At 38.7% G+C, this 72,089-nt stretch overlaps 2 protein-coding genes across 3 annotated transcripts in view; one reads left to right on the top strand and one right to left on the bottom strand.

Annotated features, from left to right (window-relative positions):
* Positions 1–24,153: 24,153 nt before the first annotated feature.
* Positions 24,154–54,189, top strand: LOC136707272 (Fc receptor-like protein 5). The gene is made up of 14 exons (XM_066681251.1): positions 24,154–24,160; positions 25,086–25,319; positions 26,419–26,685; positions 31,093–31,359; positions 33,945–34,160; positions 34,880–35,033; positions 37,696–37,700; positions 42,619–42,655; positions 47,041–47,123; positions 48,039–48,314; positions 50,884–51,150; positions 52,609–52,857; positions 52,952–53,053; positions 54,113–54,189. The coding sequence occupies exons 1-14, from the start codon at positions 24,154–24,156 to the stop codon at positions 54,160–54,162; spliced, it is 2,214 nt and encodes a 737-aa protein (XP_066537348.1). The 3' UTR covers positions 54,163–54,189.
* A 16,412-nt stretch (positions 54,190–70,601) lies between these two features.
* LOC136706742 (Fc receptor-like protein 5) overlaps positions 70,602–72,089 on the bottom strand; it is a 38,869-nt gene continuing 37,381 nt past the window's right edge. For both annotated transcript variants that reach the window (XM_066680356.1, XM_066680355.1), the window contains one exon: positions 70,602–72,089. This exon is cut by the window's right edge and continues 804 nt beyond it. The gene's annotated coding sequence lies outside the window, so the exon portion shown is untranslated.

Here is a 72,089-nt window from a genome sequence, read left to right on the forward strand (position 1 = left end):
GGTAGCATCTTTTCTTTCAATATAGAGCAGTACATCTGTGAATTCATGATACCATCAATGAAATGCAGCTCCCCAACACCAGCAGAACTCATGCAGCCCCACATAAGGACACTGCCACCACCATGTTTCACTGTAGGCACCATGCATTCTTCTTTGCACTCCTCACCTTTGCAACGCCATTCAGTTTGGAAGTCTTCAGTTCTGAAAACATCTCATCACTTCAAGGTATAGAGTCCCAGTAGTCTTTGTCTTTTTCAGAATGGGCCCTGGCAAATTCTAGGTGGGCTTTTTTGTGCATGGGCTTCAGGAAAGGCTTACTTCTTGGACGACACCCATGCATGGCATTCCTGTGCAGTGTACGCCGTATTGTGTCACGAGAAACAGTCACCTCAGATTGGCTTCATACTTCTTTAGCTAACTGCAATGAATTGAGTGGCGATTTTCTTCAACCCTTGTCATCAGAAGATGCTCCTGTTTAGGCGTTAACTTCTGTGGACAGTATTTACGACTAATAAGCAAAGCTTTGCTGATGTTCTTGTAGCCTTCACCTTTCTTGTGTAAAGAAATTATTTTCTTTTCCATGTGGTACCATTGCTGACAGCATGAACTGGGAAGGGATTTTCTTTGTAGAAGTAATGCCCTTTTCTAGTCAACCATCTGCTGGAAACCTGTTTAATGAATAAATAGACTCACCTGTGGTTGAATTCTTGGTAATTGGAATTTTGTAGTCTAAAATTTAGCTTTGCTCCTCAGAATTTCATTGGGGTGTACTCATTTATGCTGAGCACTGTGTATATATACACACACGCACACACACATACGTATTTGACTCTCTAAGTGTTTGTTCGCACACAGAACCATTTCACCCAAAAACCACATCCCGTGTGTGTACCACAGATGAACCACTTGTTGCTTTGCATACTTTTAGCCCACATTCACCCTGTCCTTCAGTGGTCAGAACCACCACAGTTATTTCAGTCGTGTGTCAATCTTAGCACAGCAGTGACACAGGCGATGGTGGTGTGTTAGTGTGTGTTGAGTGGGTACAAGTGGATTAGACATAGCAGTCCTACTGGATTTACAGTCTGTACTTGTAAAACTATAAGTGAACCTGGGTGTAGAAACAAGGAGGAAGTTTTAATGTTATAGTGGGTTTTGACATTAACCGCATTACTTCAATATCAATATGTGACACTTTGATTTTAATACTACCTTCATTGTGGTATTTTTTGCTGTTGTTGTTATTTGTTTCTTTGCTTAGCTAGGTTACAAAAGTGTACTTTGTGTGTGTGTGTGAACAATATAAAACATTAAGCATTGTTTGGTTGCTTATTGTCTTTTAACCCATGTTCAAGGGTTTTGGGAATAGCAAAATTTCAGGCGCTGGTCACTTGAGCTTCAAGTGTAATGGACAGGAATGGCATAGTAAATAAAGGGTGAGTGTATTTTGTGTATGTTTTCTGTTTATTATTAATAATTTTTAGACCTAAGTACCTATGATTTTATTCCATTGAACATATGCTCACAGTACACAGACATAAAATGACATAAATGATGGACAGGTAAATATCTCTGAAATTAAAAAATACAACAGCAGTCAGCGGTGAGCTCAATTGATCTATTTGATCTCATTGATTTAATTTGACCAGAAAATCCCACTGAGATCAGAAAGTCACATTTACAACAGAAACCTGTCCAAGCCAGTTGCCACTACATTTTGCTTGACATTAAACTATCATTTGCCAGAAAATCACTGCAAGGCACTGTGGTTGGTCCATTTCATTTCTGACTTGGCATGTTTTTGACATGTTTTATGACACTGCTGACGTGGTATGTTTTTTCTCATTTGTTTTTGGGATAATGCACAACCAACTGAAGACACTCATCTTTAATGACAAATTTTTGGCTTTTTCTCTAGCCACCGTCCCAGAGGGAGGAACAATATAAGAATACAATTAGCGGAATATTTTAATTAATAAAAATAAAATAAAAAATGCCACGAATGTTGAATACATTCAGACAGAAAATCATCTTTTTCTTCCCCATTTTTGGTGACTCACTCAGGGCTTGCCCCCTGAACATTGTGTTCCAGTGAAAAACATGTCTAATATCAATTAAAATGATCTCTCCTTCAGTGGGGGACATTGGCCTTGTGTTGGCTGGTTGCACTCTCTCTACCACCTCTCTCTCTCTCTGTCTCCCTCTATCTCTCTCTCTCTCTCTTTCTCTCCACACCTCCCTCTCTCCACCACATCTCTATCTCTCTCTCTCTCTCTCTCTCTCCACCACATCTCTCTCTCTCTTTCTCTCCACCACATCTCTCTCTCTCCCTCTCTCTACCACATCTCTCTCTCTCTCCCTCTCTCTCTCTCTCTCTCTCCCTCTCCCTCTCTCTCCCTCTCTCTCTCTCTCTCCCTCTACCACATCTCTCTCTCTCTCCCTCTCCCTCTCTCTCAGGAAATGATGATAGTTGAACACAGAACATTGTTGAATCAGTCAGTCATTATTGGGACAGTATGGAGCTCAGTGCCGTCTCTGTAACTCTCTGTGAGTAAATATTTTAATATTTTTATTACTATCAGTTTTGGTGTATATGTTTAGGCTTTTCCAGAAGATTTGGTGTATTAATTTTCCTGCATGTTATAAGTGCACTCTGGCTAATTTAATGACAAGTATGCTACATCAACCTTTCAGAAAAGCCACATTACTCATCTGTAGGCACTGGACAGACAGATTAAAGGTGCAACAAAGTTAATTCAGCAATGCCATAAAGAACCATGTTTCCATAAAGAATCATTTTTGCCAATACATTTAAATAAGTAAAGAACCCTAAGATCAAGTTGTGGATTTTAAAACCTTTAAAAGTTTCTTCACACTTACATGTCTCTTAAACAAACCAGGTTTTTAATTTTGTGCAATGCAAAAGAAGAACCCTTTTTGGGTTCCATAAAAAAACCTGGTTTGTAGAACCATTATTTTTAAGAGAAATCAACTACCAAAAATGAATGAATTTGGAGAGTCTTCCGTGATTAAGGATTTCCGCACTGTGTTCTTACACTGGAGGCCTGATGAACGGAGTTGCATGTGAAAAAAAAGTAAAAAATAATGTTAACTTTTAATGAATAAATAAAATCCAATATAATGTATATAGCTAAAAAGGCAATATGCACTGCTTTTGAATAAATATTAATGTATGTGACGACCTCTCACAAGTTGCTGAAATCCATCACCCAGTTAGGTTAGTTGTGATGTTATAGAACAGGGCCAGGATTGTTGTATGTACTGGTGAATAAAATAAGGCCAAATTGATAAAATGGTGGGGTGGTGCAGCATGTAGAGTCACAGTCACACAGCTCCAGGGACCTGGAGCCGGGGTGACTGTCAGTGAGGAGTGTGGTGAGTTCTCCCTGTGTTTGCGTGGGTTTCCTTCGGGTGCGCCGGTTTCCTCCCACAGTCCAAAACCACACGTTGGTAGGTGGACTGGTGACTCAGAAGTGTCCGTAGGTGTGAGTGAATGTGTGTTTGTGCTGGCCTGTAAAAGACTGACGCCCCCTTCAGAGTGTGTTCCTGCCTTTCACCCTGTGATTCCCACAAGGCGGGAATACACCCTGGAGGGGGAGCCAGTCCTTCACAGTGCAACACACACACACATTCACTCACACTTACAGACACTTTTGAGTCACCAGTCCACCTACCAACATGTGTTTTTTTTGGACCGTGGGAGGAAACCGGTGGGAGTGGGCGTTACACTAGTTAAAATAAACTCTCAGTCCACAATAAAGGGAATGTCTAACGTTTTACCGTTATAGGTCCAGACAATAGCATCTGTGTCGAGTCCTGGAGCATGGTCCAGCTATTAGTGACTCCTGTTATAAGTGTATATAGCTAAATTATATTGCTATGATATGTCCTTATTTTGACCTTTATATGGCTAACTTTAGATATTTACAAATGTCCTTTTTTGTGTGTGAAAATACTAAATAAACTGGCTCTAACTAAAAGCAATAGCCAGGGCATTATGGTAAATGAGGTGTCTGTAGTGAATTTGCATGTTGCGTGTCCTGTAGTTCTGCTAAGCACATTCCCCAGTAAATTGAGTCTTATGATGCCTCTGTGAAATATTGTAGTCTGATGAAGATTTCCTAAAAATGTTGCCAGTACCAGTGTAAGTAGAACGTACTATTAAAAACTCTTTTGAATAAGTGTGATTATGAAACACTTTGACTTAATCCAGGTATTTATTACATGCTTAAATGATTTATCCTGTTATAACATTATTTAATATATTTTAACTTTGAAACTTTAGTGTGTTTCTATTAAATTCTTTTAAGTAATAGTGGACTGGAGTTTGTCTCAGATCTAATAAAATCTAAGATATTGTCAGTGTATGGCACTCTTTGTTGTGTAAGGACTTATGAAGGGAGCCAGAAAATTTGCTGATCAAATTCTGATTTGTAAATTAATCATACCTTGGTGTGAAATCTAGTCGACTCACAGTATTTATTATTTTGATGATAAATGTATTTATTGTCAACAATTTAATTGAGGTCATTTAAAAATGTCCATGGTAAATCAGCATATTAATCAGTGAGACTTGTATCTAAAAGTAAATACTGACACTAAATTAGTAAGGAAGTTAATGCCAAATACATTTCTTTCTAGCTGGATATATTAACGTGTGGGGACTGGACATGATGTTATATTCAAAAGGAGAACGTTTTGTCAAATATTTGAATTACACTCTGCAAGTGTAGGGGGAACCCAGGAGCAAAAATACCAAATGTCTTTTAACTGAATGTGTGAACTTGTAAAAAAAAAAAAAATAGTTTAAAAAAAATGTGTAATAAAGTTTTCTGTGTGTAGAAATATTTTGTGCATGTGTGAAAATGTTTTGTGTTCCCAGATATGGTATGTACATATATAAGATGATTTTTTTTGCTGTAGAAATAGTCCCTTTATATAATTTAATTATTTATTAATTAAATTAAATATTTTCAACAGTGAAGTTTCACTGTCTGAGGGACAAACACATTTGGTACCTTTGAGTGCAACACTGAAGTAACAAGCTAGAAAACACTTTGGGATATAGAAACAGTTTAGATTTGATATTAATGCAATATTTATTTTCCCTTAATCCTCTGCCCTAGGGCTGTTTGTAGTATTTTACAGTGGACAAACTGTACATGTCACCACTGATGTTGACCAGCCTCAATCAGGTGAGTTTTTTTCTTATCTTTATCTCATTGTAGAAAATTCTTTTTTTAGTTTTTCACAAGTAGTTTCATCTACAAAATTAGTGTGATTATAGACTAATTTAGGGGGAACAGAGAGATGAAGGGAAGAACAATGAGGCCATGACACAAACAAGTCTTTATAATCATAAACACAGCACTGATAGGGACGAGCACAACCTCTGGCAGATATTAATACACACAATATATAATCAAACTTTCCCAGTCTTGTTGGCCTTGTCCTAAATTGTTTGAAACCTGTTGTTGATGTTTGATAAGTTCTGTACATAGATTTATCTTTTTATTTATTTAAATAACATGGACCGTACACATAAATCAACATAATTTTTTTAATATAAAATGTGCCAGATTTAGCTGAATGGCTACTTTTCATCTGCAGTCCCTGTCCAGGTTGATGTTATAGACACAACTTCCAGTGAACTACTGTAATATTGCACCCCAGTGATGTGTAGAGACTGTAGGAGTGCAAAACTCCAGTGTACTGAATCTCACAGTATCTGTTCATTTAAGGTGTTAAATATTGTTCTAATAATGATTAAAGTGTATACAAACTGTGTGCATCTGGATGTAAATCAACACTGAGTAAACTGACTCCTTTGTTTCCACAAAGAACATATACTGTGGCGTGTATTAACCATGAGTTTATAGCTGAGACTGTGATCATCCCTTCAGTGTTCATTAACTTCGGTCTCACAGCAATACAGGTTTTTAATTCATTTTCATACATGGATCTTTATATAAATCCTCTGTTATCTTCTTCCTGTAGCTCTGCCCACGCCTACACTCACTGTAGAACCAAAGGAAGATGTGTTGTCTGGAGACTCAGTCACTCTGAAGTGTGAGATTTCGACTGATTGGACCTATCTTTGGGAAAGGGCTGGTCCTGGCGAGTCGCCTGCAGGGTTCCAGCCTGTCACTGAAAATGGTGACACTCAAAGCTTTACAGTAAGTGCTGTGGATGAATCTCAATACAGATGCAGAATACAGAAAACTGGAGGATCAATACCATCACTTTACAGTACTCCTGTTACCCTCACTGTGAAGGGTGAGTACTTCTATTAATAAAATGAAGAACATTTTGACATCTAAATGGTGAACATTATGTTTATTAAGCTGTTCCCTCACTTTCATACTGTATGTCTAACCCTAATCTGTAGGTGTTATGAAAAGTGTGTAATGCTTCATAATACAACTCACGTCTTAAAGTGTACTTTCCCGGTACTTACTGCGTATCTTCACATGTTTTACAGTATTTGTTCCTGTGTTTTAAAGTGTATTTAACGGGTACTTGCAGTCTACCTTCCCATAACTCTAAAATACATATTTTTACAAGTATATCCCAGACACGTAATGCATCTTCTTGCATTGTAAAGTGTATTTACACTTTAAATTAACAGTTCTCTGCTTCTTACACCAAGTACAGGGAACTAATGAAGAGTGGGGAATGGGCTGGATTACGTAGTGGACAACTATTGTAAGGTTACAAACAAGAAACTTTAAACTCTTATCCCATATACCTTTACTGTGGCCACTTCTCTTTTATTATTGTCTCTCTCTGTAATGTGGCAGCTCACCCAGGGGTGGATTGGAACCCCAAACCCCCAGTTGTGGAGACTAGAGCAAACAGGGCGAACCACCAACAGAGCACTAGAGAAATAGGCCTCAAGCACAGTCAGAGACACACAAACAACCCCTCTGGACGTTAAGAGTGCCAGAAAAAAAATTAAACACAAGAGAGGAAAAAAAGAAATTAAAATATAGAACACAGTCACTGGCAAAGAAAAAGAGGGGGAACAAAAACATAACTTATATTATTTCTAATTATTTATTTATACCAAAAATGGTAAAGGAAAGAAAATATTGAATCCCAAGAGAAACCAGAGAAACCCTCAGAGGGAAAGCTCTGGTGGAGAAACAAAAGAGAGAGAAAGGGAGACCCAGGAGAAAACTCAAGAGTCTTTACCAAGTTACCAGCCAGGCTTGCACAGCACTCTGAAAAGAGAAACCCAAGGCTGAGTAGTAAGGTGTGTGTTGGCTTCCTTTAAGTAAGAGTAACCCAGGTGGAACTAATTGCTTCAGATTGCTTCAAAGAGTGTCTGTGTCTTCATCTAGTGACTGGGGGTGGATTAGCAGGCAGTCTCACCCCAGTCCCAGGCAGACCTCTTACAGGAATAACCCTCCTAGGAACAGCACCTGACATTTCCAACCCTGCAGCATGATCACTTCTGAAGTCCCAGATAAGCTTGGGGTCCAGCATGTGACGAGCCAGGACCCATGAGCGTTCTTCCGGTCCATATACCTCCCAGTCCACTAGGTACTGAGTGGAGCCTTGGACCCCCCCACAAATCCAAAATGTGTCGGACAGTGTAAGCTATCATGCGTGGTGCCTGGGGATTAGAGGTAGGGGCAAGGGTACCGCAAAGTACAGGCTTCAAGCCCGAAACTTGAAATGTGGGGTTTATACGCATGGAATGAGGGAGAAGCAAATAAGAGACTAGGTTCACTCAGCAGAGCATCTTGAAAGGACCCACGTAACGCGGAGCCAGCTTCCAGAATTCAACATGCAGGGGTAATTCCTTGGTGGATAACCAGACCTGCTGGCCTGGCCAGAAGGTGGGCCCAAGTTGTCTTCTCTGGTCTGCTGCTTTCTTTTGGAGAGTTGAGGCGGCCCAGAGGGCAATTCTGGCCTTCTGCCATGCCTCACAGCATCGCCAAACAAATTGCTCAGCAGCTGGGACTCCTGCATCAACCTCCTGCTCTGGAAATATTGGAGGGTCATAAGTGAACTGGCACTCAAAAGGAGACATATGCAGGGAAGAGTGCGATAAAGTATTGTGGGTGTACTCCGCCCAGATCAGGTGATCAGCCCAGGAACCGTTCTAGGTCTTGATTGACCCTTTCTGTCTGGCCATTAGACTGCAGATGAAAACCCAATGATAGATTCACGAGGCTCCTAGTAGTTGGCAAAAGGCCTTCCAAAATAGGAAATGGGTGGCGTAAGCCTGTCTGTCATGTTCTGGGCTCTTTAATTTGGGCAAACGTCTGACAGGCGGCCACATAGGACCAGACATCTTGTTCGATGTTAGGCCACCAAAATCATTTCTGCAAAAACTTCAGGGTATGGATAAGCCCTGGATGTGCAGTAAAGGGAGACATGTCCTCATTGTAGAACCTCCGGCCATACTGAAGTGGAGACAGAGCCGCTCCAGGGGCCCCCCACCTGGATCTGGTTCATTCTAGAGGGCATTTTGTACTGCTGCCTCTAGTCCCCAGTGTAGGGGAGCAATGATGCAAGCTTCAGGGATCATTGGTTCTGTTGGTTGGACAGTGGATAGAGGGTCCCACTGGAGAGAGAGGGCATCAGGCTTAGTGTTTTTAGAGCCTGGTCGATATGACAAAACAAAATCAAATCTGGCAAAAACAATGTCCATCTGGCCTGATGGGAGTTCAGATGCTTGGTTTGTTGGATGTAGGCCAAGTTTTTGTGATCTGTCCAGACCAGAAACTGATGTTTTGCACCCTCCAGCCAATGCCTCCATTCCTCCAAGGCCAACTTTACAGCCAAGAGTTCCCTGTCACCCACAGCATACTTCTGCTCAACAGGCATAAGGTGATGAGAAGAGCGAGAGAAAAAAAAAATAATTAAAAGCGCGAGAGTGCAGTTTTTGGTCAGATCCAGAACGCTGGGATAAAACTGCCCCAACTCCTATATCTGAAGCATCTACTTCAACAACAAAAGGGAGATCAGGATCTGGCAACTGTAACACCAGCGTAGTGACCAGGCGATGTTTATGCTCCTCAAATGCCTTCTGAGCTGCTTCAGTACATTGATATCTCTCTGTCTTTTCTTGTTAGGGAGGTTAATGGACCAGCCACAGTGCTAAAATTGTGAATGAAATGGCGAAAGAAGTTAGTGGAGCCCAAAAAGCGCTGAACTTGTCTGAGAGAAGTGGGGCATGGCCATTTAGTAACTGCTTTCATCTTAGCTGGATTCATGCGTAGTTGGCCCTTGGATACAACAAATCCACAGAAGGACACTGAAGAAGCTTGGAACAGAGACTGAGTTTCACGTAGAGATGGTTCTCCAGGAGTAGCTGGAGGACTCTAACATGGAAGTACATGTTCTTCCACAGATTGTCTATAGGTGAGATCATCCAGGTACAAAAAGCATAGTGCCTTCCTCAAGACCTCAGTGATGTAGCGTTGGAAGATAGCCAGAGCATTCATCAATCCAAATGGCATGAAAAAGGTACTTGTAGTGGTCTGATGGAGTGATGAAAGCAGATTTCCCACTCTTATTTTCAATTTCTCTAATGCAGATGAGGTTGTAGGCGCTGCATTTTACAATTTGCAATGAGAGTGATCATGTTTGTTGTGAAATGACCCCTGGCTCATGGATTATGGCCCATCACAGATCTCCTGTCCTGTGATGAGCCCTGGCTTTTGTTGTGAACTACTTTAATGGAGGCAAACACCGTAGAACAATTCTCCCATATTGGAGTGGCCCAAGCAAGAGCCCGGTCTGTGAGCTGTTGAAATGATAAATGGCACCTTAGACTTGCTGCTTAGGTTGCTGCTCAAAAGCAAGAGAACAATGAAGAAGAAAGCCTCTGCAGTGGCCTGGATCCCCATTATACTTTTCTGGTGGTGGTAGGTGGGGCTCATTCTGTGAAACAACTGTCAACCAACACATCATACTTGAAGAGTATGCTGAGTCAGTAATTAGATACGTATCCAAGTGTGTGGAAGATGTGACGGTCACCAAAAACATCACCACACAGGCTAATCAGAAACCCTGGTTCAACAGTGAGGTGCATGCTTTACTGAGAGCACGAGACACTGCTTTTAAGCCTGAAAACAAAGATGCACTCAGATCTACAAAAGCCAAACTGAATAAGGGTGTGAGATCTGCTAAGCGTGCCTATGGACAGAAAATCCAGAGCCACTTCACTGACTCATAAGACCCCAAACGGCTGTGGCAAGGCATCAGACTACAAGCCATCCACTTCACTCAGCAATGCAAACATTGACTTCCTCAAAAAACTCAACATATACTTCAGCAGGTTTGATGAAACTAACACCACACCAATAACAAAAGCCCCTTTGGATCTGGACGATGAAGTACTTAGATTAAACCAAGCCAAAGTACAGACAGCCCTACACAGGGTCAACCCACGAAAAGCTGCTTGTCCTGATATCAGGTTTTGTTCTTAGGGAATGCACTGACCAACTGGCGCACGTGGTTACTGACATCTACAACACCTCTCTGAGCCAAGCCACTGTTCCCAAGTGTTTCAAGTCCCATTGCCAAAAAAGTCACCTGTATCATCACTTCATGACTACCGTCCGATTGCACTCACCCCCATCATAATGAAGTGCTTCGAAAGGCTGGTCAAAGATCACATTACAGCAAATCTCCCTGCTACATTCGACCCACTCCAATTTGCATATTATCCAAACTGGTTAACAGATGATGCCATATAAGTAGCACTTCACTTGAGCTTGACACATCTGGAGCAAAAAAATGTATATGTATGGATGCTCTTCATTGACTTCAGATCTGCATTTAATTCAGTCATACCCCAGCACTTGATAAAGAAGCTCACAAAGATCAACATACTGCTATGCAACTGCATATTGGACTTTCTCTCCGATAGACCCCAGACAGTAAGAGTGGTAAAGAATACCTCTCAAACCATCAGCACAAACACTGGGGTTCCTCAGGGCTGTGTTTTGAGTCCCCTGTTGTTTACACTGATTACTCACGACTGTTGCGCAAAGCACAGGTGGGCCTCACTAACAACAATGATGAGATGGCCTATAGAAATTAAGTGAACCAACTGGTGGACTGGTGTGACAAAAACAACCTGTTACTCAATGTCACCAAACCAAAAGAAATCACAGTTCACACTCCACTCAATCCGTGACACTACCATGGAATCTGTTAAAAAGCACCAAGTTTCTGGGGGTTCATATTACAGACAACCTCAGTTAGACAAAACACACTACCTCTCTCATCAAGCAAGCAGCGCCTCCACTTCCTGCACAGGCACATCTCTCCCCTCCTATCCTCACCACCTTCTACAGGGGCACCATTGAGAGCATCCTGACTTGCAGCCTCTCTGTCTGGTATGGTAACAGTACAACTGCAGAACAGAAGTCTCTCTAGAGAGTGGTGAGAACAGCAGAGAGAATAATCAGGACCCCACTCCCATTCATACACCAGCTGCACCAGTCATGCTTTCTCAGCAGAGCCACAAGGATAGTCAAGGATTCTACCCACCTTGCACACAGACTGTTCAAGCTTCTGCCCTCTGGGAAGCATTACCACAGCATCCAATGTAAGACTGCCAGACTCTGCAAGAATCCCTCAGGCCAACAAACTTTTGAACTGTAAAAGCTCACACAACACACGTTGGCAAATTAAAATAAAAATCACCCTTATCTTAATACAAATCCATGTATACTACATTAATGCAGACATGCAATGTCTGATGTGCAATATATTCATATTTCACACAGCACAACTTTTCATTCAGCATTCATTTATATACCTGCTGTGCAATATTTCTGCTTCATATGTATATTACATTCCATGTGTATACCTATTTATTTATACACACTGCCATTCCTTGCTGCTATAATTTAATAGTGCCTTATTCACAGATAGTGCCTTATTCTGTGTAGTTGTATTGCCTAGAGTTGATTGCGAGTATGTCTATATAAATTACGTATTGTCTTATTTTGCATAGCACATTGGAGTTTAGAGAACCAAAATTTCATTTAGCTGTACACTGCTGTGTGTTGTCTAAATGACAACAAAGTTCACTTTGACTTTGAAATGGGTGTTGGGTTTGGGGTTGGAGAGAGGCCAGGTGCAGCTCTGGTGGCCACAGATGGTTCCGATGGATTGGAACCCCAAACCCCCTGTTTGGGAGACTAGAGCAAAAAGGGCGAGCCACCAACAGGGCACTACAGAAATAGGCCTCAAGTGCAGAATTACACAAAACAGCCCCTCTGGATCTTAAAAAAAATTAAATACGAGAGGAAACCTGAGAGGAAGATATCAGGGGAAAACTGATCAACTCAAAATTACTGAGCAAAAGAAAACAAAAGAGAGTTTCCCACAACAAAAGTGAGGGACAAGAAGAGACAAAAGAAATTAAAGATAGAACACAGTCACTGGCAAAGAAAAAGAGGGGGAAAAAAATCACAACTTATTTTATTTCTAATTATTTATTTATACCAAAAACGGTAAAGGAAAGAAATTATTGAATCCCAAGAGAAACTCAGAGGGAAAGCTCTGGTGGAGAAACAGAAGCTAGAGAGAAAGGGAGACCCAGGAGAAAACTCAAGAGTCTTTACCAAATTACTGGCCAGGCACTTGCATGGCACTCTGAAAAGAGAAACCCAAGACTGAGCACTGAGGTGTGTGTTGGCTTCCCTTAAGTAGGAGTAGCCCAGGTGGAACTAATTGCCTCAAATTAAGAGTGTCCACGGGTGGTGGATTCCTGGGAAGTTGTAGTTGTTCATTGTAGTTTTTTTAAAAATTGATATTACTCTTAGAATTAAGTACAAATGGTATTTGGCAGTTTTACTGCTACTGCTCTTATAGCTTCAAAATGATGGATGGAGAGCTCTCATCCTGTATTTTACATAAATTATGTCACAATCCACATATATTTAAAATACATCCTTTACATTTTTTAACATTAATGATATCCAAAGGCCAATCATCTTCACACCACTCAAAAAAGTCCACAATTCATCACAGTATATAACTGCAGATTAGCTGATTAATTGCTTCCTCTAGGTTGTAACCTTAGCAGGTTGGCTAACTATAATTATATAGCTACAAGGAAGGCAGCCACCTAACTACAAAGGGTGGTGAGCTAACTTAATTCGTTTATCAATCTCAACCTATAAAGGAAGTGAAAAAATAAGTTTAAACTATGACAAATATAGCAAAGTTTGTCCTATAAATTTACTCACCAGTTAAAGCCATTTTTGCCAGGTTTTCCATCACGGTGATGTTTTGATTAATTTAAATAAATGCAACTTGCAGTCTGCAGCAACAGTATCATTCAGTGCGCTACAGGCAATGTCAAAGGACTTGATGGACTGCAGACAGATCTTTCTAGCTGCTTTTGTTTAATTTGTAAAAGATCATGAAACATGAGTCACTATCATTTCACTATTTTGGCAAGTACTAAAAATGCATGGAGATCATTAGCATAATCTTTAAACAGCTTTACTAAAAGCAACTTCTGTTATCCATGCATTAATGAAGTACATCAATTAAATACATAATGAATTATTTTTAATTGGTTAAATATCTAAACCAAGCTGAAAAGTAAATGAAATTATACCCTTAACTAGATACATGTTTTCAGTTTTGACATCTACATCATTTCACCACTTTCTACAGACAAGTGTCAGAGTGAGCACAAACAGGTTTAAAACAGCAAAAGAGACAAAACTATGAACATCCATTAGACAAATTTGATAACTTTCGTCTTGGTAAATAAGAGGCCTCTCTACAACTTAAAAATCTTACTTTTATGGTCACAGAAACAGATATTTAATATCAATTAAAAAAAAGTAGAATAATTTCTAAACTATGCAATCAACAATGTTTTAGGATTGTTTTAGATGGCCAAACTGGACTAATAATGAAGGTTTGGATGTTGGATTTTTCTGGTCTATCTGTGGTCACTGGGGTGAAATTTTTTCACAAACGGCCTGAACTGCACATTAAATAAATGGACAGATTATGTACCATTTCAAATGTAACTACACAAATATTCTACAGTAAGTACAGTGAAGAAAAGTTTATGGAAGGATTTGTAGCAACAGTAACTGACTCTGACACAATTAGACACTATTAGTTTGTTTATAAACAACATATATGAAGTTGGAGAATTACTGTTGAAGGACTGTTGAAATTTAAGTAGGAAACCTACACACTTCCCATCTGCTTCTCCAGAAGCTACCTCTCAATTCAATTAATTCAGTTCACATCCACACATTAGTGCACCAAAGCAAATATCACAGTTTCTAGAATTTTATCTGATACGGCAAACATAAGTCAGTGTTACACAACTATTGAGCAGGAATCTCTCTCCATGGGACAAATGTCCGCAGACACCATTTCTCTCCTTGATGAAAATCTATACGTATTTCTCTGTGACTTTGACAGAATACGGTTTAAGGTAACTTTAAATTTGTACAGTGACTCATTTTTCAAAGTGCCTTATTTTTAGATGTACACTGGAACTAAGGAGTCTCTTTTTTCATCCTGCTATCAAACATATTTTTGTTTACACACAAAGACTGAAGCTTGAAGGTCAAGCTGCAACACCTTGATGCTCAACTCCACTTAAAGCACAGTCTATGCTCTGTTCCTACAGGATGGACATTTGCTGTGAAATTGAATTCTTGCATTCTCTGAAATTATATCTCCTTAACAACAAGTGTAGTTCAGCTCTCCCCTGCTCCTCCTCTCTCTATTTCGTGCCTGACCAGGATCTCCCCAAGTTGCTAAATTTGCTGGAGTAGTGTTTTGCTTTTCATTCACTGAGCCAGGGCTGCATACAAGCTCCTGACTGTTCCAGTGCACAAACAGACCAGCAGACACAGCAGGTAGTGTTGCAGTCATACAGCTCCAGGGACCTGGAGGTTGTGGGTTCGAGTCCCACTCCGGGTGACTGTCTGTGAGGAGTTTGTTGTGTTCTCCCTGTGTCCACTTGGGTTCCTCCTGGTGCTCCAGTTTCCTCCCATGGTCCAAAAACACACGTTGGTAGGTGGATTGGAGACTCAAAAGTGTCCAAAGGTGTGAGTGAATGTTTGAGTGTGTGTCGCCCTGTGAAGGACTGGTGCCCCCCTCCAGGGTGTATTCCCACCTTGTGCCCAATGATTCCAGGTAGGCTCTGGACCCACCGAGACCCTGAACTGGATAATGGATAATACAGATAATGAATAAATAAATTAATACAAGGTTTATTGGATTGAAATTGGATAAGGACCTTTAAGTGCTTTATGACAGCTGTGTTTTGCATCAGTTTTGCATTTATATAACAATTAAAAAATTCTAACTAAACACACTTGTTATGAATGTCAGTTTTTGATATGTTCATCATACATATTCCTCAAAGAAACTGTGAAAACTGGAGGCAGTGCACAAATGTAATTGGTTACCAACCAATTGGAGGGGATAAACGTGATTGGTTATCCCATATTGGGTTGAGATATTTAGATACATCGCCATAAACAGATAAATGTATTTGCCTTCTCTGGCTGCTTTGCTGTCTCTGAGGCAGATTCTGAAAAAGAATTTCTTATTCCTCTGAGGCAGAGTCTAAGACAAAGTAGAAAATCACATGAGAAATCTTAGCATTTGTGTATGTCTTTCTGCAGCTTCTTCAGTGGCAGCAGTCATAAATCAAGTGTGCAGAATGTATATATATATTTTTTTACAATCTGCCTCATAGGCAGCAGAGTAATGTGACATTCTGCAGCTTCCTCAGACAGTTACATTGTCCCCCATTCAGATTAAACAAAATGCTGAAACATTTCCTACAAATTTATGAAACAAAAATAAGCGTAGACTATGCTTTGCTGCTCACAACATAATAAAAAATGTCCCCTATTAGTATGCACCCAATTACAGAGACTGTAGGAGTGTAAAACTCCAGTGTACTGGATCTCATACACTCTATCATCATCATCATCATTTTCTTCTCCGCTTCTCCATTTCAGGGTCGCGGTTACACTCTATCTGTTCATTTATTCTGTTAATCATGAATTAAAGTGTATAAACTTTGTGTGCAGCTGGATTTAAGTGAACACTAAGTAAACTGAGGCCCTTATGTTTCCACAGAGACAAAAATATCCTGGTTTCAATTAAGTCCATTAAGATAAAGAAATGTTTATAGGAGATAATGTGATCATCTCCCCATTGTTCATTAATTGTCACAGATTTTTAATTTATTTTCATTTATAGACCTGTTTTTATAGTTATCTTCTTCCTGTAGCTCCACCCACTCCTTCATTGACTGTAGAACCAGAGGGAGAGCTGTTCACTGGAGAGTCAGTCACTCTGAAGTGTGAGATTACGACTGATCGTGATTGGACGTATCTGTGGGAAAGGGCTGGTCCTGGAGGGTCGCCTGCCGTGTTCCAGTCTGTTACTGAAAAGAGAGACACTCAGAGCTTTACAGTAACTGCTGTGGATGGAGATCAGTACCGGTGCAGAGTACGAAAAACTGGAGGAACACAATCATCACTGTACAGTACACCTGTTACTCTCACTGTGAAGGGTGAGTGACTTAACACTTTTTTAATTTAATAATTATTTAAATTAATAATCTGAAAACTTACATAATGATTTCTCCAGTGTTTGTCTCAACACAGGCTCCAGGAATATAGTTTTTCATCAAAATAATTATGAACAGCACAAATGCCTCACTATTTCTGTAAATAGCCCCTGTAACAAGTGCATAACACTTTACATAAGTGCTGACTAATGGCAAACACTACGTTTATTAAGATAAACAACTCTTAAGATTTTAAGATTAAACAAACTGTCCATTAATGTTCATACTGTTCTTCTAACAGTGATCTCTAGGTGATGAATGTGATCAGATGTGGTTCAAAGAGAATGAAGTAGGTTTTTATCAATTAAGAGGTTTTTAATTGAAAGTTTGGTGATTACTCTGCTAAAGCACACCCCTTAAACCTGGTAATTAACAGATGAGTTGAATCAGGTGTGTGTGAGAAGAGGAATCACCAAACTTTGCTGGATACCAGCTCTCCAGTACTGGAGTTGTGCATCCCTGCTTTAGATCCTGTGTATATTTGTGTACAGCTGGATTTAAATAGACACTGTGGGAACTGAGCCACTCCTGTTTCCGCAGAGAAAACACTGTGGTGTCCATTAAGTGTTTATAGGAGAGACTGTGAGCATCTTTTCAAGGCTCATTAACCGGGGGTCAATGGACTGCATTATCTCACTCTGAGCAACGCCCTGTAAACACAGACACACTCACCATTAGAAACGTTAATGTCCAGAGTAAAGATCAGTATCAGTGCAGAGTAAAGAGAACAGACACAACACTACAGTCACAGCCCAGTGTCACTTTTACTCTCAGTGTGAGGGGTGAGTGCTTTAACACTTCTTGTTTATTCACAGTCATGTTTACAACAGTAGTATACTCTATGATTTCTGGCTTTTTATACTGTGATTAATCAAACTGTAGTGATTTCAGTGACACTTTCAGTGTTTGTCTCAGCACAGACTCCAGGAATATATATTTACCACAATAATTTATAAAAAAGTATATTCCCCACTATTTCTGTGAAAATCCTCTTGACATTTATTATTTTACATTAAGTGCTGATCTACTAGTTGTAAACACTTAATTTATTAGGTGAACAACTGATAAGGTACATCATTAATAATAAAGATCTATTATATACACTAATGTAAACAGCATTAATTAATGTTGTATATTGTTATATAATAAGCAGTGTTACCCAGCAGAGTAACACTTTATTTTAAGGTCTGCTTCTTAACAGTAAATTATGTTTATTAAATATTAAGCAGTTAATTAATGATTAAAAAGCATCTAATAGTTATTTATTTAAAATTAACATTTTAAGCCAGACTGCAACATATTATAAATGAATGTTTATAATATGTTGAATACTGTTTACATATTTTTGCAAGGAATATTCACAATTACTCTTGATATCAGCTTACTGTGTGTTTTTGTTTATCATCATGGTATATGATGGTATTTTTTTATTGCAATTGCAAATCTAAAGCAGACAACTCCTTCTTTATTACAGATACTTTTCTGTTAGTAAGTGCTAATTAATGTTGTGGAACAACCTACATTTATAAAAAGGTATTATGAAATTTTCAAGATCATAACTAAAGTTTTTATCTTTAATAAATACTGACTTGCCCTTAGGGAGTGCTTATTAACGCTGGCAAAAATACATTAATGCTGCACTGCATACTATGCTGGTTATTGTGCCCCACCCTGGAGCTAGGCCAGGGGGAGGGGCTCCTCGACGAGCATCTTGTGGTCAGACTTTTACTCATGGGGTCCACCTGGGCTCAGCCTGAAGGAGCAACATTGGTCCACTCTCCCATGGGCCCGCCACCTGTTGGAGTGGTAGTAATCTAGGTCTGGTGCAATGTGGATCAGGTAGCAGCCGAGGACGGGGACCCTGGCGTTCTGATCCTTAGTTACTAAAACTGGCTCTTAGAACATGGAATGTAACTTCTATGGTGGGAAAAGAGCCTGAGCTGGTGCGCGAGTTTGAGAGGTTCCGTCTAGATATAGTTGGGCTCACCTCTACACACAGTATGGGCTCTGGAAGCAATCTCCTTGAAAGGAGCTGGATGCTCTTTCACTCTGGAGTTGCCCAGGGTGAGAGGCATAAGGCAGGAGTGGGCTTACTCATAGGAGTGGGCACTGATGGTTGTTTGTGCCTTTGCACCGAACAGCAGTTCAGAGTACCTGGCCTTCTTGGAGATCCTAGAGGGGGTGCTGGAGAGTACTCCATTGTTCTGCCTGGAGAGAACAAGAACAAGTCGAGTCGAGTCAAACTTTATTTCTAAAGCACATTTAAAGACCACAGAGGCCTGCCAAAGTGCTGTACAATCAAAACCAAACAAAGAACAGCTCTGCTGTTTCGAGGCTTATTAATAATCACTTTCTGAATGTTTATAATTTTGTTGTTGAGGAAAGCTGCAAGTTCATTACAATTTTCCACAGAGAGTGGTTCTGGATTCAGCGGCAGAGGTGGCTTTCTCAGCCTATCAAATATTGTAAATAAGGTGCAGGTGTTTTTTGACTTTACTGATGGTCTCAGAGAAATAGGATTGTCTGGATTTCCTTTCCTTCCAAGTTATAATTATTGAGTTTCTCTATATAAATTTCAGAATGAATGTGAAGATTAGTGTGCCTCCATTTACACTTCCTGCACTCATTTTCCTTAGATGGTGCTAAAACATCAATCAGGAGAAAGAGATATTTTGCACAGTGTTTTGGACATAGTCCCTAGATACAACTCCTTTGTGTTCTCAGTAAAATATATTTCTTTACACAAAGTTATATTTAGCAATAAATTAAATATTAATTTACCAAAATTGTATGAATCATGACTCATTTATCTCTTAAATGATCAATCTTTATACACTTCATAGACGTAATGTTTTATAATTCATTGTTCTGTGATTATGATTATGTTTCCACAGAGAGACCAACAGTTGTCCTGACCATAAATCCTGATCATGTATTCAGAGGAGAGACTGTCACTTTCAGATGTGATATATGGGGAGGAGGAGACACTCAGTGGACGTACAGATGGATTAAGGACCGTCAAACACTTGGTAGAACAGAACAGCAGTTCAGTATCAGTTCTGTCACAGAGTCTGACAGTGGTCAGTACAAATGTGGTGGAACAGGGACACGGAGCTCACGCTACTCAGAGACCAATGCAGCTGTTGAACTGACTGTATCAGGTGAGTGTCTCATCTCTTCAGTGTTCATTCACCTCAGTGTCACAGCTGTACAGATGAGAACCTGTACTTTCTTTGTAATTCATTTGTAAAGAATCTATGCAAATGTTCTTCTGGAAACACTGCATTAGTGTAGTGTATTAATGTAAGAGCAGATTGGTGTTAAAGTGGTGCATTCTGGGAGACACACATCAGTTAATGTCAAAGTAATGTCATTCTTATGAGTGATATGTTTGAATTAGATGTTTTGTAATTCTGATCATGATAGTGCAGTTCCTCCTCTAAAGTTAGAACTATTAGATGTGAGGTGACTGTAATCTGTGTAATCTTAATGATTGGTAGAGGTGCAGTAACTGTTGTTATTTTAGGTATAATGACAGATGAGCTGTTGATTACAACAGTTTATAAAACTTCACAAATACAGTCATAGGGTGGCACGGTGGCACAGCAGGTAGTGTCGCAGTCACACAGCTCCAGGGACCTGGAGGTTGTGGGTTCGATTCCCGCTCCGGGTGACTGTCTGTGAGGAGTTGTGCTGAGGTGTGTTCTCCCCGTGTCCACGTGGGTTTCCTCCAGGTGCTCTGGTTTCCTCGCACAGTCCAAAAACACACGTTGGTAGGTGGTTCGGCGACTCCAAAGTGTCCATAGGTGTGAGTGTGTGAGTGAATGTGTGTGTGTGTCTGTGTTGCCCTGTGAAGGACTGGCGCCCCCTCCAGGGTGTATTCCCGCCTTGCGCCCAATGATTCCAGGTAGGCTCTGGACCCAACACGACCCTGAACTGGATAAGCGGTTACAGATAATGAATGAATGAATGAATTAATGAATTTCAGTGCAAAAAAATTCAGTGCTACAAATTCAAAGGTGGTAATATTTCAAAGTCTGATGAGACAGATTTGCTTCTATACTGCAGAACCTACAATTTTACAGAGATGGAGAGAAAGAGAGCAAACATACACACACAGCGCAGCGTAACATACATCATAGCACAGAGACTGACCTTATTAAGATCCTAAATGACATTCGTCTGAATTCATGTTACCACTAGAGCAAACAAAAATAATAAAATAGCATATAATAGCTATGCAGAAGACAGGCAGCTATAGTCCCATTGACAGTGTATCTTTGCTTAGAGGCTTAGAGTCAGAATCATTCCAGGTAGGCTCCGGACCCACCGCGACCCTGAACTGGATAAGTGGTTACAGATAATGAATAAATGAATGAAATACAGTCAATAAATTAATTTAGAAACAGTGTAATATATTTAAGATGTATTATGAATACTGGAAAATGATGTACAGCAGCAATATTGTGTTTTAAATCTGAGCACTTGATGGTTAAAGAACAAACATAAGCAGAAGTATTTAAATGTTCTCAACAAAATAATGCCATGAGTGACTGATTTGCCTGGAGATACTGACTATATCTCCCAAAAGTCACTGTGAATTTACTAGACGTCATATCCACCTTATTTTCAGTGCTCCTATGGGAGAGTGAATTCTGTGGAAGACTTTGCTTCACCATTTCCAGTAATAATGGCTAATACTCAATGTGGCCGCAGCATTTGTGTTTCACTTTTCACAATTAATTTGCAGTTAATTCCCAATTCAGTCAGGATTAAATATTCTCGAGCTCCTCCATGTTTTATTTCCCTCAAGATCAGCAGTGCATTGTCTTTCGCACTTCTCCTCTTAGGAAAATCACTGGCTGAATTTTATACAGTTTTTTACTATGCTCAGCTCTCGTCTGATATCCTGGGTTAGAATCCTTAATGTATATCTGCAAAATAGTTTCATTTTTGTGCAAGTGAATTTGTTTAAAAATAAGTTTTCAGTAGAGCGGCTCTGGTGGAGATCAAGGCTTTCAGGAATAATAATTAAAATGCAGTCTGGAAAATAACAGGATAATCACTGTCACAAATAACACACTTTTATACAAGTTTCATCTGCCTCAAACAATGAAAAGCTCTACAGCTTTGGTTAAAAGGATTGTAAAAAAAAAAAAAAAAAAATAAAAAATGAAAGGTCACTGAGCCCTACTATGTCTATTAATGTTTTTATTGTAGTTGTAAGAATATGTGTATATTATTAATATTATTATGGATAATATTTATTTAAACATTAATTACTCTAATTACATATATATTTATTACATATAATTTTAGATGTAATAATGTATTAACAAATATGTTTCATAATAAGTAACAAATATTTTTCTTATATATTTATTTTAGAGTTAATTTAATATGTATTTATTTTTATGTATGTATTATATGTATAGCCTAAATATACTAACATTAATCAGAGGGAACATTAGTGGAGTGGCTGCTGAGCCTCTGGTTCCTGTGCAGTCGTCTCCCGCTCACTCCACAAGACGACGTTAAAAAAATCTGTGCATGTTATGTCTGTCCACTTTATCATGTCCTCCTCCCTCTGGATGATAACTCTGAGGTCGACACTTCCTCTGTGACTCTGAGACTTCTATTGTCTTCTGCATTTAACCCATTTGTGGCAGTAAATACACACACACACACACACACACACACACACAATAGTGCACTATGGACTGTGAACACACACCCAGAGCGGTGGGCAGTCGGTGCCCAGGAGCAGTTGTGGGTTCAGTGCCTTGCTCAAGGGCACCACAGCTGTGAATTGAGGAAGGAGGACAGTGCTGCTCCTACACTCCCCCCACCCTCAATCTTCCTGGGGGTGTGGGAACTAACACAGCCAACAAGATGTCTCATACAAAAAATAAATAAGAGCCATTACTTACTTCTGTACTTAAAAATAAGCTGGATAGGAGTCTGATAATGTTGTTACCTGTGAGTTAATACTTCTTACAGCCCATTGTATAGACAAGCAACTTCACACATACTCCAAGCAAAATACTCATGTGAAAGAGCAAGCACTATTCCTCTCACAACTGATAAACAACCTCACTCAGAGGATCCAGTGAATTTCATGGAAAAGAAAAACTAGGTAGAAGAACAGTATTACATTTTATTTGTTTTGTTTACAGAAGGAAATGTCAGCATTTTCTAAAATTCTATGAGTCTTTCCTGTTCAGAAATCGAACTGAAACTCCTACTACATAATGAACTGCCAATTCAGTGGTCGAATCAGTGGTATGTGTTTAGGCGAAGGACATTTGATTGTACTGAAAAGGTGCTGCATCCACTGACTCTGGTGGCTGACTGTTTATTAGGTTTCAACCCTAAACACATTTTATAATCCATCATTTCTTTGTAGACACTAGAGAAAAAGGCAGCAACAGAAACCCACTGCTGGGAATAAATAAGTTTTCAATAAAGTGAGTGAATTACAAGCCATTTGTTCCGTGAGGTGCTTTGTAATAAAAAATAATCTCAATGATGCAGTGTCCATGTGATCCACTGTGAGAGCAGCTGTTTGAAAAGCTCTGAATGATGTGATTCTGACAAAAGAGAAACTTTTTACTACCCTGAGAAAATAAATAATATGATGAAAATAACTCCTGTTACATTGATAATTAATGCACTTTCATAACCCTCAGTATTGATTTAATTCACTAATATATGGTTATACAGCCCTGCTTGATTGAATGCACTGTTACTGTTTATTGGCTGAATGTAACCTATTGGGAAAATCTAAAATAAAACGACCTGTGCAGAATGTAATGCTTGTTGTGATTTATTGCTTATTTTTATATAATTCAATATAGTTAATCAGCCCTTCTTCTGAGATACAGCAGCAGTTCATTGTTCTATGGCTGTATTGTTTTCACAGAGAGACCAACAGTTGAGCTGACCATAAATCCTAAACATGCATTCAGAGGAGAGACTGTCACTTTCAGATGTGATATAAAGGGAGGAGGAGACACTCAGTGGACGTACAGATGGATTAAGGATGGTCAAACACTTGGTGAAACAGAACAGCAGTTCAGTATCAGTTCTGTTACAGATTCTGACAGAGGTCAGTACAAATGTGGTGGAACAGGGACACGGAGCTCACGCTACTCAGAGACCAATGCTGTTCAACTGACTGTATCAGGTGAGTGTCTCATCTCTTCAGTGTTTATTCTCCTCAGTGTCACAGCTGTACAGATGAGAACATGTACTACTTTCTTTGTAATTCATTTGTAAAGAATTTATGCAAATGTTCTTCTGGAAAAACTCCATTAGTGCGGTGTATTAATGTAAGAGCAGATTGGTGTTAAAGTGGTGCATTCTGGAAGAGACAGGCTCGTTAGTGTCAAAGTAATGTCATTCTTATGAGTGATATGTTTGAATTAGATGTTTTGTAATTCTGATCATGATAGTGTTTCAGTAAGTTGTTCTCCTCTAAAGTTAGAGTTATTAGATGTGATTTTACTGTAATCTGTGTAATCGTAATGAAGGGTAGAGGTGCAGTAACTCTTGTCACGTAGTGTTCAGTTCATGCTGTAAAAATAGGGTACATTGTTTTTATATGTTAAAACAAGTATAATTTCTTATGAATAATGACATATAAGCTGTACATTTCAGCAGTGCAAGAAAGCCTCACACATATAGTCGTTAAATGTATTTAGAAAGTGTGGTATGAATTAAGATGCATTATTGATGAACAACATTGATAAACTTGATTGTTAAAAGGATCCGTTTTAGCACAACTATTTAAAAATCTGAACACATTAATGGCATGAGTTACTGATTTGGTTGGAGTTGCTATCAACCAAACGTCACTGGATCCTCTGAATTATCTGAGGTCACATAGGAGTCTAAGATATAGTATTGCTACATGTGAGCAACTACTGCTTGCTGCACATTGAACCCTAACCCTAAGTTCACAAATACCCCAAGCAAAATACTCCTGTGCTAAATAAAGCACTATTCATCTTAAAAATGATAAATCTCACTCAGAGGATCAAGTAAATTTCAGGGAAAAGGAAAACTAGGTAGAAAAACAGTATTAAGTTTTATTTGTTTTGTTTACAATAGGAAAAGTCAACATTTTCTACAATTCTGTGAATTTTTCCTGTTCAGAAATTGAGCTGAAATTCCTATTATATATGATTCAGACTACACAATAAACTGTGAATTCTGGGCTTGGGAATTATTTGATGGTGCTGAAAATGTGCTGCATCCACTGACACTGATGGCTGATGTTTATTAGGTTTCAACGCTGAACACAGAACTTCGGGGCTGACTTCTAGAACTTTGCCCAGGCTGGTTTCACAGACAATGCCACAGACTCGTACCAGACCTGGGCACACACTAATGTTTGTTTTTGTCCCTCTGTCTGTTCCTATTTTGCTCACTATTTCTGTCTATGTCTCTGTCCCAGTCCTTGTCACCGTGTTTGTGTCTGTCCCTGTTAATGTCCTGGTCCTTTTATCCCTGCCTAGCGCAAACCTGTCTCAAGTCCAGTCCCCATTTCAGTTCAGTGTCTATCCTCTGTCTCATCACCTGTCTCTGCTCCTGTCCAATCCCGTTTCTGCTCCTGTTCAGTCCCCAGTCTGGTCTCCGTGTCCTACATCTGTCCTGCCTCCTTTCCAGTCCAATGTTTCGTCTCCTCTTGGTGCCCTCATAAGTCATTTGTCCCATCTCCATCCCAGTCTGGTTCTGTCCTGTCCTGTCCCCTGTCCAGTCTCGTGTCTCTGCTCCTATCCTGTTTCCTGTTCAATCTCAGTTCCCGTCCAGTGTTCAATCTCCAGTCCAGTTTTCTGTCTCTGCTCCTACCTTGTCCCAAGTCCAGTCCCCTGTTCAGTCCAAGAATTTGTCTCCTGTCCAGTCACCTAGTTCCACTTTCTCCGTTCCTGTCATGTCTCCAGTCCAATCTCCATTCCAGTCCCTGTTCAAGTCTGATGTTTAGTCTCCTTTTTCTACCCCTGTCCTGTCCCGAGCACAGGACTCTGTTTATTTTGTTCTAGTCTCTGCCCTAGCCTTGCCCTAGCCCCGCCTTAGTCTCGTTAGTGTCTCCAGATGTTCCTCGTTTGTCCTGTGTATGTATTCCTCTTTGTCTGCAGTGTTCCCTTGTCTGTGTGTGTGTGTGTGCGTGCGTCCATCCATTCATCCATCCGTCCAACAGTTGTTTTCTATTTTGTTTCTGTTCTAGTTTATTTCAAGTGTCCTGGTTTAGTTTATTTCTGTCTGTGTTTAACAATAATTCCTTGTGGGTACGTCCACCTCCTAGTCCTCCCTGCCCAGCCGAGACAGAAATGCTCTGTCCCCTCCTTTTTGAAGATCTACTAATTTTTGTGTATTAATTAATCGCTGTATAGCTGTCATTTATTACATCAATAAAATAAATATTGTGTTCAATCACTGACAGTATTTGTGTCTGTTACAAGCTGAAATGAGGGTTTTGTTGTGCTGCTGTTTCAGGGACATCAGTGTACACAAATATGATGATGAACTGATGAAGTGTATTTGTGTAATCTGACTGCAGTATATCTTTATGGCACCTCTCTCAGTCAGACACAACAAGAACCTATAGCAGCAGTGTCGTGGTAGTGGGGGGCATTATATTCTTCTAGAAAGTCACATTATTAGGCAATATATTATTTTAAGAAAATTGTATTATTCATGGCATACATTTATTAAAATATCAATCTTTATACAGTTCATAGATGTAACTTTTTATAATTCATTGTTTTGTGATTTTTATTTTTTCACAGACAAACCAACAGTTGAGCTGACCATAAATCCTAAACACATATTCAGAGGAGAGACTGTCACTTTCAGATGTGATATATGGGGAGGAAGAGACACTCAGTGGACGTACAGATGGATTAAGGATGGTCAAACACTTGGTAGAACAGAACAGCAGTTCAGTATCAGTTCTGTTACAGATTCTGACAGAGGTCAGTACAAATGTGGTGGAACAGGGACATGGAGCTCACGCTACTCAGAGACCAATGCAGCTGTTCAACTGACTGTATCAGGTGAGTGTCTGATCTTTTCAGTGTTCATTCACCTCAGTGTCACAGCTGTACAGATGAGAACCTGTACTTTCTTTGTAATTCATTTGTAAAGAATCTATGCAGATGTTCTTCTGGAAACAGTGTTTCAGTGTAGTGTATTAATGTAAGAGAAGATTTGGTGTTAAAGTGGTGCATTCTGGGAGAGACAGGTCAGTTTGTCTCTTGTTTATTTGGTGGAATTTGTCCCCAGATATTTACTGACTCTAAGCCTCTAAGCAAAGATACACTGTCAATGGGACTATAGCTGCCTGTCTTCTGCATAGCTATTATATGCTATTTTATTATTTTTGTTTGCTCTAGTGGTAACATGAATTCAGACGAATGTCATTTAGGACCTTGATAAGGTCAGTCTCTGTGCTGTGATGTATGTTACGCTGCGCTATGTGTGTATGTTTGCTCTCTTTCTCTCCCTCTCTGTAAAATTGTAGGTTCTGCAGTATAGAAGCAAATCTGTCTCATCAGACTTTGAAATATTACCACCTTTGAATTTGTAGCACTGAATTATTTTGCACTGAAATTCATTCATTCATTCATTCATTCATTCATTCATTATCTGTAACCGCTTATCCAGTTCAGGGTCGTGTTTGGTCCAGAACCTACCTGGAATCATTGGGCGCAAGGTGGGAATACACCCTGGAGGGGGCGCCAGTCCTTCACGGGGCAACACAGACACACACACACACATTAACTCACACACTCACACCTACAGACACTTTCGCAAATCCACCTACCAACGTGTGTTTTTGGACTGTGGGAGGAAACCAGAGCACCCGGAGGAAACCCACGCGGACACAGGGAGAACACACCAACTCCTCACAGACAGTCACCCGGACCTCCAGGTCCCTGGAGCTGTGTGACTGCGACACTACCTGCTGTGCCACCGTGCCACCCTTGCACTGAATTATGCATCTGAATTTTGTTGCTTTTGAATTTAAGTCAGATTTCCACCTCTGAATATTTTGCTTCACAGTTATGCATCTGAATATAATTGCTCTTTAATTGAACTCGTGAATTTTCAAGAACCCGTTTTCTCTGTTATTATTCAGGACATTGTAGTGTATGTTGTATATACACCGTGATATATATATAAATATATATATATTATATATTTATATATTGTGTTTGTAGCGTTGACCTTATTCAAACTCTTATGATTTCTGATATTTGACTAATGATAATAATTAAAATTTGATAATTGGCTTAAGTAATTAAAACGTTACTAATTAGTAACTAAAGAGAATGAATAATGGCCAAGCTAAGTGAGTACTTCAGGATCTTCAGACCTTTAATGAACAGACTCCACACACTGTGATTTCAAATAATGGAAATATTTATTAACAAAAAGAATATTTACTTAACATAGCATAATCTCAAAATCTCACGGCATCAACGCAGGTGAAGCCGATTCGAATTGGAAGATAAGCTAGGCGATATGGCTTGTGACTAATGTGTTGCTAACTGAGATTTAATTAACGTATAAATTTATCAAGAGACTTAATTCAATTTTCAGCTCTGGAAGTGCGTAGGTTTAGCTTACTTTTTCCTCGATTCTCTCCACTCGTCGGGTACAGAGGCTCTTTGAGGTCCTGGAAGTGATGGCGTCTTGCTTGGTTCCGCAGTTCTCCCGCAGAAGTTTCCAGGCTGGGTCAGCGTGGAGTTATTTCCTCGTCGGTCGAGTCGCCTCAGGCGTACTCGGAGCGTGGTGACGCAGACGACAGGTTTCTCTCTTTGGCTCACTGTCCTGAGCAGGAGGGTCCAACTATATGGACGTTTTGGACAAAAAGTTTCGCTAGTTCCTGCAGATCCAGAACTGAAAATCGATTCAATAGGCTTATACTTTATTCTACGACTTTCTTCTATCTCAGCGGTGTTTCTTACTCTGGCCACAAATAAGTTCACCTGCTTTGATCAGTCGTGAGATTAAACTTAGATTGGGCGATAAAACATAAACACAATTAAAAAGAAAAGAAGGTATTCAAGTCACTCGACGTTACTGGTAAATTTCTTTCACACTCTTGCTAGCTCAAGACGTCTCCTGGGTAGATGAGCGAGGTCCTTTAAAGTCTTTGTTCATCGGTGTAACAAAGAGGAAAGCGTCTCACTTGGAGAGGTTGAAAATTAGAGAGAGAGCGTAAGATGGAGAGAGCATGTAAGAACACGCAAAGTAGAGTTCGAAAGTCAAGAGTGCAAGAGAGTGATTCAAAAGAAGAGGAAGCGAAGTAAGAGTCGGCACCCTCTTTTCAAAGGTAGCGCGGTCACGCCCTATTGGAAGGTGTCCTTCCTTGGATTGGATCCGGGGTCCGAGGCTCACGTGACTTGCTTCACATTTCAGAGAGAGAAAGGGAGAGAGAGCTACACACAATTGAATATTATAGAAATTTACTTATACATACTTGTGGTATAGCATAATATGTGTCCTAGATTATCAATATCAAATATCTAATATAATCTTATTTTGGGTACGTCATGATCACATACCACTACAATATTACGTTAGAAGATATTAATTTGTTTTCTTAGTTAGAGACAGAAACTTTCTTTCATGATTGAAAACAGTAATACACATCACTTCATTGGTTGGTAGATGTTCATCTGAAGACACAAAGAGTGACATTCATACATATCGCGTACACATATTTATCAGAATTTGATTATTTCCGTTATGTATCTAGGCGACCTCAGGAGAGATGGGATTGTTACTCATAGTTATTCCCCACTTTGTTTGTTCTCCCCTCTGCCTAAAAGCATTATAACTGGCCTGTTATCTTTTATCCTAAGGAGATGAGGGGGGGTGTCGCTGGAAAGTGTCCTGCTCAGTCTTTGATGAGAGTTTGTACGCACACACAACATTCTGTGAAATGTGGGTTCTGTTCCAAACAAAAATCCTTGTTAGAGTAGAGAGTTTTTCATTTCTCTATTCGATCCATACTCCACTACAACATCAATAGTCTGTTATATTTTGTCTATAGTGAGCCTTTCAGATAATAACCGTGGGAGGAAGCTAAACATGTAGTTTTTCCACGGTATGGAAGTTGTGTGCAACTACTGCACCATTTGAGGTGGAACAGAACATCCAAATGAATCAATTGCTTATCATTTGTATCCCAGATGTTTACTCTGAATTTTTTCACTCGTATTTTGGTATCTAAATTTGGTCTGTCGTATTTGAGCAACTTCGAAATATATAGTTTGAATTTTTTTAAGCTTGATTTTTTTTATCTGAATTTATTAACCTTGAATAATAACAGTGAAAATGTGTTCTCGAAAATTCACGAGTTGAATTCAAGAGCAATTATATTCAGAGGTGGAAATCTGAAGACTTAAATTCAAAAGCAACAAAATTCAGATGCCTAATTTCAGTGCAAAAAAAATCATTTTCCAAACCAAATTCCTCAGTAATTGTGCTTATGAATGGAAGATTACAGATCGGTCTGAAGTTATTCATGATACTACTGTTTAAATTGCTCTTTTTAAGAGAGGCTTTATCGCTGCAGTTTGTAGCACTTGAGATCTCTGAAAGGAGCGACCATATATCATTTGTAGTATGTCCTCAGATGGTTTTAGCTACTGGAGATTTCTGATCAATAGGAGTGAATTCAGACAGGGTACATTTCTGACTTTGAGGCTGTACAAGTCGAGTCAAGTCAGACTTTATTTCTAAAGCATATTTAAAGACCACAGAGGCCTGCCAAAGTGCTGTACAATCAAAACCAAACACAGAACAGCTCTGCTGTTTAGAGACATATTAATAATCACTTTCTGAATGTTTATCATTTTATTGCTGAGGAAAGCTGCAAGTTTATTACAATTTTCTGGAGAGTGGTTCTGGATTCAGCAGCAGAGGTGGTTTCTCTGCCTATCAGATATTGTAAATAAAGCGTAGGTGTTGTTTGAGTTTACTGATGGTCTCAGAGAAATAGAATTGTCTGGATTTCCTTTCCTTCCAAATTATAATGATTGAGTTTCTCTTTATACATTTCAGAATGAATGTGAAGATTAGTGTGTCTCGATTTACACTTAGCCTTCCTGCACTCATTTTTCTTAGATCTTACCACTATGCTGCATCACCCTGCTTTCTGCTTAATAGATATACTTTTAGATTTCAGAGGTGGTAAAACATCAATAAGTTACAAGAGCCCTTTCAGGAGAAAGAGACATTTTACACAGGACACAAACAGCTCCTTTTTTTCTCCTTAAAATATATTTCTTAACACAAATTTACATAATTACTAATAAACATTAAACAATATTTTATGACAATGACATGATTCATGACATATTTATCTCTTAAATGATCAAAATTTATACAGTACATAGACATAACGTTTTATAATTCATTGTTCTGTGATTATTATTATGTTTCCACAGAGAGACCAACAGTGGTCTTGAACATAAATCCTAAACACGCATTCAGAGGAGAGACTGTCACTTTCAGATGTGATATATGGGGAGGAGGAGACACTCAGTGGATGTACAGCTGGATTAAGGACCGTCAAACACTTGTTAGAACAGAACAGCAGTTCAGTATCAGTTCTATTACAGAGTCTGACAGTGGACAGTACAAATGTGGTGGAACAGGAACACGGAGCTCACGCTACACAGAGACCAATACAGCTGTTCAACTGACTGTATCAGGTGAGTGTCTCATCTCTTCAGTGTTCATTCACCTCAGTGTCACAGCTGTACAGATGAGAACATGTACTTTCTTTGTAATTTATTTGTAAAGAATTTATGCAAATATTCTTCTGGAAACACTGCATTAGTGTAGTGTATTAATGTAAGAGCAGATTGGTGTTAAAGTGGTGCATTCTGGGAGAGAAAGAGAAAGGTGCATTCAGAAGAGAGATTGTCTTCTGGGGCCTCATTAATAAAGTATGTATAAAAATGGGTCTGAAATGTGCATATGTTACATCTCACGAAACTGATTTACAAAGAAATGCATTGTGTAAAAATTAGCATATGTTTAAGCAAGGGTTGACCCACGCGTACCCATAGAACTCTGCAGAGAGAGAGCAAATTAGTTACATCATGTGGTAAAATAGAGAATTGCAAGGAAACGTGCAAACCACCCTCACACATATCAGTCTATAACACACAAAGATTAGAAAACGAAGATTAAAGAAGAATTAGGAAGATTAACTCTCACTTCTTTAAAATAAAAAGGAAAAATATAAAAAACAATTATAGTTCCATTGGTTCCTGAATCTTTCTACTTCGTTCGTAGTATTGTGTTACTCTCGCCTGTTTTATTTCACTCTGTATTTTATTCAGATTTTTTCATTTAAATAATTTTTTGTCTATTTGGTTTTATCCCACTGTTATACATTCGTTTGCAAAGAACGTTTAAACTATTTTTATTATTATTATTATTATTATTATTATTATATCTTTATAATAATAATAATAATAATAATAATAATAAATTAAACTCCTTAATAAATAGACAGTAACTCATTATGGGCTGGTAATAACTGAAGATAATTACAAGCCTAAACAGCTGTAACTTGCACAGAATCTTAGGTCTATATAAATAGTGCATGTCTGTCATAATGGATTTTTTTTGGCGCTACTAAAACCTAGCTATTGACAAATAAGGTGACAAGGTGTTCAGAGATCATGAAGAATGTCTTGTGGACGATGAAAACTGGTTAATGGGTCGATTTAACACTGTTTACTGCTGCAGACACGTTGTCCCTCAACTAACTTGCGTTTGTTTGTAACCCCTCGCCTGAGGTCACCAAACAACACATTTTACCTCACCTTGACCTCTGAAACAATAAATACTACAGAGCAGTCTCCAAAGTTCCTGTTTTTTTCTTTCGGTCCTCCATTTACTCCACTATCTCATGCGAAAATGAATGGAGAATTCCATATTTAAATATTCACGAGTATTTGCATTGACCATTTATAGGTAAAGGTGTGTATTACGGAGGGGGAACATGATGCTGGTTCATAAGGTTGTGATTTATAAAGAGAACAGTGTTCAGGAGTATGCACGGTTTTATAAATAAGGCCCCTGCTCTTGTAATTTTTTCTTTACATAAACAGACCTAGTTTAAACAGCAGGAGAGGTTACAATAATAAATAAATAAATAAATAAATAAATAAATAAATAAATAAATAAATAAATAAATAACAAACACAGTAACAGATGAAATGTTCAGCACTTTGCTGAAGACCAAGTCCAGTCTGTGCCTGTGATTGTGGTGGCTCCATTCACATTCTGGGACACACCAAACACATAAAACAAGGTGTTCCTTCATAGTTTTGTTAAAGATACTATCAGTGGGGACATTCAAGCCTCCTGAGACAACAGTGTGATCAAAGTCATTTACAATGATTGTTAGCGGCGCAGTAAAATCCTCTATAAATCTGTAGAGTATTTGGATTGTCTAAGTATTAAATTCTGAAGTACAACATTTAGTACAGTACTTAGATACTGAAGAAAGAAATCACCAAATGCTGCAGACTTGAATTTTAATATGTTTTTAAACTTGGCGGCTATTCCACCACCTTTTTGTTCCACCACTCTTTTACCTTATTTAAAATATGACCTACACTGTTTCACCCTAAATGTAATTTTACAGCAGACTGTGGTCCACTGTTGTAAATGTATTACAGTGCATTGTATTTTGGACATGTACCATTTATTAAATATGTCTTAAGCATTTAGTTTTATTTAGATTTTGTTAAAGTTTTACCCAACTACAGCTCCTAGAAATCAAACCCTTTTGTATTTATTAAATCTTGACCTGATTATCGTCAATGAATTAATAGTAAACTTCCTATTTATAAAAGACCTTACTTAATTAGAGTCCCCATTTGAACCTAATAGTTTAGTGCATTAACTATTCATTATTTTTCAAAATCTCCCTTATGATTTGAACTGTTCATAGATAATGGTTTTGGGATGTGTTCTTGAGCCCATTCAGTGATTTCCACTACAGAACCGTATTTGTTTTTAAATACAGTGTCAGCAGAAGGTCACAGCCTTTATTAGTGTTCAGCCTTGTCCCTCACACACAGAGAGTTCTCAGGATTCTCTGAAACCTTAATATTATGTGCAGTAGATGAAGAAATTGCAAGGTTTTTTTCCATGTTATGATAAGAAATGTTATTCTTTAATTGTCATTTAATTGATATTTGAATGTGCATGTAGATTTTTAATTAGTGTTTTTCATTAACTGAGCTGTCTTCAAATACTCATCTTATTTCTGTAGATCGACCCACTCCTACACTGACAAGAACACCAAAGGGAGCTGTGTTCACTGGAGAGTCAGTCACTCTGAAGTGTGAGATTAAGGATTATGACAGATGGACATATCAGTGGGGGAAGCAGAATCGGGGTGTATGGACTGTACTGTCGCTGTCTCACTCTGAGTATTACACTGTAAACACAGGCACTCTCACCATCAGAGAAGTTTCTGTGGCTGTTGGTAATTACAGGTGTAGAGGAGAGAGACAGGGAAGACCAGATTCATCAAATGACAGTGACATACTAAAGCTGACTGTATATTGTGAGTGAATTAAAATTTATATTTTTAGACATTTTCATATTAGTAGCTTTCCATTCTGCATTATTTCACATTTGCATTGTTTCACATGCGCTAACAAACAAGTGACTGAATGAATATTTCTTAAAATGATTAAATAACTCGTCTTAGTTTAAATGGCTGCAACAATGTAACACTAAATGAGTTATGTGCAGTGTTCGTTTATTCACTGTCTTTAACCGCTTATTCAGTTCCAGGCCACGGTGGGTCGGGAAGGGGACCCCCTTTACGTGGCGCTAGTCCATCACAAGGCACCACACACTCATACATTCACTCACACACTCTCTTATGGACACCTTTGAGTCGCAAATTTAGTCATTGCCACATCCTGTGTCTGTTTTCCTCACCATGTGCTCATTTAGCACATGGCTCTGTTTGTTGTTCTTGTCTCTAGTCTCTTTTCATACAAGGAACATCCATAGATAAATATCTATGCAAAACAAAAATAAGAAAATAACTATATAAGTCAACTTTTATTAATAATTTTAGCAGTGGGTGCCCTTTTTTGGCTTGAGCACCTGCCCACAAAAATGTTGTGTCCGTGTCTGCATCCTGGAATTTAAATTACACGGCTCTTCACAATTGTTCTCTTCTCCCTGTAGCTCTACCCACTCCTTCACTGACTGTGGAACCAGAGGGAGATGTGTTCAGGGGAGAGTCAGTCTCGCTGAAGTGTGAGATTAAGGGTTATAGTGGATGGACATATCAGTGGGAGAAGAGTAAAGGCAGTGGATGGACTACAGTGTCTCAGTCTGAGTATTACACTGTAAACACAGACACTCTCACCATCAGAGAAGATTATGTCTCTAATAGAGATCAGTACCGATGCAGAGGACAGAAAACTGACAGATCACTATCATCACATTACAGTGGACCTGTTACTCTCAGTGTGAAAGGTGAGTACATTACCACTTTTTAAATGTATTTTCACATTTACAGCAGCAGCACGTCCTATGAATTTGATCTATTAATGCTTCTGTTAATAAAATGTAGTGATTCTCTGTTCAGTGACATATTCGTTGGGGGGGGGGGGGTGGGGGGTATAGAACTAGCACCTCCTACAGGGTGTGTTCCTGCCTTGCACCCAATGATTCCGGGGAGGCTCCGGACCCACCGCAACCCTGATCTGGATAAGATGAACAGATAATGAATAAATTAATTAATTCAGTGTTTCTCTCAGTACAGACTCCAGGAAAATATCTTCAACAGAATAATTTATAAACAGCACAAATGCCATGCTTTTTCTATGAATAATTTTAAAACACTTTACATTATGCACTGACTTATAATTTATTTATTTTTTTCATTAAGTGCTAACTGACTATTAGTAAATATTTTTATTAGGTTTACTAAGATGAACAACTCTTGAGATACATCATTAATAATGATGAACTACTGAAAACTGCATTAAATACTGTTGTGTATTATGGTAGAATAAACAGTGTTGTCTAATAAATTCAATGTCTGGAACAATCATGTGTAAATACAAGTAAAATATTTTATGTAAATTAATAAATGCAGCTTAATAATATGTGCTTTTAGATATCAGAAATGCTTTTGTGCAGTGTGGTCATGTTTAGGAGGTAATTATTCTACTAACTATTCTGGCATTAGGGAGTGTATAGGTCAACATGCTGAAATATTCATTCATTCATCTCTCACTTTTTCCCTCCTCCAGACAGCTTTACTCTCCCTTTCTTCCTTGGGTCATCCCCATGACTATTATTTTACTGATAGACCACAGTGCACTGAAAACTATGCCCTTATTCTTTTGTGTGAAATGTTTAATTCACTTGCAGCAATGTCTCCATTAATACAGGGTATATTTACAGTACTCACACTGTTATAATTACAGTATTTAGTGTTTCTAAATGCAGTTAATGTTTGTAGACAATCACAGTTCTAGTTGCTTCTGTTTTCAATGACACAAAGATTCATCCAGACTCTTCTTGAGTTAATTAACCTAATTCATTCATTCATTCTATTCATTGTCTGTAAGTGCTTATCCAGTGCAGGATTGAGGTAGATCTGGAATCACTGGGCACCATGCAGTAACACACATTCACTCACACACTCACACCTATGGACTATTTCACACAACAAATCCATCTGCCAATATGTGTTTTTGGACTGTGGGAGAAAACTTGGAGGAAACAGGAAACCCACACAGACACAGGGAGAACCCAAAACACTGGTACCCTGGAGCTGTTACACTGTTGCACCACTGTGCCAAAGAAGTATAAGAATAGTTCTAGTTCAGTATTTACTAATCTGCAAGAACCTCTGGACATCTCAAGAACACTGTGGACTCTTCAACTGACCACACCACAGCTGAACACAACAAGACGCAGAGAGCATTAACCAAGTCAAGGAAAACAAGGGGGATCTGAACAAAGCTACGGCTAAATCCACATCAACCACCACTTCCCAACATTTTTCTTGCTAACATTCTGTGTCTGGTGAATAAAATGGATGAGCTCCAGCTCTGGATTATAACACAGGGACGGATCTTGGAGTGTAGCATGCTGGAGACTTAGATGAACAATGACACACTTAACAGTGCGGTGGAGCTGGACAGGTACAGCTTATTCAGAGTGAAGAGGACAGTGGAGGTCTGTGAATTACTGTAATCAAAACATGGTGTTTACATTCTCCACTGTAACTTTTCTCTCTGTCTGAAGTATCTGATGATTAAGTGTAGATCCTTTAATCTACCAAGACAATTCTCAACTACTGTCACCACCGCTGTTTATATACCTCCTGATACTGATGCCAGGTCAGCTGTTGAAGTGGACTTAACTGTGCAAATCTACAATCTGTGCTGCTAAAAACACCTCCTGATCAATCAGAGAAACAACCCTTTGTATCAGATTTACACAAACATTGCAGAGGGATAAAATGCCTTCCCCCTCCCCCACTTGGTGTGGTCTGATCACCTCTCATTTTTCCTGCTCATCGCTCATCAAACATGTGAAAATCAGTACAAAAGCAATGAAAGTGTGGCTGTCTCCTCTCTACGACTTCATATTCAGAACACTGGAATATATCCTTCTCTAAGCTGCTGTGGCATAAGCATGTTTAGCCTGTTTTTAGGAATACTCAAGCAGCCTTAACCTAAAGTCCCAGTGCCACAAAAGAAAAAAGAGTAAAAATCCATATATTTTTTAAAAGAGATAGTTCTCTGGAAAAACAATTTTTAAAAACAAAAATGCAACAGCTCCCCAAGCTCTTATGTACTGACAATATCACCACTGTCACTGTGGTGTTTAAGGAATAAAGTAAATTACTGCAGTGTTCCTGCTGTACATGTATGTCAGTTGTTTACAGTTAAATTTGTAAGGCATCAGTACCATCTATTAAGCACTTATAAAGCATTAATAAGGATTTCATTCAGAAAATTAATGTATAACTAGGAGAGGATAAGTTTGTTTGATGTCCTGACTTGATTTCTGTCAGTGATTTAAGAGGAGACTTCCTGCAGTTTGAATAATAAAAGCACTTTCATAATTATGGAGTCCCATTGGGCCAGACATTTTATTGAATTAACTAATTATTGTTTTCAGAACAACCCTGATCACAACTGTTCACAGATCAGGGTTTGTGGAAGTTCTTGAGCCCATGTATTGATTTCCACTACAGAGTTTTGTCTGTTATAAAAAGTGTGGAATATAAAACTGTAAATATATAGTTACAGGAGACACTGCTTCTTGTGAACTAATGCCCTACAGTGTTTACAGTGAGTCTCTGACTCCAGTAATGTGTAGAGACTGTAGGAGTGTAAAACTCCAGTGTACTGGACCTCATACACTGTATCTGTTCATTTATTATGTTAAACATTGTAATATAAATTAAAGTGCATTCATGCAGAGGCTATTAATTTTCCAAATGAAGCTCAGAAACTGTGGTGTTTATTAACTCTACTGAGATAAATGTGGTTTTAGGAGAGACTGTGATCATCTCTTCAGTGTTCATTATCTTCATTGTAAACAACTATACAGAGCTTTTACTTGTTTTATTTGTGTTTTTTATTAATGGATCTCTAAATACTGTTATCTTTTTCCTGTAGCTCTACCCACTCCTTCACTGACTGCAGAACCGAAGGGAGATGTGTTCAGGGGACAGTCAGTCACTCTGAAGTGTGAGATTAACGGTTACAGTGGATGGACATATCAGTGGGAGAAGAAGGTTAAAGATGGTGAATGGAGAGTGTATCAGTCTGGGTATTACACTGTATACAGAGACACTCTCACCATCACAGAATATGATACCAAAGACGGAGATCAGTACCGGTGCAGAGGACAGAGAGCAGACAGATCACTACAATCACATTACAGCGAACCTGTTACTGTGAAGGGTGAGTGCTTTATCACTTCCTTTTTTTTCATTTAGTGATTCTCTTTACAGTAATATATCTTCACCAAGATAATTTATAAACAGCACACATGGCTCTCTGTTTCTATGAGAATTTGATTAATTAATTTCAGACTGACTACTGGGAAACAATTCAACAATAAAGATGAAAATTATTTATAATAATAAACTATTATTAAATGGATACTGCACTTTTTATGTTGTATATCATGAAAGAATCAGCTGATTCAGTGTTGGCTAATAGCTTCACCAGCTGGAAGAACTGTATGTAAATGAAATGAACCTCATGAACACATAGTAAACCCCAGATTTTTTAGTAGAACATGTGTATGTAAATATAAATGGTTCACAAATTCAGTGAACACGCATTAGCTTAACATTACCATAAACCACACCTGTGAATTTAAAAAAGATCGCCATATAAGGAAGCCCACCACCTGAAGAATCACAACAAAAAGTCTTTAACACTTTTACAGAAAAGCAAAAGAAGGGCCACGTACTGTGTGTTTTAAAAAAAAAACAACATCCATTTTATTGTATTATTTTTTTCATGTGCCAGGTTTTACACAGCCTGCACAGGTGTGAACAGCCTTGCACCAGTTGTACTGCATGAAGTATATCTGTGGCTTAAAATACATGTTTGGATGATGTTTGGTTTGATGATGTTTGATGAATGTTAGATTATCCTAATCAATATTCAAGGCTCTCTTAAATAACATGAATAATAGTTTAACCTACATTAAGAAATAATATGTAGTTTTTGAGTGCAACAATCAAAGTTATTGAGTCCTATCAGCAAAGAAGTTCTGAATGGATTTCACAACAGAAAAGACGCTACCTGTAGAACAGTACATAACTATTATCACATATTTTGAAACTGAGTGTAATGTACATCTCTATGATGATAATAGAGGCTTGTATTGTCCTTTAAAGTGAACAGAACAGGCCCCATGATTTAGCCTTGTTGGACTAACATTATGATTCATTTAACACTTTTGAATTATTTAAGCTGATTATTTACAAGAGATTCTAATTTTCAGGCTAGGCATGCTCATTTAGAGACAGACCTTTAATTGTTGAGGCCAGACGTACCTTCCTTATTTAAAGAACATCCATGAGCACCTTTCCCAACCTTTCAATCTGTCCCAGTTCAAACTGAAAATAAAAGCTGTAGCTGACTACAATTGAAACGGCAAGCAATACAACACAGGCAGCAAGTTTATTTTTGCTGTTAAATTTAAATAATCTCATGACTATTAATGCATTAACTGCATCACCAGAGAAGAACAACTGTAATGTGAAGTGAACTCTTGGCATTACTTGGTTGTCAGGAACACTTACAGACAGAGGAGGTCCTGTATTAATCTTAATTAGACAGAATAACAGCAGATACAAAATGTTACACAATCTCTTTATGGTCTCATACTGAACTGCCATTACTCAGGGGAATAGGGAAGACGTATGGTTTAGAGAATTCACTGCCTTGGCAGCGATAAATATCACTTTCTAAAAGTTCATTGAAGAATTCCTGCTCATCAAACTGTCTCATCAAGAATTCTTTAAAATTATATCCTTAAACCTAATAAGAGGTTGTAAAAACCCTTAGCAGCAACAACCGTAGCTGTGGAGGAATTCTGGCCCACTCATCTTTGCAGGATTGTTGTAATTCAGCCACATTGGAGGGTTTTCGAGCATGAACCACCTTTTTAAGATCATGCCACAGCATCTCAATTGGATTGAGGTCAGGACTTTGACTAGGCCACTCCAAAGACTTCACTTTGTTTTTCTTCAGCCATTCAGAGGTGGACTAGCTGGTGTGTTTTGGGTCATTGTCCTGCTGCAGAACCCAAGTTTGTTTCAGCTTGGAACAGATGGCCAAACATTCTCCTAAAGGATTTTTTTGGTAGACAGTGGAATTCATGCTTCCATTTATCACAGTAACTTTTCCAGATCCTTAAGCAGCAAAACAGCCCTAGACCATCATACTACCACCATATTTTACTGTAGGTATGATGTTCTTTTTCTGAAATGCGATGTTACTTTTACACCAGATGTAATAGGACACACACCTTATAAAAATTTTAACTCTTGTGTTGTCAGTCCACAGAGTATTTTTCCAATACTCAGAATCATCAAGATGTTTTCTGGCAAAATTGAGACAAGCCTTAATGTTCAATCATCAAAGTTCAAAACATCTGGAACTGTAACAAACAAGCCTGGACGAGGATGCAAGTGTATCTTGGCCCCACGCAGTATAGTAAGAGAAGTAAAAAGTTCTCCAAAGCTCACTGTAAGAGAATTGAATCAAATTGTAGCATCTTGGGGTTACGAGGTCTCCCAAACAAACATCAGGTGCTATCTACACGCCAAAAAGCTGTTTGGGGGCATGCTCATAAGCGTAAACGGGTGGAGTTTGCCAGCGGTACTGGGATTTTAACTGGGACCGTGTGCTTTTGTCAGATGTGACCAACATAGAGGTTAAGGTGAGCTGAAGAGGGGAGTGCATAGGAGAAAATCTAGGACTCTGGACGATTTAGAGAGGTTGTGCAAAGAGGAATGGTCGAAGATCCCTCTTTCTGTATTCTCCCATCTTGGGAAGAGTTATAGAAGAAGATTAAGTGCTACCGCGACTCTGAAATGGACAAGTGGAAAAGAAGATGAGCTGAGATGAGATTAAGTTCTGTCTTGTTGGCAAAATGAGGTTCCAATAATTGTGGCACACATAATTTCAAAACATTTTTTTCTTAATATGTGATTTTTTTCCCACCTAATAAAGACACTTGAGTTAAAGCTTAGAGTTTTCTCTTTTTTTATGTTGTTGACCTATATATTTTTTATTAAAGAATTTATTAGAAGCCAAAGAACACTTTTTAACCAGGGGTGCCAATAACATTGAGGGGCACTGTACATACACATATATCCCTTGGTCTCAGTGCTCCTTTGTCTGGTGTTGTGTGTAAATGTTTGTTTCTGTCACTGTGGTTTACTGATGTCTTCACCAGTTCACGGCTGTTTTCTGTTCCTATCCTAGTTTGTTCCTCTTTAGTTCTGTTCATCTTTAGTCTAGTTTGTTTCTGTTTATCTTGCTCATGTTTGTTTTCTCTGTTTCTTGTGTTTGCTTTTGTTTTATAATAATGACTCTATGCATGTATGTCCACCTCCATTGTCCTCCCTGCACAACCATGACATAATTAATGTATTACCAACCAACTTTTTTTTGCTTATTTAAAAAAAACCTGACTCGTTTCTCACAAAATGAGAAACTTTTACATCACTCAGTGTTTTATATATAATGTATAATATAATATTCACTGTATCACTGCAGTCTTCTTGCTGTAAATTTATGACAGTTCTTTACCGTGTAAGGTGTAATGGATCAGTACAATCTATTAAAGGTTTATTAAGCATTAATGAGACTTTTTTGTTTTACATCTCTATTTCTTTTAAAAATTAAACACTTAAAAATGTATTTTGTCTTGACCTGATTTTTGTCAGTGACTAAGAGGACACTTCCTGCGGTTTTTATTATAAAATTACTTTGTCAAGTATCCTTTGGAACAAGTATTTTTACAATATGAACTTTTTTTTTTTTTTCAAAATATCCTTTGTGATTTGAGCTTTTCGCACATCAAAGTTTAGGGAAGTGTTTAATTCTCCAAGTTTTGTGGCATGTTACAATGAGAAATGTTATTCTGGAATTGTCTTACACAGAGTGGTGAGAAATGTGGATTTTTCATTTTTGTTATTCATTAAAGGAGCTGTCTCTAAATCCTCTGTTATCTTCTTCCTGTAGCTCCACCCACTGCTTCACTGACTGTAGAACCAGAGGGAGATGTGTTCAGTGGAGACACAGTCACTCTGAAGTGTGAGATTAAGGATCTTCTTGAATGGACATATTATTGGGAGAAGAGGAATACACAGAGTTGGTGGAGTTATGTGTATCAGTCTGAGTCTTACACTGTAAACACAGACACTCTCACTATAAGATCTGTCACAGACGGAGATCAGTACCGATGCAGTGGGTGGAATTCTGACAGACGGATATGGTCACAGGGCAGTAAAACCTTTACTCTCACTGTGAAGGGTGAGTGCTTTAACAGTTCTTTTTTAATGCATTTTCATGTTTACAGCAGCAGTGCATTCTATGAAATCAGTCTATTAATGTTTCCATTGAAAATCTGAAGAATGTAAGTGATTTTCTTTAGAGTGACACGTTTAGTCGTTGTTTCAGTAACAAAATAATTTGCTATTTCTATGAATATCCCATAATACTTTACATTTAGGGCTGACTGATCAAAGGTAAATACTACAGTTTCAGGATGAACAACTATTGTACGCAATAAATAATGATGAAGTATTAAATGAACAAAAAGCACAACATTAATTAAAGTTGTAGAATAAGCAATGTTCCTAATAGCTTTCATAGCTGGAATAACTATGTTAAAATAATGTATGTAAACAAATAAAGTATATTGATATGAATAAAACGTTGGGACACTTTCTAACAATGCAATAAAAATAAAGAAAATTAATTTGTTAAATCTTTTTAAATTGTAACTGATGAATTTACAAAGAAAACATTCTCAGTGTTTTACTGATAAAATTAATTGTTGTGAATAGTAGTGGACAATAAAAGGATATCGATTTGTTTCGTGATTAACTTTAGTTCGATAACAATAATAAGTTATGGGAAATAGAGCTCAATAAACCTTCATTTCTATTCCGGTTTAACACAGCAGCTGCACGCTCTCAGGCGCGTATACTCGAGTTATTACGGTAAATGAACACAGGAGACCGCATGAGTGTGAGAACGTACACAAGAGTATAATAGGTTTAATTCAAGGGCTTGTGTGTATTAAATATATATATTAAATATGTAATAGTCTCCTGTTCACTCTGTATTTTGGGGTGTATTTTGTCTGGTATAGCGACCCCCTGCAGGACACAAGCGTAGAAATATTCCCTCACGCGCAGGGAGAATCCGGTGTGTTTTTCTTCACTCAGACTGTATTCTCCTCCCGGGAAAATGTTTTCCGTTTGCGAGAGAACTGTTCGTTTCCTGACGTGGTTTTCCTCACACTAAATTATTTTCTCCTCTCGCGAATTTATAATTGGATCTGACGCCATCAGGCTGCTTCTCTTCTCTTCTCTTCTGAAGGGCGGAACTTTTTCCACTCTGCACTCTAGACCCACTCTAGACCCACTCCCACCGCGTCCCTGACCTGGATAAGCAGTTACAGACAGTGAATGAATGAACCTGCGGAACCTTCCAGCTTTCCCACTGTTCTAATCCTTCTAATGGGTTAAGTGCAGTATGTTTACAGTTCAGCACTTGGGAGTTTTTATTTATTAATGTATTATTTTAAAACTCTTCTTAATCTATCTTTTTACTCTTTCTGCTTCTTTAAAGGCTTGGGGTGTTAATGCGCTAAGAATGTTTTCATGACACAAGACATAGATATCATAAAGAGCCCTTAAAGTCTCATGGTGGAAAAATATTATTTAAAGAGATTATTTAAAAATCCGTTTCCTCAATTTATTAATCAATTTCCTCAATTTAGTAATTTGCTCCCTCAATTTAAAAATCCGTTCCCTCAAATTAATAATCTTTTCCCTCAATTTAGTAATCCGTTTCCTCAATTTAATAATCCGTTTCCTCGATTTAGTAATTTGTTTCCTCAATTTAATAATCTTGTTTCCTCAGTTTAGTAATTTGTTCTCTGAATTTAATAATCTGTTCCCTCATTTTAGTAATCATTCCCTCAATTTAGTAATTTGTTCCATCAATTTAATAATCTGTTGCCTCAATTCAGTAATTTGTTCCCTCAATATAATAAACTATTCTCACAATTTAGTAATTTGTTCCCTCAATTTAGTAATTTGTTTCCTCGATTTAGTAATTTGTTTCCTCAATTTAATAATCTTGTTTCCTCAGTTTAGTAATTTGTTCTCTGAATTTAATAATCTGTTCCCTCATTTTAGTAATCACTCCCTCAATTTAGTAATTTGTTCCATCAATTTAATAATCTGTTGCCTCAATTCAGTAATTTGTTCCCTCAATATAATAAACTATTCTCACAATTTAGTAATTTGTTCCCTCAATTTAGTAATTTGTTTCCTCAATTTAATAATCCGTTCCCTCAGTTTAGACAGACATAACACAGACTATATGTTAGGACACATGTTTGATTTCTCCTGTCCATTCCTTATTTACTCTACAACCATGATTTAACAGAATAAAACCTTCTTAGTTCAGGTCGAGGAGAGAGCGAATAAAGGCAGAATTTTGAATCCGATGAGACTCGTTTTTAACGGAGCATTCAGCTGGAGGTGGGACAGTGGGCCCCTGTTGTGCGGCACATAGCCGCGGCCAAAATCACATCTCATTCTCAAGCAAATTATTCAATAAAATCCAGGTGACCTGTTTTTCTCATTTTTTACAAGAACGAATGTTTAAAAATGAATAAAACCATAAAAAATAAGCACGCTGTGTAGAGGATTACACCTGTCAGTGACACTGTAAAATTGCTTATTTGTAATTATTTGATTAACTAGGGCCTATTTCATAGGTGAATGTTTATAAGACTAACTTCTTCATTCTATATTTTCTGCAGCAAAGCGTAGCCTACTATACTTTTAATAAACAGATACTAGATGAAGGTGACATATGAAACCTGGAACTGTCCTTTTTCCACTGGAGTAGTGTAATTTATGTGAATATTAATTACAAACATACATTGCACGGATTATGTTATGGACATGATAAAGGACATGATAAAGTGGGCAATATTAGGTTCTGACCAGCAATAATGGACTCACTATTTGTGTAACTTTGTCCTTTTTAAAAAAAATCGGTGTCACAAATCCCCGAAGTGTCATATTATCACACAATGCCCCATTACACTGATGAGGTGTCATCATTTTCTAAATTACTAAATTGAGGGAACACATTAAGTCTCTAAATAATATTTGTCCACCATGAGACTTTATAATATAATTTATTTTAGTGCTTAAAAATGTTATTGTTCCTATGAAGTCTACTATGTGCACACACACACACACACACTGTGTATATATATAATATAAATGCATCTTTTGCTTTGCCCATTTTTCATGAGCTGACCTCATATATCCGTACACAACAGGCTTTTTTCTAAATTCTTGTCTAAATCTGTGTTAGTGAGCACTTCTCCCTTGCTGAGAAAATACATCCCCCTCACAGCTGTGGAATATCAAGATTATCATAATTATTGCACAGCTGTGCCTTAGGCTGGCCACAATAAAGGGTACTGTGGTCTTGCTTTGGGAAAATGCTAAAATTATTAATCCATATTCTTCAATAATTGCCCTGCGAAGGACTGGCGCTCCCTCCAGGGTGTCTTTCCGCCTTGTGCCCAATGATTCCAGTTAGGTTCTGGACCCACCGTGACCCTGAGCTGCATAAACGGTTACAGATAATGAATCAATGAATGAAACGAATGCTTCAATAACCTCTACACTGCAGTATTCTGTAAAATCCAAATTCCCTACACTTCTCTACTCAGCACAACTAATACTTCTATACATTTTAGCATTCTTACACTTCTCTAATCCATATCACGTTTTCCTTCAGTATTTTGTACACTTTAACATTCCTTACATTTCCTTTTCCCATATCCACTGTTTCCTCCCACAGTCCAAACAACACATGTTGGTAGATGGATTGGCTGTGCACTGTGTCCACTGGTGTGAATGTGTGAGTGAATGGGTGAGTGTGTGATGCCCAGCAATGGAGTGGCACCCTGCACTAATTTCCACAACAGAATTGTGACATTTTCTAATGCATTGCTACCTGGTGCCCAACGATCACAGCCATCATTACTGAAACAATACACTGTACATTCTCTGGATTCTCTTAATTGTTTAATCATATTTATGCTGTAGCTGATGAAATCCCTAGACTATTTGCTGTAACTGGATTGGCTGTGGGATGTGTGGGATGACAGGTGCCTTGACTGGACACGGTTTGTTAGACTTTGATTTAAAAGGAGCAATGTGATCAGGCTTTTAAATATTTGAAGCTGTGGAAGGCTTAAATGTTCACACCTGTAACAAAGAGACAGGCTTGGACAGGCTTCACTGATGCAGTGTTTTTTTCTTAATGAAACTGTCTCTAAATCCTCTGTTCTCTTCTTCCTGTAGCTCTACCCACTCCTGCACTGACTGTGGAACCAGAGGGAGATGTGTTCAGGGGAGAGTCAGTCTCTCTGAAGTGTGAGATTAAGGGTTATAGTGGATGGACATATCAGTGGGAGAAGAGAAAAAGAAGTGGATGGACTACAGTGTCTCAGTCTGAGTATTACACTGTAAACACAGACACTCTCACCATCAGAGAAGATTATGTCTCTAATAGAGATCAGTACCGATGTAGAGGACAGAAAACTGGTAGATCACTATCATCACATTACAGTGAACCTGTTACCCTCAGTGTGAAGGGTGAGTGATTTAACACTTTATGTATTTTCCTCTTTACCACAGCAGTACATTCTTTATAGTCTATCTATAAATATTTAATAGTAAAGTGAAGAATCTTCTCTTTACACTGACACCTTCAGTGTTTGTCTCAGCACAGGCTCCAGCAATATATCTTCACCACAATAATTTATAAATAACATAAATGCCTTGCTGTGAGGAGTTGGTGTGTTCTCCCCGTGTCCGCGTGGGTTTCCTCTGGGTGCTCCGGTTTCCTCCCACGGTCCAAAAACACACGTTGGTAGGTGGATTGGCAACTCGAAAGTGTCCGTAGGTGTGAGTGAATGTGTGTTTGTCTGTGTTGCCCTGTGAAGGACTGGCGCCCCCTCCAGGGTGTATTCCCGCCTTGCGCACAGTGATTCCAGGTAGGCTCTGGACCCACCGTGACCCTGAACTGGATAAGGGTTACAGATAATGAATGAATGAATGAATAAATACCTTGTTATTTTAATGAATATCACAGTAACACTTATATAGTGAATATAAAGTGCAGACTGACTAATGATAAACACTGCATTTATTAGAGGGAAGAAATCCTAAGGTACATTTTAAATTATGATGAACTGCTATTAAAAACTGCATTAATCTTTCAAACAATCAATCAGTTTATTATTTAATGATTAATTTAACCTTAAATTGTTAACATAAGATTAATTCATTAATAAACACTCAAATAGACATTTTATTTGTTTATTTGTTCCTTCATTATCAGATGTGATCATCTCTTCACTGTACACTTCAGTATCACAGCTGTACAGATGTTTACGTTGTGCATATTTCACTGAGGTCATAAGTGAATTGAATATGACCTCCTTTATGGTCATTTGAAGAGTTTTAGGTTGGATGCTCATTTTTTGTGTGTTATATTTTCATCAACAGAAAAACCTAAACCTGAACTCACATCAAGCTGTAAAGGACCTGCAGTGAGAGGACAGCCAGTGGTTCTGTTCTGTGAGCTGGGTCAGTCTGCTGGATGGACGTTTTACTGGTCCAAACACACACACAACCCTGAGAATGAGATCAGCACTGAAACACACTCCTACACCATCAGCTCAGTCAGTGACTCTGATGGAGGACAGTACTGGTGCAGAGCTGGGAGAGGAAACCCTCTCTACTTCACCCACTACAGTGATGCACTCTGGGTAAACGTTACTGGTGAGTCAAACACTGTCTGATAAGACAGTGACACGGACTGTATAGTAGTACCATATTGTTACATGATGGGGCACGGTGGTGCAGCAGGTAGTGTCGCAGTCACACAGCTCCAGGGACCTGGAGGTTGTGGGTTTGAGTCCCACTCCGGGTGACTGTCTGTAAGGAGTTTGGTGTGTTCTCCCCGTGTCCGCATGGGTTTCCTCCGGGTGATTCGGTTTCCTCCCACAGTCCAAAAACACACGTTGGTAGGTGGATTGGTGACTCAAAAATACTGGAATATAAATACATTTGTTTGGTTCAGTTGCCAGGTTTCACTGAGGCTTTGAAATGTGTCTCTGTTTAAGAGAAATGATTTAACTTTATGTGCAAATAATGTTCCGAGGCTTTAAAATTTGGACTTGTGAAGACAGTGAAGAAAAAAGCAACGTATGTGAAGCAGACCACAGAAACAGAGGAGCTGCTGTCTGAACACAAACACACAACAGCCCTTCTAATATTTATAATATATTGACATATATTTTGAAGCCTTTACCATTTCCATTTTATCGCCTACTAGTAAAATATTTCTCAAGCTTTTGTGCTGATACGTGCATTTTCCTGTCACGCGTTCATTCCCAGTCTTTATTTTTTTGTTTTTCAAGTTTTAAAACAGTTGTGGACATTGTGTAAAAGGTACATAAATGTAAATAAAACAGAATGCAATAATTTGTAAATCTCATAGACGCATATTTTATTCACAATAGAAAACAGAACACAAGTGAAAGATTTGACCATTTCATGAAATGTATTAACTCATTTAGAATTTGATGGCAGCAGCAAAATAAAGAATTGGGTACAGGGTCATGGCAGCCACTGTGTAGCATCCCCTCTTCTTTTAACCTCAACAGTCTGTATAAATCTGAGAAGCGAGGAAATCAGTAGCTAGAGTTTTGGCAGAGACTGCTCCCTGGGAGTCAAGGTGATTGGCAGCTCCTTGCTCTGACTGTGTGTGTGTTCGTGTGTTCACTACCACAGATGTCAAATGCATGCATTCATTCATTCATTATCTGTAACCGCTTATCCAGTTTAGGGTCGCGGTGGGTCCAGGGCCTACATGCACATTCACGGACACTTTTTTTTTTTTTTGAGTCACCAATCCACCTACCAACATGTTTTTGGACTGTGGGAGGAAACCGGAGCACCCAGAGGAAACCCACGCGGACACAGGGAGAACACACCAACTCCTCACAGACCGTCACCCAGAGCGGGAATCGAACCCACAACCTCCAGGTCCCTGGAGCTGTGTGACTGCAACACTACCTGCTGCGCCACCGTGCCACCCGTGTCAAATGCAGAGAAGTAACTTCCCTCTGGGGATCAATAAAGGTGTTTCTACTTCTTTTTCTAAATGTTGTCTCCGGTTTCCTCGCAGAGACCAAAAACACACGTTGGTAGGTGGATTGACTACTCAAACTTGTCCATAGGTGTGAGTGTATGCATGAATGTGTGAGTGTGTGTTGTCCAGCAAAGGACTGGTGCCCCCTCCAGGGTGTGCTGCCACTTTGCACCCAGTGATTCTGGGTTAGGCTCTGGACCCACTGGGACTCTTCTTTTGTGAAGCCATGTTGTTGTGATGGATGCAGCATGTGGTTTATCATTGTCTTGCTGAAATATACAAGGCCTTCTCTGAAAGAGACGTTGGTTGGATGGGTGCATGTGTTGTTCTAAAACCTCTCTACACTGTTCAGCACTGATAGTGCCTTTCCAGATGTGTAAGCTGCCCATGCCATAGGCAACAGTTCAATCCAAAACCATCAGAGATGCAGGCTTTTAAAATGTGTGCTGATAAGAGAGGAACCATCCAGTAAGTTATCAAGTCACAGACTCAATTGTTTCCAAAATTAATTTCAAATTTTGGTTTCTCTGACCACAGAACTGTTTTCAAATTTGCCTCAGTCCATTTTAAACATGTTTATAGGCCCAGAGAAGCCAGCAGTGTTACGGGATCATTTTCTTATTGTATCACTGCTTTTTTGCATGATACAGATTTAACTCGCATTTGTGGATTGCACAGCGAACTGTGATTACAGACAGAGTTCTGGAAGCGTTCCTAAGCCCATGCCATGATTTCCAGGACAAAATCAGATCTGTTTTTAATGCACTGCCTAAGGGCACAAAGATCACCAGCATCCAGTATTTACCATCATCTTGTATTTTGTGCCCCTGTCACAAACTTTTCTGAGAGGTGTTGCTACCATCAAATTCTAAATGAATGAATATTTTTCATGAAATATTAAAATGTCTTTCAGCATCTGTGTTCTACTGTGAATGAGATACTATGAGATACGCAAATCCATGCATTGTGATTTTATACAGCATCTACTTTTTTTTTTTGCCAATTTTTGTCTCATAAACATGGCGATGCCTCTCTAACAGCAGCAAGTGATATAGATCCACTTACAAGATCATTGACTCTGTTTTAATTTGAAATGTATTTAATAATGTGCATGTATCTGATATGGTCTTAGTTCATTTGTACAGCATTTATCAAGAGTATGTTTAGCAGCTTGTTGTATCTTGACTTTTTCAGCAACATCTCAAGGCATTTCTCTGGTGGTCAGTCCCAACAGAACTCAACACTTTACTACTGACTCTTTCTCACTGAGCTGTGAGGGACAGAGGGACTCTACTGGATGGAGAGTGAGACGATACACACACAGTGAGAAGGTGTCAGATTGTTCATCAGTTACAGGATCTACCTGCAACATCAGCTCCCTCTCCACATCCCACACTGGAGTGTACTGGTGTGAGTCTGAATCTGGAGCAGGCAGTGAACCTCTCAACATCACAGTGCACAGTGAGTCTAATTTATTCTTGCTACTAATAAGAGTGCAATATCTAGTCAGATATTTTAAAGATGTAGTAATAGCTCATGACCAGTTAAATATAGTACTCAAACAGTGCATATAATTATTATTATTATTATTTTTTTATTAAAAGTATATCATGAATAGGAGAGTTTTTATTCTGGGGGCGGCACAGTGGTGCAACATGTTGATGTAGCCACACAGCTCCCGGGTCCTGGGGTTGTGAGATCAAACCTTGCCTTTGGGTCACTGTCTGAAATGTTTGGTGTGTTCTACCCCTGTCAGCATAGGTTTTCTCCAGGTGCTTCTGTTTCCTCCCAAAGTCCAAACATACATGATGTTTTTCATTCATCCATTATGTGTAAGTGCTTATACAGTTAAATCCATGCATGCATATATCAGCCCACCCGGAAATATTGGGCGCAAAGCAGGGATACACACACACACACACACACACACCCAGTCGCCAATCGACATACCAACATGTGTTTTTGGACCGTGGGAGGAAACCCATGCTGACATGAGGAGAACACACCAACCTCACAGACAGTCACCCGGAGCGGGACTTGAACCCACAACCTCACCCCTGGATCTGTGTGACTGCGACACTACCTGCTGCACCACTGTGCCGCCCAATACATGATGTGCAAAAGGGAATTAAGGACACAAAAAAGAAAAAAAATGAGCAGAGATCTCAATTGAGATGGTTTCAAACTGGAGGAAGAGATTTCCAAAGTTTGGGGACAGCAATGCTGAAAGATCTACCACCCATAGTAGAAAGTCTAAAAGAACACACAGTAAGATGTCAAGAGTTAGAAGATCAACAAGAGGGACAGTATGAAGAAATGAAATCAGAGAGATATGTAGGATCATTATTTTAAATTAAGTTTGCTTTTGATTTAACAAATCCATACAATCGAGAGATTATCTGGAAGCAAACTTTGTTCTTCACACACGCTCAATGCATCTACTACTTTTTAGAAAAGAAAATTGACTTGTACTGTATTTGTGTGTTTATATTTATTGTAATTATATATAATTGTATCCAACACTAGGTTAGGAGATACATAACGTAAAATAATAATAATCTTAGGTGTCTATGAGATTTTACACTACTGTGGGTGGCCTGGCTGTGTGAAGTTGTCCTAGTTGTGAGTGTGTGGTGCCTGCGATGGTGTTTTCCTGCCCTGTGCCCAGTGATTGTGGGCAGGCTCTGGATAAATCACAATGTTTAACAAGATGAAGTGGTTACAGAGGTAAATGGATGGATGAATAAATGAGTGAATGAAGGAATGAATTTTCATCCTATCCCAAAAGAACATATTCTGTGCTTTATTCCAGTGATCAAGGTCTCTGTTGTAAAAGGGAAAAATGTCTTAAAACTATCATTTCATTCACATTCCTTTCAACACAATTTACCCCAAATCATTCTTTAAATGTTCCTACAGATGGTTCTGTAATCATGGAGAGTCCTGTTCGTCCTGTGACTGAGGGAGACTCTCTGACTCTACGCTGTTTATATCGTGACCCAAAGCCCTCAGTCCACACAGCTGATTTCTATAAAGATGGATCACTCCTCCAGACCCAGACTACAGCAGAGATGACCATCCACACTGTGTCACAGTCAGATGAAGGTCTCTACCACTGTAACAACTCACAGAAAGGAAAGTCACCAAAGAGCTGGGTCTCAGTCAGAGGTTTGTAGCTTTCAACATGAAACATTTTAATAAAATTACACTTTTACAGTCATCTATATTCACTGGTGTGTTTATTTCTGTGCATCTGATTCAGGAGCTTCGTTCTCAGTGTTGGGAGTGCTCAGTAGTGTAATGGCAGTGATCCCATATATACTGGTGTCCATCGTGCTGGGAGTCAAATGCTACAGAGCTCGAGGTATGAGCTCAGTCTTCCTGTAATCATGGGCAGACTGAATTCTTTTGGCATTTTAACTGAAATGTTCACTTATCATCACTTCACTTACAATTTTGTGTAATATTATCCTTCTGTTGTCACTGATTAACCTCCTAAATACACAGTACTATTCATAAAAATGACATATTTAGAAGACTGGCCTACAACAGAGACCAATACAGCTTTATAAAAAGTTAAAAAATAACTACATTTAATTATAAAAGTGTCAGGACCGGGCGGACTGACGGAGGTGGATGCTATAACACAGTAACTATTTATACAAAAGACAAAACAGACAGACTTGGATAACTTCACAGGAAACTTGTATAAAGAAAGACCATGACAGAGTGACTTGGACACAGAGAAACAGCTAAACCTAAACAGGGGAAGCTAAACAGACAGAGAGCAAAACAGACAAACCTAGACATGGAGAGCTAAACAGAGAAGCCTAGACTACAAACCTAGACCTAGACTAGTGACAGGGGGAAATACTGACAGACCAGAGCCCGGGAAATGCTAAAAGACAAACCAAACAAGTACATGAAGCACAAGGAAGGAACAGACAGACCAGTCTGACATACAAAGGGAAGCAAATTGAAAAGCTAGGAACAAACAGACAAGTGAAAGACGAGTGAACGTCCAACAAAGAAAGACTAAGACAAAGGAACTTAAATACACACAAAGACACCTGAGACAGATAACGAGGGGGCAGGATTACAAATGAGACACAGATGAAGACACTGACGAGGAGGTGGAACTAAGGCAGGACTAGGGCGGAGACATGAACCATAATAAACAGAACCATGTGCTCTTGCACATGGTGGGAAAACAGAGACATGACAGGACCAGGGCGTGACAAAAAGCAATGAAAAATATGAGAAATGTCCATACAGAAGGTTATTAGACAGAGGTGGTCTATTGTTCAGTGTATGTATTAGATTTTATTATATCAAAACTGTGCGTGTATTATATATAGCTTAGGTTTGTCTCTGTAGTAACACATTAAACTAATCCAATGTGGCCTTTTTGTGTATGTCACAGCTAAACCTGCAGATGAAGATGAAGAAGTTGAAAACAACAGAACAGAGTAATCAGAGAAAACCCAGAATATATCTGAGAATTTTGAAAGTTTTGTTTTATTTTTGTACGCCACATTTATGTACTGGAATAGCAGGTTTCGTTATCTAGTGTCAGTGAGTGAAGTGAGTTATTAGAAATGAATTATTATTTTTGATAAGATGATTAACTCAGGTTTTCTCCTTGCTTTGAGAAAGGTGTTTTTCTTGGTTTATTAATATGAAGTATGAAAGCTTTTTGTATAATTAGATTATTTTGAAATATATTTTTTATCATTATTATAATTTGCCTATTCAATGTTTAAATTTATTTTATTATTTTATGTCTTTTATTACATTTTATTTTATTTCACTTATTATTTTAACCATTTATGTGCAGCACATGAGATAAGAAAAAGGGAGATAGCAAAAGCATATGCTCAGTATAATTAAATGTAGTTATAATTAAGCAGTTACTAAAATTGTTTTTTCTATTGAGTAATTCATTTTATTCTTAAATATACTTTGTTAAAGGTTTACTCTTACATTTTATTATTGTTTTTTATGTTTTTATGTGACATTTTATGTTTCTTATTTACATCTATTTATTTTATTTTTTTTTTTTTACATTTTTTAGTCCTTTACTTTTTGGTGGCATGTCAGCCAAGACATCCCTGTTATCAAGGGCCTTCAGCAGTTCCTGGCTATTCTCATTCACTCCAGGGTCCTTGCCTCTGTGGTGCTTTCCAGCTACCTCAGTGGGGAATTGTAATCTGAAACCCCAAACACATTTGGCACTGCCTTCTGAATAGGAGGTGTGTCTTTCTGGTTAAGGAATTCCTCAAAATGCACAGAGTTCTCTACCAGCATTTCCCAGAAAACCCTGACTACACGTTTGGGCCTCCCAGGTGTGTCCTGCAGTTTTCCCTGCCGTCTGATCCAACTCATCACCAGATCAGTTGACAGCTCAGCCTCTGTCTTTACCTGTTGGGTGCATAACACACCATAGTCAAAGTTTTACTCTCTGTGAGCCAGGATGCATTGGGGTGACTCTTTTATTTACTGGGACAAGCTCCAGCTGTATGGCTGCCAGCCTGGTACTTCTGAGTACCCCCAAACCCGCCTGGTACCGCTCACCCTGTGCAGCTCCTGTAGGAAAAAAATATCGCTTTTCGAGGGGGTTGGTTCCAGAGCCCACATTGTGTGTAGAGGTGAGTTGAACTATAACTAGTTGGTACCTCTCAAATTCCTGCACATGTTCCAGATCCTTCCCCCACAGTGAGGTTACATTCCTTGCCCCAAGAGTCAGTTTCCCAGTTTGTTGACAAGGTCCATGCCACCAGGGTCCCAATCACCACCACCCTGTACTGCACCACACCCTTACCCTGGACCTTGGCGATGGTGGGTCCATATGTCCCTCCCATATTGCTTTTTTGGGCTGAGCCCAGCTGGGTTACATGGGCTGCCTTGCTCTAAGGGTAGGTCCCGGTGACCCACAGCTCCCAACAATATAGCCCTGGATGCCATTAATCCACACAAGCACTCCCACCATGACAAGGCCCAAATCCAGAAAGGGTGTAACTTATTTTATGCAAATTTTGTAATGTTTCTTGTGTTACATTGATTTATTCCACATTAAATTTTGGTGAAACTTTATCCCTTTGTTCTAAGATCATTAAATTTAAGCAAATATTCTGTATCTGATTTAGTTATTATTTAAAGTTAATGTTGATTCCTGCAGTTTTAATTAAAGAGAAATGCTTAAGCTGAAGCTGTTGTGTGCAAATATTTTTCCTTTTACTCCTGGAATATGGAGAAATTAGATGTTAAAATTAGTTCTCTAAATGGTTAAAGGCCCTGGATAGCAAAATTTGTCCAGCATATGTTATTTTATTATTTTAAGTTCTGGTCTGGTGTCTTGGGCACAAACTCAAGTTTCCCCTTGATGCAATGACTTCAAACATCTCATTGTTCCATGTTCCCGTACATACAAAAATATACACACAGATACCAACTGCATTCTGTTCTAACTGCAGCTGGTAGTGTAGATAAGGCTTCCACACCTCTTTGTATTTCAGTAATTTTGTGAAGTCCTAATATTTTGGTCAGAACATCTCCATCATCAGTAGGTCTTGTGGGGTGTTCCTCGTATGCAATGGTTAGTATTTACCAAAAGTGGCTTAAGGAATGACATCCAGTGAAATACCGGGTCACAGGCAACCAAAGCTCACTGATGCACTTGGGGAGTAAAGACTACTCCATCTGGTCCAAAGCCTCCACAAGAGCTACTGTAGAACAGACTGATGAATAAGCTAATGCTGATTCTGAAAGAATGTTCTTGGAACACACATTGGATCGCAGCTTGTACTACAGTGGGCTTTGGGATCAGACCAAATTGGCTATTAATGCAGCTCATTAATTCAATTTCTCTGCCACAGGAGGTAAGATAATAATAATAATAATAATAACAAAAAAAGTGGAGAAGTAAGAGGAAGGTGAAATACAAAGTCAAATCCTAATCCACCGTCCTTGAATAAATACTGACACAACACAACCACTGCAAAACATTTAAACTCATATTAACTGGTAAATCCCACGTGAGTAGGGTTGGTTCCTCTAATGTTGGTGGTAAATCAATTGAGCAGAGTTTTCTTGAAGGAGGCAGAGAATACTGGTGCATCTCAATAAATTAGAGTATCATCAAAACGTTATATACAGTGGTGGGACAATGAAACGGAAACACCTGGGTTTAGACCACAATCATTTATTAGTATGGTGTAGGGCCTCCTTTTGCGGCCAATACAGCGTCAGTTCGTCTTGGGAATGACATATACAAGTCCTGCACAGTGGTCAGAGGGATTTGAAGCCATTATTTTTGGATGATAGTGTCCAGGTCACTACGTGATGCTGGTGGAGGAAAACGTTTCCTGACTCGCTCCTCCAAAACACCCCAAAGTGGCTCAATAATATTTAGATCTGGTGACTGTGCAGGCCATGGGAGTCGTTCAACTTCACTTTCATGTTCATCAAACCAATCTTTCACCAGTCTTGCTGTGTGTATTAGTGCATTGTCGTCCTGATACACGGCACCGCCTTCAGGACACAATGTTTGAACCATTGGATGCACATGGTCTTACTGGCGCAATGTGCAATTAATGAAGATTGGCCACCAGGCTGCTCCAATTTAGCAAGAAAACTCCCACACTACAATGACAGGTGTTTCAGCTTCATTGTCCAACCCCTGTAGATTCATTACAAACAGAGTGATCCATTTCAAGCGTTTATTTATTTTAATGTTGAGGATTATGGCTTAAAGCCAATGAAGATCCAAAAGTCATTATCTCAGAAAATTTGAATATTATATAAGACCAATTTACAAAATGATGTTTAATACAGAAATGTTTTCCTACTGAAAAGTATGTGCAGTAAATGCACTCAATACCTGGTCAGGGCACCTTTAGCATTAATTACTACATCAGTGCGGTGTGGAATGGAAGCGATCAGTCCTTCACAGGGTGTTGAAATAAATTACTGAAATAAATTAACTTTTATATGATATTCTAATTTACTGAGATTCATTCTACTCTTGTTGAAAACTCAGTAAATCATGGATATCATTTTAGGGGTTGAGTAGAAATAGCTTCACTGAACTGAATATGACTTTTGTTTGTATTTCTCTGTTAATCCAAGGCCTGCTGTCACTGGCTGGGATCAATGTAAAGATTCATGTTGCACACTATATGCCATTATTTAACTGGACAGGTTTTTGGCCCCATCTCTGTGAATAAAGATCGTCTCTATCAGTTCCCATTATATTTTTCCAAGTAATTTTGTATACAGACCGAGAGGACCTGAATAGGACCACTCGGTGTCGCCGTGGGAGCAGCTCCAAGTTCCAGTTCATGTTTGTCATGCATACAATACCTGTAAATCACGAACAACTGTGCAAATAAATACTTGTAACATATTACTATGTGACTGTAGTAATAAGTTGACATAAGCACAGACAAACTATAATAATAAAAGAATATTAATTTAGAGGAGGAGGCCTAAAATAGTAACAATTATAGGGATTTCCATAAGAAATGTTCTGTAAAATATCACCAAGTATAAAATATTAAATATAAAATTAAATATGTCATTACAAGTGTTGTGCACAGATCTCATTTGAGTGTTTAGCAGCAAAATGTAATCCAATACATTCTTAGCAGCAGTAGGTGCGGAGACCAGTTTAAGATACTGAAACTTTTAGGTGGTGTTTACAGTTACATTTACAGCATTTAGCAGATGTTCTTATCTGGAGCAACATGCAAAAGTGTGTTGTGTTTGTTTAAGTTGTATTCCAGCTAGTACAAATAGGTTTAGAGTACAAAAAAATACCTCTGAGCTCAGACGATGCCAGAGCAAGGCAAGTGCTGACACTTAGAAAAAAAATAGAGCACAAGTGAAAAAACTAACAATCCCCATGTGCTTTCACTTAGAAAGAAGACTGAAGTGTTAAGAAATAAGTGCAAATACAATGTGTTTCAACAAATACAAATAAGTAGAGTCAGCCAGAGGTTATGTGACAGTAAATGACAGAGGCATGTAAATATGTTGACAGGAAAGAGTCAGTTATTTCTGAGGTAGGAGTCTGATGGCAGTGGGGAGAAAGAGTTCTTTAACCTAGTGGTCTTGCACTATAACCTAATGGTCTTGCAAATCTGTCTCATCTGACTTTGAAATATTACCATTGAATTTGTAGCACTGATTTATTTTGCACTGAAATTATGCATCTGAATTTTGTGTCTTTTGAATTTAAGTCTTCGGATATCCACCTCTGAATATTTTGCTTCACATATACAAATATCACATTATGAACTTGGAAGCTGTACCAAGGACAATGTCTTTTTAATTAATATTTTCTATGTCTTTGGGCAGTCTGTGCTCACTGAGATACACATTGAGAATGTAGTTGCTACACTGTTCTCATGGAGGGAGGAAGTTACACACATAAACTGGCCAACAGGAAGCCAGCCCACAAATGCTCAGCTAAACTGAGCTAAACTTAATTAAGTTAAATATACATGAACTGCAAAAGGAGGATTTTCTGTCACATACTTGAAACTCAAAGATAAAACCAGTAAATTTAACTAGAGCTCAGAGGCCGGCCCACGGTGGGTTTGCTGGTGAAATTTCTACTGCACCATTCAACAGGATGAGGTAATTTGTGATTCTATACTAGGAAACAGAAAACCATGAAACACTGTGTGTGTTCACCAGTCAGTGCAAGGATATTTTTATGAATGACCAGAGTTACTTAACAAATGATGCAAATTGTTTTCAAAGCATATTACTGGGTGTTTGATGTTACTTTGATGTTTTGTTTGTTGCCTAAAGCATTTCTCAACTGTCTCCTTCTTGACTGATATCCTGGCACAAGTGTTAGAAATAGTAGTATTATGGATGTGCTATATGTCTAATTATGATCACCCATAAGTGTTAATTAAATGTTCATTGGTCAAATGTCAGGCAAGGAACAGGCCAAATATACTACAAAAATTAACATAGAACTATAGGCTAGATGAATCTCTTTATTTTTCAAGAACAGACAGGGTGTAAAGGACAGGGGAATCAGTAAAAAACCGCCACTAGACCATAATCTGGATGCCTCAGGATAAGTCAAGACAAATGGCATTTATATGTAGATAATCAACATTACTTTTAATACCCACGTCAAAGTTGATTACTTGGTTTAGCACTGCTTTACACTCCTGCAGGCTCAGGCCTTCAAATCATTAATTCATTCATAGTCTGTAACTGCTTATCCACCGTATCTGAACCTTAAGTAGAAAAAGTGTCACAGATTATGCTCAGAGGGGCAGCTCAGCCAAAGAGTCTTTCAGGGGAGATGGAGAGTGCACTTTCAAAAGATAATGTGTATCTCAAAAAAACCTCTGAAAAGCTGTGATAATGAAATAAGTACTTTGTATCACAGTGAAAAATCTCATGTAACACTGTGGACTTTGGGGGCTTGGGTAGAACTGAGATGTAGACTCTGAGTGAAGTTTGGGAGGCTGTGAGCAGTCATGTAGTTGGGTATCTATGCTGTAATTCAGGTCAGTAATAAACACTGAATCACTGGTGAAAACAGTGCCGGACAGTTATTGTCTGGTCCCTCATGTCTTTGTTCAGTGTCCACTTATCAGTGATCGTCCTCTTGCTTCGCTGCTCTGTAATACTGGCTTTAGAATGTTTGGGTTTAAACACTTGAGTTCTGAGCTTTACTCTGTTTCTGTTCAGAAACACATAGCTGAAGACATCATCAGCTCACCAGGTGACCTCAAAACGTTTGGTTTGAAATATCCTGCTGGAGTTCAATTTTGATGCTGAGAAACTCATCGCTGGCCACCTGCCATTTTACTCCAAGCTTTTCACCAACTTTAATTTCATCATTCTCATTCATCATTTTCTTCAACTCCCTGTTTGCCCAGCCCTGGATCAAAGACCTCAACTTTATTGAGGGACCACCTGCTGTCATAAGTTTTGATATAAAACTAAATTCTCTCTGTAAAAAATCCTTCGTAGTAGAAGCTGGGATGGATTCTTACTGTCACATGATGAAAATTATGCTCTTTACGTCAATAAACAGAGATTATTTAGGCACAATCCTGCTGTTTGTTTTTAAAAGGGAAATTATCAAGTCAATATTTAAAAAAATAATTTGAAGAAACAATTTTAAGTAAACCTGCTTTGTTGCCATGGAAAACCCTCTGTATACAAACCTGCCATAAATGTTTATATATATATACAGTGCCTTGCGAAAGTATTAATCCCTTGAAATTTTCCTTTTACCACATTTTAGGCTGCAAACATAAAGATATGCCACACAGTGGTAAAAAATGGCCTTGTCCCAACTTTTTTGGGATTTGTTGATGCCATGAAATTTTGAAACAACATTTTTCCCTTAAAATGATACATTCTCTCAGTTTAAACTTTTGATTTGTGTTCTATTTCTAATATAATATTAGATGTTGGCACCTCCACATCATTGCGTTCAGTTTTTATTCACAATTTGTTTAGTGTCCCAACTTTTTTGGAATCCAGTTTGTATTTACCTGTCCATCATTTATGTTGTTTAATGTCTGTGTACTGTGAGTATATGTTCAACTGAATAATATCACAGGTACTTAAGTCTAAAAATAATTAATAATAAACAGAAAACATACACAAAAGACAATCACTCTTTATTTACTATGCCATCCCTGTCCCTTACACTTGAAGCTCTAGTGACCAGTGCCTGAAATTTTGTTATTCCCAAAACCCTTGGACATAGGTTAAATGACAATAAGCAACCAAACAATGCTTAATGTTTTATATTGTTCACACACACACAAAGTACACTTTTGTAACTTAGCTAAGCAAAGAAACAAATAACAACAACACCAAAAAGTACCACAATGAAGGCAGTACCAAATTCAATGTGTCACATATTGATATTGAGGTAATGTGGTTAATGTCACAGCCCACAATAACATTAAAACTTCCTCCTTGTTTCTACACCCAGGCTCACTTAGTTTTACAAGTACAGACTGTAAATTCAATAGGATTGCTATGTCTAATCCACTTGTACCCACTCAACACACAATAACGCACCACCATCGCCTGTGTCACTGCTGTGCTAAGATTGACACACGACCCAAATAACTGTGGTAGTCCTGACCACTGAAGGACAGGGTGAATATGGGCCAAGAAAGTATGCAAAACAACAAGTGGTCCATCTGTGGTACAAGCCCCTGGAGGCTGAACTAAAGCTTCACTGAGAGAGGTGCCCTGCTTCCTTGGTGGGGTGATGAACTTTGACCCGGGATGTGGTGTTTGGGTGAAATGGTTCTGTGTGTGAACAAACACTCAGAGAGTCAAATATGTGTGTATATATATATATATATATATATATACAGTGCTCAGCATAAATGAGTACACCCCAATGAAAGTCAAAGCTAAAGTTTAGACTACAAAATTCAAATTAACATTAACAATTCAACCACAGGTGAGTAATTATTCATTAAACAGGTTTCCAGCAGATGGTTGACTATAAAAGGGAATTACTTCTACAAAGAAATCCCCTTCCCATTTCATGCTGTCAGCAATGGCACCACATGGAAAAGAAAATAATTTACACAAGAAAGGTGAAGGCTACAAGAACATCAGCAAAGCTTTGCTTATTAGTCACAAATACTGTAGCAAAAGTGATACAAAAATTAAAAAAAGATGGAACTGCAATCATCTCACAAAGACATCCAGGCCGTCCACGGAAGTTAACGCCTAAACAGGAGAGTCTACTGATGAGAAGGGTTGAAGAAAATTGCCACACAAATTCACTGCAGTTAGCGAAAGAAGTAGAAAGCCAATTTGGTATGACTGCTTCTCATGACACAATACAGAGTACACTGCACAGGAATGGCATGCATGGGTGTCGTCCATGAAGGAAGCCACATGGTGGTGGCAGTGTCCTTATGTGGGGCTGCATGAGTGCTGCTGGTGTCAGGGAGCTGCATTTCATTGGTGGTATCATGAATTCACAGATGTACTGCTCTATATTGAAAGAAAGGATGCTACCATCACTCCATACCCTTGGTTGTCATACACTTTTCCAACACGACAATGATCCAAAACACACATCAAAGGCCACTGTTGCATTTCTTAAAAAGAACAGGGTGAAAGTGATTCAGTGGCCAAGTATGTCTCCAGATCTTAACCCAGGCGAACATCTATATGAAATATAAGATCTATTTCAGTTTTTTTTATTTTGTTCTATTAATTATGAAATCTTAACAAAATGTAAAGTGCCACTTTCCAACCACAACATTCTAAACATAGTAGTCATTTTCCAGTCAGTAGGTCTTTCCCTGGCATATAATGAACCAGGAGTTTCTGGGCTGTAAGCAATTAACTTTCAGTTCCCAAAAAGCAAGATGTGAAATTAAATGCAGGGGGATGATTATCATCACCTTAAGAACATGAGACAAAGAGGCATATAAATAAAAATAATGTGGGGTGGGGTGATCAAAAGTTTATCTGTAAAAAAAGGTCAAAACTATATACCATTAAATAAAATATGTCACAGTGCACATTTGCATTGCTCAGACTGCCACTGAGAGTCTGAAGTCATGAACAGAGCTAAATACATTTTAACACCTCATCTTCTCCTCCTCCACTCACCAAACCCACAAAACACCACTGAAAACCCACCAACACCTGTTAGACAGTTCACTTACACAGAAACAACTGAACATATATACAGTGCCTTGGGAATGTATTCAACCCTCTTAAACTTTTCAGCCTTCAAACAAAGATATAAAATTTAATTTTTTGTGAAGAATCAACAAGTGGGACACAATCGTGAAGTGGAATGAAATTTATTAGATGTGTCAAACTTTAACAAATAAAAAACTGAAAAGTGGAGTGTGCAATATTATTCGGCCCCCTTGCGTTAATACTTTGTAGCGCCACCTTTTGCTGCAATTACAGCTGCAAGTCGCTTGGGGTACGTCTCTATCAGTTTTGCACATCGGGAGACTGAAATTCTTGTCCATTCTTCCTTGAAAAACAGCTCGAGCTCAGTGAGGTTGGCTGGAGAGCGTTTGTGAACAGCAGTCTTCAGCTCTTTCCACAGATTCTTGATTGGATTCAGGTCTGGACTTTGACTTGGCCATTCCAGCACCTGGATACGTTTATTTGTGAACCATTCCATTGTAGATTTGGCTTTATGTTTTGGATCATTGTCTTGTTGGAAGATAAATCTCCATCCTAGCCTCAGGTCTCTTTCAGACTCCAACAGGTTTTCTCCCAGAATGGTCCTGTATTTGGCCCCATCCATCTTCCCTGTCCCTGCTGACGAAAAGCAATCCCAAATCATAATGCTGCCACCACCATGTTTGACAGTGGGGATGGTGTGTTCTGGGTGATGAGCTGTGTTGCTTTTACGCCAAACATATCGTTTTGCATTGTGGCCAAACAGTTGGATTTTGGTTTCATCTGACCAGAGCACCTTCTTCCACATGTTTGGTGTGTTTCCCAGGTGCCTTGTGGCAAACTTTAAACAAGACTTTTTATGGATATCTTTGAGAAATGGCTTTCTTCTTGCCACTCTTCCATAAAGACCAGATTTATGCAGTGTACGACTGATTGTTGTCCTATGGACAGACTCTCCCACCTCAGCTGTAGATCTCTGCAGTTCACCCAGAGTGATCATGGGCCTCTTGGCTGCATCTCTGATCAGTCTTCTCCTTGTTCGAGATGAAAGTTTAGAGGAACGGCCAGGTCTTGGTAGATTTGCAGTGGTCTGATACTCCTTTCATTTCAATATGATTGCTTGCACAGTGCTCCTTGGGATGTTTAAAGCTTGGGAATTTTTTTTGTATCCAAATCCAGCTTTAAACTTCTCCACAACAGTATCTCGGACCTGCCTGGTGTGTTTCTTGGTCTTCATGATGCTCTCTGCGCTTTGAACAGAATCACAGAGCTGGTGCATTCATACAGAGACTTCATTACACACAGGTGAAGTCTATTTATCATCATCAGTCATTTGGGACAACACTGGATCATTCAGAGATCCTCACTGAACTTCTGGAGTGAGTTTGCTGCACTGAAAGTAAGTAAAAATCTGAAAAGTGGGGCGTGCAATATTATTCGGGCCGAATAATATTGCACGCCCCACTTTTCAGATTTTTATTTGTAAAAAAAGTTTGACACATCCAATAAATTACATTCCACCTCACAATTGTGTCCCACTTGCTGTTGATTCTTCACAAAAAAATAAAATTTTATATCTTTATGTTTGCAGCCTAAAATGTGGTAAAAGGTTGAAAAGTTCAAGGGGGCTGACCCTTTTGCAAGGCACTGTATATATATAAACAGTTATAGCAGTTTTGTATACAGAGAGTTTTCCATGGCAACAAAGCAGGTTTACTTAAAATTGTTTCTTCAAGTTATTTTTTTAAATATTGACTCGATAATTTCCCTTTTAAAGACAAACAGCAGGATTGTCCCTAAATAATATGTTTATTGACCTAAAGAGCATAATCTGCATCATGTGACAGTAAGAATCCATCCCAGCTTCTAGTACGAAGGATTTTTTAAATTAAAAGCATAACATGTCAGTCTCCATCAACAGAGAGAATTTAGTTTTATATCAAAACTTATGACAGCAGGTGGTCCCTCAATAAAGTTGAGGTCTTTGATCCAGGGCTGGGCAAACAGGGAGTTGAAGAAAATGATGAATGAGAATGTTGAAATTAAAGTTGATGAAAAGCTTGGAGCAAAATGGCAGGTGGCCAGCGATGAATTTCTCAGCATCAAAATTGAACTCCAGCAGGATATTTCAAACCAAAAGTTTTGAGGTCACCTGGGGAGCTGATGATGTCTTCAGATGTGTGTTTCTGAACAGAAACAGAGTGAAGCTCAGAACCCAAGCGTTTAAACCCAAACATCCTAAAGCCAGTATTACAGAGCAGCGAAGCAAGAGGACGATCACTGATAACTGGACACTGAACAAAGACATCAGGGACCATACAATAACTGTCCGGCACTGTTTTCACCAGTGATTCAGTGTTTATTACTGACCTGAACTACAGCATAGATACCCAACTACATGACTGCTCACAGCCTCCCAAACTTCACTCAGAGTCTACATCTCAGTTCTACCCAAGCCCCCAAAGTCCACAGTGTTACATGAGATTTTTCACTGTGATACAAAGTATTTATTTCATTATCACAGCTTTTCAGAACTTTTATTGAGATACACATTATCTTTTGTTGAAAGTGCACTCTCCATCTCCCCTGAAAGACTCTTTGGCTGAGCTGCCCCTCTGAGCATAATCTGTGCCACTTAAGGTACTTAAGGTTCAGATACGGTGGATAAGCAGTTACAGACTATTAATGAATTAAAGATTTGAAGGCCTGAGCCTGCAGAAGTGTAAAGCAGTGCTAAACCAAGTAATCAACTTTGACGTGGGTATTAAAAGTAATGTTGATTATCTACATATGAATGCCATTTGTCTTGACTTATCCTGAGGCATCCAGATTATGGTCTAGTGGCAGTTTTTTACTGATTCCCCTGTCCTTTACACCCTGTCTGTTCTTGAAAAATAAAGAGATTCATCTAGCCTATAGTTCTATGTTAATTTTTGTAGTATATTTGGCCTGTTCCTTGCCTGACGTTTGACCAATGAACATTTAATTAACACTTATGGGTGATCATAATTAGACATATAGCACATCCATAATATTACTATTTCTAACACTTGTGCCAGGATATCAGTCAAGAAGGAGACAGTTGAGAAATGCTTTAGGCAACAAACAAAACATCAAAGAGGCCACTAATGTGGTTTGAAAGTAATTTGCATCATTTGTTAAGTAACTCTGGTCATTCATAAAAATATCCTTGCACTGACTGGTGAACTCTCAGTGTTTCATGGTTTTCTGTTTCCTAGTATAGAATCACAAATTACCTCATCCTGTTGAATGGTGCTGAAGAAATTTCACCACAAACCCACCGTGGGCCTGCCTCTGAGATCTAGTTAAATTTACTGGTTTTGTCTTTGAGTTTCAAGTATGTGACAGAAAATCCTCCTTTTGCAGTTCATGTATATTTAACTTAATTAAGTTTAGCTCAGTTTAGCTCAGTATTTGTGGGCTGGCTTCATGTTGGCCAGTGTATGTGTGAGTAACTTCCTCCCTCCAAGAGAACAGTGTAGCAACTACATTCTCAATGTGTATCTCAGTGAGCACTCTCTGCCCAAAGATATAGAAAAGATTAATTAAAAAGACATTGTCCTTGGTACAGCTTCTAAATTCATATTGTTTCCAACGCCCATCATAAATATGTTCTGTGACCATAAAAGGGGATTTCCATGTTGTAAATGGGTGTCATATATATGACAGTGAAATTCTTCATGAAAAGGCCTGTGAACAACTTTCACACTGTTTGAACTTTATACATATAATGGATAAACTTTTTTTTCCCATGGTAATCATTAACATGGACTAACTATCTGAAATATTGGGATAAAGAAGCTTCAGCCATTCGTCGAGGGATGGACTGGCCATCTGGCATACCAGACATTTTCCCGGTGGGCCAATGTGCTATTTGGGCCGATGGTCCTGACCCTTTTCTAAATTATTTATATCTAACCAGCCCAAAACACCATTAGATCAGTGGCTCAATTGACACTGGGCAGGCCCACTCACATTGTTAAACCCCTTTTGTGTTTGTCCTGCCTGCGTAAAGGCTCCGTGATATTTGCACAGGACTCCACTGATGGAGTGAAAACCTGAGCGAGCGATGTGGGCATTTATACTTGACGCTAAAATTGGTGTGGTATTCTCTCAAAAGACAGGTGGCAGTACACTACTGAGTGAATTTTGTGTCAAAAGTTTTACAAAAGTAAAAATAAATCTGTGAGCAAAATTCCTAGTATCAAGAGCAGAAAGGGTATATAGTGAATGCAGAACAGAAAAAAATATACCAAAAGTATATTTTTAAAATATACATGGTTACCTTTTTACTCTTTGCAGTTATTCGATACTGATTTTTGTTTATATTTTGCCATTCTTTGCTTTCTATGTGTCACGTCCTTGTCCTGTCATGTCTGTTTTCCCTGCCATGTGCTCACTTAGCACATGGCTGTTTGTTGTTGTTTATGTCTTCGCCCTAGTCCCGTCTTTGTTCCTCCTCCTCGTCAGTGTCTCGTTTGTAATGCTGCCCTCTTGTTATCTTTTCCAGGTGTCCTTTGTCTGTGTTATGTATTTAAGTTCTCATGTGTCACTTCCTGCTTGTCCGTCATTCGTTTCCCATGTAGTTTAGGTCTCTAGTCTGTCTGTCTCGTTTACTCAGTCTAGCTCTCTTTGTATCTTTTGTCTCAGGTTTGTGTCTTTACTCAGTTCAAGTTTATTCTGTTTAGATCTTTTTGTTTAAGTATTCTGTCTAGTTATATTAGTCTGTCTCTGTATTATCTTGTGTTGTAAATAAAGTTGGTGTTATTAGCGAGTGCATCTGCCTCTGCCAGTCCGCCCCCGCAATCCTGACACTATGGAAGCAAATCTGTCTCATCAGACTTTGAAATATTACCACCTTTGAATTTGTAGCACTGATTTTTTTTGCACTGAAATTATGCATCTGAATTTTGTTGCTTTTGAATGTAAGTCTTCAGATTTCCACCTCTATATATTTTGCTTCAGTGCTACAAATTCAAAGGTAATATTTCAAAGTCAGATGAGACAGATTTGCAAGACCACTAGGACTCTTTCTTCCCCACTGCCATCAGACTCCTGAACCTACCTCAGAAATAACTCCACACTTTGCTGTCAACATGTTTACATGCCTCTGTCATTTACTGTCACACAAATGATTGTTTCTACTTATTGCTCTTTTTGATTGTAGCACTCGTTCACTTTACTGTTCACCTATGTATATATCAGTGAACTTTGCACTTTATCAGTTATCTAGTTATTCGTTGTATCTCTTCCATTTGGCATTCTTGGTGAGGAGCAAAGAAAGAATTTCATTGTACACTGAACCTGTTCCTTACTGTGCAAATGATAATAAACTCTTTGAACTTGAACTTGCTTCCATATTGTACCAGCAAGAAAAAAATAAAGCCAGACTTGAACCACCATCGTTCACGGTTGCATGGAAGACAAATGTCCAGACTCTTCTCAATCTCTGGCTGACTCAACTTATTTGTATTTGTTGAAACACATTGTGTTTGCACTTATTTATTAACACTTCAGTCTTCTTTCTAAGTGAGAGCACATGGGGATTGTTAGTTTTTTCACTTGTGCTCTATTTTTCTTTCTAAGTGTCAACACTTGCCTTGCTCTGGCATCGTCTGAGCTCAGAGGTATTTTTTGTACTCTAAACCTATTTGTACTAGCTGGAATACAACTTAAACAAACACAACACACTTGCATGTTGCACTGGATAAGAACATCTGCTAAATGCTGTAAATGTAACTGTAAAACAGCACCTAAAACTTTCAGTATCTTAAACTGGTCTCCGCACCTACTGCTGCTAAGAATGTATTGGATTACATATTGCTGCTAAACACTCAAATGAGATCTGTGCACGACACTTGTAATGACATGTTTAATTTTATATTTCATATCTTATACTTGGTGATACATTTCTTATGGAAATCCCTATAATTGTTACTATTTTAGACTTCCTCCTCTAAATCACCTGACCAGGTATTGAGTGCATATACTGCACATACTTTTCAGTAGGCCAACATTCCTGTATTAAACATCATTTTGTAAATTGGTCTTATATAATATTCTAATTTTCTGAGATAATGACTTTTGGATTTTCACTTGCTATAAACCATAATCCTCAACATTAAAAGAATTAAACTGTTAAAATCGATCACTCTGTTTGTATGAGTCTATATAACTTTTTGATGATATTCTAATTTATTGAGATGCACCTGAATTCTCTGAAGAAAACTCTGCTCAATTTATTTACCACTAAAATTAGAGGAGCCAGCCCTACTCACATGGGATTTACCAGTTAATATGAGTTTAAATGTTTTGCAGTGGTTGTGTTGTGTCAATATTTATTCAAGGACGGTAGATTTGGATTTGACTTTGTATTTCACCTTCCTCTTACTTCTCCACTTTTTTGTTATTATTATTATTATTTTCTTACCTCCTGTGGCAGAGAAACTGACTTCATGAGCTGCATTAATAGCCCATCTGGTCTGATCCCAAAGGTACTGTAATACAAGCTGCGATCCACTGTGTGTTCCAAGAACATTCTATCAGAACCAGCATTAGCTTATTCATCAATCTGTTCTACAGTAGCTCTTATGGGGGTTTGGACCAGATGGAGTAGTCTTTACTCCCCAAGTGCATCAATGAGCTTTGGTTGCCTATGACTCGGTAGTTGACTGGTTATCTTTCCTTGAGCCACTTTTGGTAAATACTAACCATTGCATACGAGGAACACCCCACAAGACCTACTGATGATGGAGATGTTCTGACCAAAATATTAGGACATCACAATATTACTGAAATACAAAGAGGTGTGACAGCCTTATCTACACTACCAGCAGCAGTTAGAACAGAATGCAGTTGGTATCTGTGTGTATATGTTTGTATGTACGGGAACATGGAGCAATGAGATGTTTGAAGTCATTGCATCAAGGGGAAACTTGAGTTTGTGCCCAAGACACCAGACCAGAACTTAAAATAAAAAATAATCTATGCTGGATATATTTTGCTATCCATGGCCTTTACCCATTTAGAGAACTAATTTTAACATCTAATTTCTCCATATTCCAGGAGTAAAAGAAAAAATATTTGCACACAACAGCTTAAGCATTTCTCTTTAGTTACAACTGAAGGAATCAACATTAACTTTAAATAATAATTAAATCAGATACAGAATATTTGCTCAAATTTAGTGAACACAGAACACAGGAATAAAGTTTCACCAAAATTTAATGTGGAATAAATCAATGAAACACAAGAAACATTACAACATTTGCATAAAATAAGTTACACCCTTTCTGGATTTGGGCCTTGTCATGGTGGGAGTGCTTGTGTGATTTAATGGCATTCAGGGCTATATTGTTGGGAGCTGTGGGTCACCGGGACCTACCCTTAGAGCAAGGCAGCCCATGTAACCCAGCTGGGCTCAGCCCAAAAAAAGCAATGTGGGAGGGACATGTGCACCCACCATCGCCAAGGTCCAGGGTAAGGGTGTGGTGCAGTACAGGGTGGTGGTGATGGGGTCCCTGGTGGCATGGACCTTGTCAACAAACTGGGAAACTGACTCTTGGGGCATGGGATGTAACCTCACTGTGGGGGAAGGATCTGGAACATGTGCAGGAATTTGAGAGGTAACATCTAGTTATAGTTCAACTCACCTCTACAAACAATGTGGGCTCTGGAACCAACCCCCTTGAAAAGTGATATTTCTTTCCTACAGGAGCTGCACAGGGTGAGGGGCACCAGGCGGGTTTGGGGGTTCTCAGAAGTACCAGGCTGGCAGCCATACAGCTGGAGCTTGTCCCAGTGAATAAAAGAGTCACCCCAAGGCATCCTGGCTCACAGAGATTAAAACTTTGACTATTTGGTGTCATGCACCCAACAGATAAAGACAGAGGCTGAGCTGTCAACTGACCACCATCTGGTGATGAGTTGGATCAGATGGCAGGGAAAACTGCAGGACAAACCTGGGAGGCCCAAACGTGTAGTCAGGGTTTTCTGGGAAATGCTGGTAGAGTACTCTGTGCATTTTGAGGAACTCCTTAACCCGAAAGACATAACTCCTATTCAGAAGGCAGTGCCAAATGTGTTTGGGGTTTCAGATTCCAATTCCCTACTGAGGTAGCTGGAAAGCAAGGACCCTGGAGTGAATGAGAATAGCCAGGAACTGCTGAAGGCCCCTGATAATGGGGATGTCTTGACTGACATGCCTCTACAAACCAGCTTGTTGGTTCCCATTTTAAAACAAGGAGACCAGAGAGTGTGAGCCAATTATTGCAGCATCACACTTCTCAGCCTCCTTGGGAAAGTTTACATCAAGACACTAGAAAGGAGAATCCACCCAATAGTTGAACCTCAGATTCAGGAGGAAAAATGCAGATTTTGTCCTGGTCATGGACCAGGGAGTTTACTAATACAATCTTTATGTGTGTTGTGGACACCTCCAGAGTGTGTTCCTGCCTTGTGCCCAGTGATTCCAGGTAGGCTCCGGACCCACCGCGACCCTGAACTGGATAAGACAATGAATGAATAAATAAATATTTTGTAATGCATTTTTCTTTAAACCAAACCGTTACAGATAACGGTTAATATTAAATTAAATAATTTATTGTATGTAATTATCCAGTTTAGGGTTTCAGCTGTTCCGGACCCTACCCAGAATCACTGGGTGCCTGGACAGGTTGCCAGCTCCTCACAGGGGACTCACACATTCA

This window comes from Hoplias malabaricus, chromosome 9, assembly GCF_029633855.1.
Source record: "Hoplias malabaricus isolate fHopMal1 chromosome 9, fHopMal1.hap1, whole genome shotgun sequence".
Classification (NCBI taxonomy): domain Eukaryota; kingdom Metazoa; phylum Chordata; class Actinopteri; order Characiformes; family Erythrinidae; genus Hoplias; species Hoplias malabaricus.

Bases quoted from the DNA above. Each gene is read 5' to 3' on its own strand.
- LOC136707272 (XM_066681251.1), top strand. The intron at 42,656-47,040 runs GTACCGATGCAG...TGTCTCTAATAG, and splicing joins TCTGTCACAGACGGAGATCA to AGATCAGTACCGATGTAGAG. The intron at 48,315-50,883 runs GTGAGTCAAACA...TGACTTTTTCAG, and splicing joins ACTCTGGGTAAACGTTACTG to CAACATCTCAAGGCATTTCT.